The following is a 72,089-nucleotide window of genomic DNA, read 5'->3' as shown; positions in this document are numbered from 1 at the left end:
GTTATCGTTAGCGCTCTTATCTACCACTTTCGTACGTGCAGCATCTATTTTTTCAGCAAACCTGCTAGCTACTTGCTCTCGAACGCTCCGGAGCGCCCGAGCACCCTCTCTTAATTGTTGAATAACTCAAACAGTATTTTTCGGATTCACTTCAAATTTTCACACAATATTTTTAAGATATTATACTTTAAGAAAATGCAAAACAAAAATCAATTTTTTTTTTAATTCTGATTACCCCTAACCCCTTATAATGGCAGCAAATAGCGGTCTACGTCATTACTATTTGACACTTGTGAGCTGAGACAGCTGCAGTAGACAAACATACAAGCAGTGGAGCGCGTAAAGGTCAAAATAAAGATTTCCTTCACTCAAATGAATTTTGTATTTATTAAAAAAGTTATTTAAAAACCAAAATAGGCTGATCAATTTTGCGCCACCTTGTAGTTTAAGTCCTCTTAGCACTTATTTAACCATTAAAAACTTTACGACACAAGACAACACAACACTTACGTATCCTTGTGAACCAACCATTCGTAAGCCAGTAAAAATCAACTTTTATTTAAACTATTTGATTGAAAATATTTCGACACCACTTTTGTTGATAATTCAAGTCCAACTAGCATGCTGATACTGGGAAAAATGCAAGACATGTTTTTGTTTTTGTTTTTGTTTTTTTTTTTTCAGAGCATGTAAAAACTAAGCGCATCCCAGACCCAAAATGCAGTTCATTTCGTTGTTGACATTTCAATTTTGTTTTATAGGATTCTTGGAATGCTAATTAGGCGAGCTCGCTTCAACCAAACTGTTTTGTAAGTCTCGTTTATTTGTGTAAGTGGATACACACACACATATGCAGTTATTCGAGAAACCTTTCGCACATCCTTATTCCTTGAACACTCCTTCCTTCCCGATTGCCAAACTAAAAAATCTGCAAAAACACTTTTTTGTCAAAAGCCGAATTTTTTGAATTCCAATTTTTTGTTTCTGATGATTCTCTGGGTTTTTAGAAATCATTTGAAGTGCAGCCTTGAATTGCATAAAAAATATTTTCCACGGAGTTGATAGTTTGTATTTTCTCTTTACCAATTCGTGCCCTTCTTCAGCCAGTCTGCATTGGCCCGAACTGGTTACCCACTTTGCGCGTGTCATTTTTTAATTGTTTGTCTCTTTTTACAATAACAACACATACATATATAATATATACAAACACATACACTTATACATACGTGAGCATAAAAAAACACAGCGTCGCTGACGCGCCTATTAACTCGCAAAAAGTGCGCTGCCATTGTTTCATACAATTTTTTACGCAATAGTTGTCCGCTGGTCCGCTAAAAAACCGAAACTGCTGTCACCACAAATTACCCAGGCGTACGAACACGCAGGCAGCAGCTTCGTCAGCAGTGCGGGTGTATACGCGTGGCCCTGTGGTTTGGCCGTTTTTTGCGTAAACTCGGTTCGATGTAAAATAAAAGGTTGCCTACTCGCTCCTCTTTTGCGTAACTGCATTTTATGACTCTTTTTGGCAAATTCTAAGAAGCTTTATTTTGTTGCAATTGTTTGCATTTTTCGGCCCTTTTTTGGTCTGTATTTGTAATTTTTTAGCGCGAAGATTCATAAAAAAACATCGATTGCGTCAAACGGTTGCAGAATGCTTGTGGCTTTGGCTCACGTGACCACTCAGTCACGGTAATATTTGCTAGTCAGTTTTTTTAAGTTTTTACTCTGAAATGTATTTAACATAATTTCAATTTGCTCTCAATGGGAGGTAGTGGATAGCCTTTCAGAGAGTTATTCTTTTCAGTCTCCTCGTCTGTAGTTCGGGTTCGCTGCTGCTGTAGTAAAATTCTTAAAATGAAGGCCGAAGGTGGTGATAAGAAAATGCGATTTTCCAGAACATTTTTTTTTAATGAGGAACTTAAAAATTACTATCGGATTGCGAGTAGTAGATAACCAAAGAGGAAAAAACGTAGACAAAAGAATATCAGAAAAATAATAAAAATTTTCCGAATAAGTTTCGAAATCAGTTAAAAATAAGTCTTCTTATATGACCAGAGTTATTTTTCTTAATATTTTAAAAATAGCGGTTACTAGACCAATAAGGCTCTACGGATGGCTAGTAGGGGGACGCCGTGTGATTGAGAGATTGGAGTGCGCGCAAAGGATTGCAGGAATATATGGCGCTATGAGCATAACTTCAACAGCAGCAATAGAAAGACTTCCCGACTAAACACCCAAAAAGGGTGTACACGCCAAATATATATATAAACTCTCTTTCAATAGACATTCGTTAGACCAAATTATCCATGACATCCACTGCTGTCGCTATTCAGCGGAATCAGCCATCAGATTCCCGTATCTGTTCTTTGGGAAATTATTTTCTTTAATTTCGTTAATTGGTTTTTTTTTGTTTTTGGTTTGCTAGTGCATCTTCAAACAGTTATGACTTCTGAAGCCTTTAAGATTCAACGCTGAAAATATCTTATCTAGAAAAGAGTTTTTCAATATTTTTATATGATTCTAGCCTAGACATATGGCATACAATTTTTGAAAATTAGAAAGTAAACTAAACTCTAGTTTAGGGGGTCGCGCTAGGGCAATCTTTCCAAATAGGCAGGATTGGAACGAGGGGAAAATCTGCACCGAAGCTTGTACCTCTGTCTTCACAGACGGTTCGAAAATGGAATCAGGAGTCGGAGCAGGGGTTTTCTCTAAATAAGCCAATTTATCTCATTCTTTAAGTCTGCCGAATACTGCTAGTATTTTTCAGGCAGAAGTATTTGCGATCCTGCAGCCATGCAAAATGCTTAGGGAACGCAGGAGCGAGGGAGATATTAACATTTTCTCCGATAGTCAAGCCGCGATCAAGGCTCTGACGACCACATGGTGCTGAACGAAATTAATAAACTTCTGTATGGAGGAGATAAAATCTCTTGGGCGAAATATGAGATATGAAGATATGAAATTGCTGATGAGCTTGCCAGAAAGGGGACTGATTTGGACTCTGAGACCTTCTACCCGGTCATCGGCATCCCCCTGACAATTGGTAAAGGGGAACTCACAAATTATTTCTCAGGAAAGCGCAGAAAAGATGGAGCTCCAATTCTTCATGTGCTATTTCGAAAGCCCTTTGACCTTAGTACAATAGACGGAGGACTCAGAAAGTCCTTTGGACTCCTCGCCATTCAAATTCTAAACATGTATCTATGTTTACCGGTCACGGTTTACGGTCGGCACACACGCGGAAAAGCTAGGGTTACCACTTACCCTTCATTGCAGGAGCTGTGGGGACCTTTCAGAGAAGGAGACTATTGAGCATTCTCTCTGTAAATATCTGGGTTTGCCAGCTAGTCGACTAAGATTACTGGGTGCTCCTTTCTTCGATAGTCTGGGGCAGTTCGCCAACCCAAATTCCATCAATCTTCTCTATTATATCAACAGCTCTGGCTGGCTAAAAAATATATGCCCCTTGGAGGTCTCAAAATGGTATCAAAACGGCGCTTTAGAGCTACTTGAGGAGTGCCAGAATTGCGCTTCGAACAGTTCACCTACCTAAAATGCAGTTCACGTACCTAAAAGTATTTTCAAAATTTGTTTAAACCCTTTTCCGTAAGTTTGAGAATGAATTTAGCCCACTGTAAAATTTGGGCGAAATCGGAGATAAGAAATCACTAATTTTTATTACATTTAATATGGTATTTTCGTAAAGTGATAAATATATATTTTGCACTTTTGAATATAGGGTGTTTTTTTAGTAGCTTGAGAACTTAAAATGGTAATTCAAATTAAATGTTTTTTTATTCACTATAACCAGGCAGGTGAGTTAGCTAGATTGGGCTACTCGCTCCTAATTAGTCAGGACAAGGTCGGCATACCCAAGCCCTTGGCAACATGTCAACTTTTAATAGACAGACCGACCATTGAAATTGAAATTGAATGACAGGCACACTGGCATATGCTGACAACATGAGATGTGTCCTGTAATGATACCGAACGTCTTTCCTTCTAAGTTTTAGTAGAAAGTTTGGCAGTTTTCTGTTCGCTCTCGTCACAAAACACTTTGCAGTTCTGCAGCGCTCTAGACCGGACCATCGCTCTTTATGAAAATTGCCTACATAATCGCTGATCTAATTCATGATACCTGCGGAACTGATTCCGATTATTGGCTCTGGCCCTTGTGGTTGAACCGCTTATCCACTTTGGCCAATTCATCGGCAATTTCGTTTCCGTGAACACCGGAGTGTCCTGAAACCCATATAAGCACAAGCCTGTTTTGTCTTGCGACAGAATTGAGCTTCTTCTAACATTCTTTAACAATCTTTGAGGTCTTTGAGGTTTGCTTCGCGTTCTCCAGGGCCTTCAGTGCAGCCTGACTGTCACTGAAGAGTAAAATCTGTTTCTCGCTCCATCCTCTCGACTATCCATTCGGCTACTTTCAGTATGGGAAAACTTCTGTTTGGAAAACAATTGCTATTTCCCCCATAGCATAGTGATACTTATTACTGTCCGACCATTAATGTTGCTAATTCCAACTGGGAACAATACACCTGCGCTATCAGTAAACAAGAGTGGCCCGAATGGAGCATGTGTCTCAATAAGAGTCTATTTAAATGGAGAAAAAGAATCGTATAATCTGAGAATCGTAGTAGGGTAACATCCACTGACTATTGTAGAAGCTATGCGGATATAGGAAGAGGCAGTCACTTTCTATGCGGGTGCTTGGCACTCTGTAGAAGACGATTGAGATTGCTCGGTCTCGCTTTTTTGGGCAACATTGCGAATGTAGCTGATCTCAAACTAGGTAGTATTGCCAGCTTTTTAAAGGCCACACAATGTTTTAGAGAGGACCAAGTAGCGATAGCTCGTGAGCTCGCGCCCCTTAAAGCAAATTAAGTTTTCTATCGCACCATTACTCGTTACAAGGATTGTCATGGAGGTGGTCATCAAAAGACTGCAACGTTTCGTGAAATAGTGCAAAAGGTGAAGAAGCGACTTGTGCGAAACCCCCGACGAAGTGCCAGTCAAATGGGGGAAAAACGGAAAATATCTGACTGTAGCATCCACTGCATACTGAGAAATGATCTCAAAGTCATAAAGTTCCAAAACGATAGGGTTAATTTGACCGATCGTTCATATAAGAATTTGAGTCATCGATTGGCCACCAGGAGGCAGCACCCGCCACAGAGAATGGTTTGAGCTGCTGTAACCGCAGATTGGCGCTCTCCAATCGTTTTCATTGACCCTGGCGTCAAGGTAAATGCGAAATATTATCCGGAAAGTATTCTGGGGGTTGCTTTGAAGCCGTGGGCAGACAAACATTTCGGTAGTAGACCATGAGCGTTTCAACTGGACTCGGCACCGTCTCACAAAGCTCGAGTGAGCCGAGAAGGGCTAGAAAACAACGTTCTGAACTTCATAACGTCCACACAATGGCTCTCAAATTCACCAGATGCAAATCCGATGCATTATTCTCTTTGGGCTATTTTGGAGAGCAAAGTCCGAACTAAAAGACTCACCAGTCTCGAGACGCCGAAAAATATCATGGTCCGCAAATGGGCTAAAATACCTGCGAGTCACATTCGGGTAGCTTGCGATTTGTTTCTGGCTCGTCACAAGGCCAAAGTTAAGGCAAAAGGTGATCATATCGAGCAAAAGTAAAATAGTTCTTAATTTTGTATTATTTTTACACATTTTTTACTTTGAATTGAATAAAAATAATTTTCCAAACTAACTGTATGGCCTTCTTAATTGGTTACACCTCGAATACCGTACCCTATAACTGGCATAGGTGCGCCAAAGGACAGCCAATTCACGTAACCAGGTAGATAATTTCATAGCATTTAGGATATGATATCCGGCATGGTTCAGTCCAATAACTTGATTGTCAAGCGCCGTCTTGCTGGAACCGAATGTCGTTGCTGCTTAGCTGATTAATTTTTGGAAAGATCAATTCAGCCAGCAGGGCTCGACAGCGTCCACTATTAACCTTAATGGCAGCTCCTTTCTCATTTCGAAAGAAATAAGGAACGATTATGCTGAAACTGCTCTATGAACTTCGCGAACAGATTTTTTTTTTAACCAAATTTCCGCAATTTGGAAGTTTCAAACGATTCGTGAGTACTTGCCAAACTTTACGAAACAGAAATCTCAACACAGTTTGCCATTCTCAGCTGTCAAACCATAGTTGTCGATATCTTTACTTCTCATGCAGCTAAAATAATACCCGATACCACGAATTGTTATGACCTCTGACGCTGCCAGATAAACCAAAATCAAATCAAACTGAGTCAAACTATTAACCTCTTACAACTCTCTTCGCATCTCCGTATGTAAGCAGACCTGTACTTGTTTCACCTCGCTCCGCATGCCTGTAATGCTAATTGCCTGTCGAAGTGACTGCGCATGCACGGATGGCCCACCAGTGCAACGGCGCAAAGCAAACCAACTAAAAGGATTAAAATTAGAATAAGCGTCACAGCGCAATTGATTTCGGTCAGCTGCTAAGGTAAAGGGGTATCGCCTACTTTTCAAATAAACAAATTCTTCTACCCGTGTTCTGTTGAAAAAATGGGCGTTTTGTAGCCGTTGACTGCTCGGCGAGCCGCTGAGCTGGCCAACTGACAATGGCATTTATGCGAAATGATTGTGACAGGATCGCGTTTGCGCTCTGCTATGAGCAGAAATGCAGATCACTTTTTCGCCAACAGTCGAACGCGCGCGCACATTTTTCGACGCTATTTTCCAGCAGTGTTTCATTAACTTTTTTCTCTTTGCTGTGTTTACGGAATCGGAGCAAAGAGTTAATGTGCGGCGCTAATTGTAACTGGCGAATTGTGTAGGGCGTTCATCAAGGTCATGTGGGCGTTGCGGTGTGTCGACGGGCACCACCGAGTCACCAAGTATTTGTATACGTTCAACCCACTCTCTTGCATTTTGCGGTCTCTTACCATTTGCTTTGCCCAGTGCGAATAGGATTTCTTGCATTTTCGGCTTAATCCTTTTACGGGGTACAATTTCCTAGAAGTTTTTATTGGTTGCTGAACCTGTTGAAATTCACTAACAGATATTAGCTGAAATCAAATGAAACACCTACAAACCAAGTGAGTGCCGTAAACTGTACTTGAAAGAGTTGAACAATGCGATTAGCCTGCCGGAGTTGGAGTTGTCGACTGAGAGCCTTTCGTTTAGTTGAATTCGGCTGCAAAATGCTGCTGCATGCAGCCTTCTCGTCTTCCAACACAGTTGGGTGTCCTTTTAAAATTTAAATACACCGCACACACACACACACACACACTTATAAATGTAAATAAGTATTAGTGTTTGTGCTTGAGTTTGTGTAATTTTGCACGCTTACATTTGGCGGCGTGTTTCGCGAAAGCTGTCTCCCGTTTCGTGGCACCTTTTGTTCCATAAGCCGCGCGCCTTTTTTACTCCTTTCGCCGTTTTTTGTCGTCTTCACTTTTGTTGTGTTGTTCTTTCGTGCTGCCGCTTTGTTTACATAATCCTGCCATTTGTTTACATTTTGCGTGACAGCATAATAATAGCGGTGGCAGCAGAAACAACTGCACCAACAACACTAGCACTTGAGCACTTTCCTTCGCAGTGATTGCGAACTCTGTTGTTCATGTAATTTTTTCCTCCATTTTTCATGCGCATTCATGCAACACAACTCCTTCGCAACGGCGAAAAGCGGCAGCCACTCAGCTGGAAAGACCTGAACGCAAGGGAAAGGATTTCGTGACAATCAACGAAAGGAGTTTGGCGAGTTTGCGAATTTCAAACGGTGAGTGTCGTGTCCTACACTGGAAGCGCTTGTCTATGTCGCCTTTATCTTTTTGCTTAGTGTTGTTTGTGTAACTTTTTGCAAAACGTTTTTTTTTTTACTTTTTTGGTTCCTATGGTTTTTATTTTAGTTGTCGCTTTAAGCAAACAATTGCCGGAAAAGTAAATGTTTTTTTCTCGGTATGCGCAGCGAAAGTGGTAAAAAAGGAGAAAGTTACATGAAAAAAAAGATTCGTTGGAACATGCAACTTCTGCAATAGCCTTACGCCTTTCTCATCCCTTTTCCATTCACGTGCACTGCTGTGGCTATAAAGCGGCACTTTTTGCGCATTGTTGGAGATTTCTTGCCGAGTTTTTCCATTTATTGCAGGCTAAACGCAACATTATTTAACTCTTATGCGGACGAGGATCTGTGACTAACTAACGCGTTGCAAGGCCAACAATCAATTACCATTCCCGGATTTGTCGATATTCTGCAGAAAGTGTTAAATATTTGAAAGGAGCTAACAAAGTGCGCTGGTAGTGTTGCGTTTTTTACACTTTGACTTTTTAATCCTTTGCCTTGGCCTTGACGCTAAAAGTTATATTGCGTGAAAGAACCCAATCTAACTGATTTTTCGGTTATTCAAAGTGATGTAAAAAACCACGTTTGCTAAGTCAGCATAATAGCCTTTTTCGTCAGAACTTCTCCTAGTAAAAAATGAAAGGCCATAAATTTATTCTTGAAATACGCTGAAGTTCAGCTGGTGAGGCACTAACGCAACCATTTCCAACGCGCGTAATCTTGAGCATTTTTTCTAACTTTCTTAACTCTAGAGTATTAATACTGGTCGATTTGATGACTTCTCCTTAATTTTACTCACTTCCTCTTTTCTGTATGTTGTGATCGGGGTTAAGTTTCATGTACGGTTAAGTTCTTGAAAAGTGTTGTCTTTCTAAATTCAGTTATCAAAATAAAAAAGGTTTAAGAAATGACACTAGCTTCCTTTTCCACTCCTAAAAAAAAACAAATTTTTTTTAACACTTTGTTGAATCGTAGATCATTAGTTCCAAACGCACGTAAAACACCGAACTTTATATACCCGGCAGACATCTTAACTTTAAATTGTTAATATTAAGTTGCTTTCTTTAAAAAAGAAATACTAAAAATATTTGCATAATTATGGCGAGCCATGTGAGATCTCTACCGACAGCTCAAAAAGGAAAAGAGACGTTTAATGTGAAAGAAGAAACGTCAGGCCGGAACACATGAGTGCAGGGAGCTTGAGATGCTGGCCAATAGGAACAACGCCCGAAAATTCTTACAGAAGGTTTTAAGAACGGGGCGTTTTCCTGTAATAACAAAGATGGCAATCTGGTCGCTGGCATCCAGAGCAATCTTAAATTATGGAGGGAACACTTCTCGAACCTGTCAAATAGTGGCAACTGCGCTTGTCAAAGAGAACGTGAAGATCCCGATACCCCAATCGTTGAGGACGGAATTGTCGTTCCGCTACCCGACTAAATATCGCCTATAAGGTTCTAGCGAGTGCATTGTGTGAAAGGCTGAAGCCCATCATCAACCAATTGGTTGGACCTTATCTGTGTGGCTTTAGACCTGGAAAGTCCATCATCGACCAAATATTCACAATTCGCCATGTCTTGGAAAATACCAGTGAAAGGAGAATCGACACACACCATCTTTTCGTCGATTTCAATGCTTCATTCGACAACCCGGAAAGGAGTTGCCTATAGTCGCGATGTCTGAATTTGGTGTCCCGGCAAAACTAATTCGGCTATGCAAGATTACGTTGCTCCACATCAGTAGCGCCGTCAGAATTCTGAAGCACCTCTCCGAGTCGTTTGATACCTGACGAGATTTCACACAGGGTTGGGCTTTTGCACGTTAGCGATGGCAAGTGTCGTAGGCGATGGAACTGTGAGCTTTATGACGACAAAGGCATAGTGCAGCAAACAAAGATTCCACGGCTGCGCTGGCTGCGTCATGTCGTCCGAATGGATACAAACGCTCCGGCTCTGAAAGTATTCGATGCAGTACCAGCTGGTGGGAGCAGAGGAAGAGGAAGTCCAGGTGGAGAAGGTCTTGACTCCACTTGGTGTGTCCAACTGGCGCCGGTTAGCACGAGAACGACTGCTGCGCTTTGTTAAACTCGGCCAAAATCGCGTAAGTGGTTATCGCGCCAATTAAGACGAAGAAGATAGTTGTTTCATATAACCATTAAATGAACTTTACTAATCTAGGCGATAAGTGCCCTTTACTCTTCTCGACAGGACTTAATAGAATAGCCTTATGGAAGACCCAGCGATTCGACACGCATCTAAACTAATCTAACCTTCGACAGACGCTTCAAAACTAACATACGGTCAAGATGAGAGTGGCAACTCAAAGACCATGAAGAAGGGGGGAAGTAAATTTTTACACGGATGGATCCAAGCTAAGGGGTTTTTTCGAAAGAATTAGAATTATAATTAAAATTATCTGTCTAACTTCCGGACAACTGTAGCGCCTACCAAGCAGAAGTCTTTACCATAAAGGAGTAAACTATGTACCTTAACATACACGCCGTAACAAATCAATGGATGCAGCTTTACTAAGATCAAAGGTTGCTTAGGAATGCGTGGAAGCCCTAAATGTTGTTAGTACCGTTTTCAAGGTCAATCTTATATGGGTTCCGTGACATAAAGATATTGAAAAAAACTGCAAATCCAATAAGGTTATCAGAAAGAGTACTAATCTTCCACTGCTTGAACAGAGGCAAAATGGGAATTCCTATGGCGACTTGCAAAGTACTGATACAAAAAAATATTCTCTAGGAGACCAACAAGTCATGGAGAAAAGAAAATTCTTGTGTTATAGCCTATCTAATTTGGCCACAAATAGCTAAGAAAAGGTCAGGAGAATTGCTCAACCTCTCAAGAGAGAAGATCTCGAAGGTCGTGGCTTGTGTCACCGGTCATTGGCTGTTAGGTAGGCACTCTCCTAGGCTAAGAATATTTTCGAATGAATGTTGCCGAAGTTATAGGATGAGGAAGAAACAGTAGAACACTTCCTCTGTAATTGTCCAGTCTTAGCCAGTAGTAGAGCCAGGTTGTTAGGAAAATACTTTTTTGACTCTCTTATGGAACTATGCGCTGTTGGGCTAAAATCTATCATTCATGATTCCATGATGAATAAATACTGAGGTTCTCGTGGTACACAGTGACAACACAACGGACCTACCTGATCTAAGTGAGTTAGCTGTTCTAAAACCGACTGCCACAAAACCCTGACCTAACTCTTCTCGGTTTATCAACTGCTTAAAAAAATATACATTTTCCGAATAGTTTCGAAACTACGCCAAGGGTGTAAAAATGCAGAATTAATTTCAATGTTGGTAATGCCGGAGCAGAAGATTTTCAGCTGTTCTGTATTTAATTAATTTTACGTAATTTTAAACCTAGATATTAAAAACAAAAAAAAAATACCTTGATCAAAATGTTCTCAAAAAATATGCAGTAAATTCAAAATACGAGGTTATTTCCCAAAAAATGATATTATCGCCTTCAGAGTACTCCATATTAACTGCAATGCACTAATGCGAGCGTTTGATCCGGTTCTCGAAACATATCTGCAATTCTATTTTGCGTATAGCCGGCAGAGCCGTCTTCGATTTTTCCTTTCCTTCCTTTCAGTTGTGAAAACGCGTTCATCGCAGTGATTTTTTGCCTCAATCAAACAGCAAAATATCTCAGGGAGCCACATCAGGTGAATTCGATGGCTGTTGGATGGCATTCGTTTCGTTCTCGGCCAAAAATTCACGCATAATAATGACACTGTGCGACGGCGCGTTATCATGGCTCAAAATCCACAAGTTGCTGTGCCAGAAATCCTTTCTTTTTTGACGAAATACTTCACGTAAACGTCTCATAACGTTCTTAGTAACTGTCTGATCTTCTGGCAAAAATTCAAAAATTTGTGGTGTGCAATACCGCTGTAATCCAAAATGTAGCATCGTCTTCTTTTTTGACTGAAAACGACGTGGATTATTTTGTCTTGGTTCATTCGGAGCTGTCCACTCACTCACCTGATGTCTGAATTGCGTTTCGTACTAGTAATGGTGGAGTCTCCAGCAATGATGCATTTAATAAATGTTGAGTCTCATTCAGCCTTGGAAATTATGTCTTTGCCGATAACAACGCGGTTCCGCGGTTTCGTGTCACAGTAGTGGAGAATTTCCTCTATCTCTTCCGAAACGGATGGCTCAAATGGGGATGGGAGACATACGCAAGCCCGCAAGCACACAGGCAGATACGTTTTGCTCACCATCTCCAGCATAGCTCCTTTTCATACTTTCCGCTACAATATCATAGCCGCACTCTTTGACCACAGTCGACCGTTCGTCTGGAAAAATAATGTATTTGCACGTCCCGTACGGCCAGCCTGCACTCTTTTAGCACGGGAGAAACCCAGGATTCTCTCTTACCACCTTCGAGACAACAGCAAAGATGGTGAAGGCTTCCCTCTTCAATTCCTCTCTCTCTCTTTATTATTCATTACAGGAATGATGAAGCCTTTGTGGTTGCCAACTTCCCCAAATAACTTAGGTAGACCGCCACCAATCCTCGGTCTCTTTCGAGGGAAATATCCTTCTTCTCGGAACGTTGGCACTTGTCTCCGAGTTTGGTTGTGGAGCACTAACATTGGCCCTCTCTGCGTCATCTTCTTCTGAAACGCTGAGAACTCCTTGGTCCACTTAAGCTTCCGAGAGTGCTGCTCAGTTAGCCTAGAAAAATTTTGGCTGTTATAGTGGTTTTAAAGTGAAAAAGGACCCTAGTATACCCTAGCTATAGGTATTTGATAGTGATAGAGCAACCCTCTATTTTCCTCTGCCTGCCATGTAGGTTTCCTTAGGGGAAAACTCCTGAAGTAACTTTCCAAAGCTCCCAAAAAACTAGAAGAGGAGCCGTCGCTGATGCTGGATACCCCAGCTTTGGTGTCTGCCAATACAGCAGCTCATATGAAAGCATTTGATCTGGCTTTTAGGAAAAGACTGAGAACCGAAAAGTCACACTTCAGATAAATAAGGTAGTCGCGAATCCGGAAATTACCTAATTGTGGAAATGGATTCACGAATCGGGCAAGAGCGTCCACCGAAGGCAAAGTAAGCCTGCCAGCGTAGCCTCTAAAGAAAGTTAAGCGTGCTTATGTCAAATGGCACTCCACATGATGGCCAGCAACGCGCAATGTCATCGTGGTAATCGCTGGAGTTGCACAAAGCACGCACCTCTTCACCCCGCGCCGAAGTCTGAATGACACGCTGTGACTTCGGCGTAAACATTCCAGACGAATATGAATAAAGGTGCGTACTTAGCAATGATATTTTCATATAAGGAAAAATTAAAGTGAAGTGCAACGCAATGAGGTAAATGAAGCGCCAAATGAAGTCAACACTTCCTGCGGCACAAAAACGCAGCAGGCGACCACCAGCGGTGCCTCAAATGTACAGCAGTGGCAGCGAGTCTCTAGTTGACATATAAAATTCATGCCGAGGCAGAAGCAAAACAACTGGAGTATGATTAATTTTTTGTTGTTGTCGAATTTTTGCAACTTACTTGAGCAATGAGCAGCAAAAGCGAAAGCAAAGCCGCAGCAGCAACAGCAGCAAACAACAACAGCAAACAACGTCTGCATCAGCGGTGGCCATCGACTTGGCCTCATTCACACTCCGAATTCAGTCATTTCAATTATTTAAAAGGTAAATATTGTGCAAATGGCAACAAAAACAACGCAACAGGATATCAATTGAAATTATTATGATTTCGAGTGACTGCACAGATTTGCAATTCTCAAGCAGACACACACGCTCACGCACGCATATGCACATCAAGGCACGTTTGTTCTAGCCACCGAACCCGCTTGCCACCCCTGTGGCCAGCGACAACACCACTGCAGCCCTCAACCATCAACCATCAGCCATCAGCTATGAGTAGCCCCTCTTTCCCTTGCCCTGTCACTCAGTTGTCCCGCACCACTTCGAACAGATGCGTCGCAGTCGAAACAAAAGTCGAGTATCTCGTTGACATCCAGCTGAAGGACTAATTGAAGATCTTCAGTCGGGATTTGCTACTATAATCACTATTGCGAAAAATGTCAAAAGCTACTACATGGGCGCAAATAACGTCATCAATTCGTAGCAAGAGCTGTAGTTGTAACAACAACACAAACAGCAACAGCAGTTACAACTATTATCGCATGCGAATCAATAGCGTTTGCTGGTCATTTTCCGGGTGGTGTGGAAAATTTGCAAAAAATATTGAAAAACTGCACAACTTCACTTGGCTGCGTTCAGCTGTTGTTAGTTGATGTTGTTGTTAATGCTGCTCTATGGCTGGTTTGCATTGTGGGTCGTTGATGTGGCATGATGTGGGTACAGTGATATAGGGTCGATTGCATGGCCGGGGTCAATTTGCCACATTAGTTGCGCATTGACTTTGGATGGTATCAAATAATTGCGGAATCGCAATGAAAAAAAAAATTGATGAAAAATTCTGTAACGCTTGAGTTTCCATAGCGCGATATTGGGGTTTCTTGGCTTAGTTATTGGTGATCGCATTTTAGGGGTGAGAATTGGTGATTTCTTGGTGCTTGTCCTATTTAATAAGCAACTTAGTAAGAAACTAACAAATATTCAGGGTTAGCGGGAAAGTCGTCCTCGATATTTAAGGACATTCATTCTTAAATCATTTTTGAGTAAGTTGGTTTTATGACATGTTGTAAAACACTTAACTTTTTTTGAGGTATTCGATTTCAAACTTTATTAAAAAAAATATTGTTTCTGATTACATGCCGACTTTGCAAGGTCCAATCTTCCCACCCGATTCAGTTGAAGCCCTTCAATTAATAAAAATCATCAATATAAATTTAACCAATCCCAACAGTTCAAAATATCTGCTTCATAAAGTTTTGAATTTACGATTTTTTACTAAGTCTTTTCAATTTTGCACCATTAAAATGTGTATGCAAACTAATATGCAAAGTTTCTTTGTAACTTGTACCTTCTGTCAAAAAATATCGGGAATTGTTTATTTAAAAAGCGTGAGTTTGAGCGTGATCCATTAATTAGCTTGTTTTAGGCATTTATTATATCAGTCAACCGCAGGAGTGCTCGAGGTAATTTAAAATATCAAACAAAGATTTTGTCTTAAATTAAAACAAAAAAGGGGTTACGTATGCCGAATCGTTGAAAATGTTGCAGATAGCCTATGGCGACTGGGTCTACGGGTGATATAAGGCTTTTGCAGATTTGGAAGATTTGCCCGATCTGGTCGTCCATCAACGTCTTTAACGGATGAAAACGTAGACAAAGGGCGTCCAAGAAATGGTGCTGGAATACCATCATTTAAGTTTGAGGGACTTAGCTCGTGACCTTAGCGTGTCTCACGAATCAATTCGCAACATTTAACATCATCAATTGGGCATGAGACGCATGGCGTGAAAGAAAACTCTTGCACCTCAGAGTGAATGCCTTTTTAGCTATCCCAGAAGGTATAATACCATATTCTAAGACTAATGTAATTGAATAGACTCAGCAGGCAGTTCAACACAATGAAACAGCGATTCCAAAGTCTACCGGCACTAGCCTGACATAATTTAAACAATCGAAGAAGTAAGCCAGCAACAATTCAAGAGCTAAAGGATGAGATAATTCGGCACATTAACGGCATGGAACCTCAATTATGCCTCAGCGTCATCGAAAATTTGGACCATCGGATGGAGGTGTGCTGCCGAGGCCACGGCGGCCATTTGGCCAATATTTTATTCCATACGTAATTGAGCCATACCAATATTATCACAATAAAAAGAAATGACAATAATTTTCTGAAAAAATTGAACTTTATTCAAAATCAACACCGGCCCTTGAAACTTAAGCACCCTTCTAATAGGCAGCCACGCTAGAAAGTTGGGACTCCCGTACTTCGATTTCCGTAGAAGCTGTCTTAGTACAGAAGAAGAGGAAACAGTAAGACACCTTTTAAGTGAGTGTGAAAGCTTAGCTATGAGGAGGCTGGGCACTCTTGATACCTCATTTTACTGATGTAGCGGACTAAGCGCATCTAAAACTAACGAAGTTTTGCTCATTTATTAAAGCTACCGTATGGTTTGAAAAGGAACCCATAGGATAAGGATAAGATCCAGTGGTATCATAATGGACCTACGAAAGGTCGAAGTGTGTCGTAGCGACAGCCACCCTACCTACCTACCTACCTATTCGTGTATGGGCTTTAACAAATTATGTTCAGTGGTTCCGATTTTGAGCTGCATTTTAACTTGATTCCAAGTTTTGTTCGCCGTTTCCATTTTCACCTCAATAATCCTTCTCCAAGTGTTAGACGGTCTTCCTCTTCGGTGGCTGCACTGCGTTGACGTCGTTGTTAGGTCGTAGAATGTGGCGCTCTGGCCAAGCCAGCTCCATTTCCGTTTGGTAATTTCCTTAACTTGCTTTCTGCATTGTGGCTTGCTAAAATGAAGGCTTTTGAATGGTGTTCGGCCAGAATTTGCGCATGTTTTTACGCGGACAGCGGCAAACAAAAGTTTGAGGTAGGTAGGTAGGTAGGTGAAATGGTTGAAGTGGCAGTCTGGCACACCGCTTTCAACAGCCAGCCAGACTTTCAACAGTCAGCCAGAGATGTTGATGTAATAGAGGAGATTGATTGGATTTAGGTTGGTGCACTGCCCCAGGCTGTCGAAGAAAAGAGCGCCCAGTGACCTTAGTCGTCTAGCTGCCAAACCCGGACATTTACAGAGAAAGTGCTCTACAGTCTCCTTCTCTGAAAGTTTGAGGTGCTTGCACATCTTTTTGCGACAGATTCCACGTTTCGCAGACATAAAAAACTATTGCAATAACCCAAATCTAAAAACCAAAAACTGAAAACCAATGATAATGCTTTACAAACAACATCTGTATGCATGTATGTATGTATGTATGTATGTGTTTTTTTTTTTTTTTTTTTTTTTTTTTTTTATGGAGGTGGCACAAAGCATTGAAAGCCGAAAAGTGTGAGACTTGCCTTTCGGCTCACCCACTAAAAACCCACCCCAGCTCCGTTTCCCTCCCGCGGGACAACCGTTAAGTAGTACTTCACAGAAGGGGGAGCGGCCTATTGCCTCTTCATGAAGATCTGCGCTGTTGTTCAGCGCTACGCAGTTTGGAGATTACTATTTTTGCCATATTACATACAGCGGACCAATATTCTTCGGACTCTATCATAATATCGACTAGGTTATCAGCCGTAATTGGCTTCCCCACCCTAGTGCTTAGTTCCCCCCTTTCTAACGCAAATCGCGGACAGACAAACAAAACATGTTCTGCGTCTTCTGCAGTTGGTGCACAATGAGAACAGTACGGGTCGTCTTCGTGCTTAAACCTGTATAAGTAGGATTTGAAGCACCCATGTCCTGTCAGTATTTGGGTCAGGTAGTAATCTAACTGTCCATGTTCACGGTTAATCCATTTGGAAATAATGGGAATCAAACGGTACGTCCAACGTCCGTTGGGAGACGAGCTCCATTTTTCCTGCCATAAACGCTGGCTGCGCTCCCTTGCTATCCTGCGTATTGTCTGTCGTTCTGAAGTAGCTTTGTTTTGGTAAACTTCAGCGTACTCTTTTGCCATTAAATTTATTGGGAGTAGACCTGCTATGACCATAATGGCGTCTTCCGATACCGTGCGGAACGCGCAGCACACTCTGAGGGCACTCAATCGGTACACCGATTTCATACACTTCACATACGAGCTGTAGTTTGTGGCTTCCGCCCATGCCGGAGCTGCGTACAGCAAAATCGATGAGACCACAGTATTAAGAAGTCTCCTGCTGTTTTGCCTAGGGCCTCTGATATTCATCATTAGTCGTGTTAGCGCAGTTACTGCTTCTGCCGCCCTGCTGCTCGCGTACACCAAGTGATCTTTGAAATTGAGCCTACGGTCAATTATTACGCCCAGGTACTTAATGAATGGCTTCGATTCTATACCATGGTCGCCCACCATTATATTAGCTGACTCCACAATCTTCCTGCTGCTAATTAATACGACTTCAGTTTTATGGTCCGCAAGAGTTAGACCACTGTTACATAACCATCTCTTTACCATGCCGACAGCCCGGTTACATGTTTCTTCGGCTCGACGGAGTGTTTTGGCCACGACCACAACAGCTATGTCGTCAGCAAATCCAATGATTTGCGACCCTAGAGGCAGACTGAGGCGCAAGACTCCATCGTACATGACGTTCCAAAGTAAGGGTCCCAGGACTGAGCCTTGTGGAACTCCGCCAGTTATTTTGTGCTCTTTTACCCCAGCATCGGTTTTATAGCGCAGTGTTCTGTCGGAAAGGTAACTGGCGACAATCCTGCGAATGTACCTTGGAACGTGGAAATTATCAAGGGCGATCAGAATTTTGCTCCAATTCGCCGTATTGAAGGCGTTCTTGACGTCTAGTGTCGCAATTAGGCAATACTCCTTGCTACCGTTTAGCCATCGAGTACCTTCAATTGCCTTCTGCGCAATGGTCTTGACTGCAGACACAGCATCTGTTGTTGAACGGGCTTTCCGGAATCCGAATTGTCGGGGTGATAGACCGCCTACATCCTCTATAGCAGCCTCCAGACGGACTGCAATCAGTCGTTCCAGGATTTTTCCTGCAGTGTCGAGCATGCACAGGGGGCGGTAGCCTGTAGGGTCTTCCGCAGGCTTGGATCCTTTTGGTATTAAAACCAGTTTCTGCAACTTCCACTGGGTTGGAAATGTACCTTCCTTTAGGCATGTATTGTAGAGATCTACAAAAATGTCGGTACGACTTTGGATAGCAACTTTTAAGGCCTCGTTGGGGATTCCATCCGGTCCGGGAGCTTTATTATTTTTAATCCGTTTTATGACCATAAGGAGTTCTTCTTTGTTGGTTAGCTGCAAATTTTGGTCGCCTTCACAGGATCCTACCAATTCGTGGTCTCTTGTAGTGTCTTGGACGGGGAACAGAGTTTCTACTACATTACGCAGTGTAGTTGGGCATGTTGTTGGGAGTGGCTTAAAGACTTTGAGCTTTTTCATAACAAGCCTGTAACCGAGGCCCCAAGGGTCGTTATCGGCATCGTCGCATAGCTGCAGGAAACACCGGCGTTTACTGTTTTTGATTGCCTTTTTTAGGGCCTTCCTTCTTTGCTTATATTGGAGCTGGTTTTCTTGAAAACTGTCCGTACCCCTAGATCGTTGGTAGATTCGCCTTGCTCTTAAACATTCGCTGCGCAGTTCTGCAATGTCTGCTGTCCACCAGTAGACAGGTTCGCTGTTGCGCTTATTGGGCCTCGTTTTGGACATGGCTGCGTCGCATGCCTCTGTTAGGTGTCTCATGGTTTGTTTTGTTTTCTCAGATGCATCCCCTCCGAGAGTTACATCTGCCAGCATGATTTCGATAATCTCAGCCTCCATTGTTTTAATTTTGTACCGCGTGTCGTAGTTATTTGAGAACCTTTCTTCGCCGTGCTTCCTTATTTCACAGATTATTGCGAGGTGATCGCTCCGAGTGTAATGCTGGCTGACGAACCATTTCGTGTCGCGAACAAGACTAGAACTCACGAAGGTAAGGTCGATTATAGACCCCATTCCCGCCTTTTGATACGTCTGTTGACTTCCTGTGTTCATCAAGGCTATATCTAGCATAGCGAACGCTTCCAGCAGGGCTTGCCCTCTAGGGATTGTCCGTGGGCATCCCCAGTTAACAGCCCAAGCGTTGAAATCACCGGCTACGATGACAGGTCTATGCTCCTTTACATCCTGGGCGAGGTTCTCCAGGATGCCTGTTGCTTCCAGCAGAGTTAAGCTGGGTGGTAGATAACAGCTGTAAATGTATGTGCCTTCAACGCGTGCACGTACGAATCCGCGGGCTGCATTCACGCTCATCAGTTGGTGTGTATGTGTGTATGTATGTATGTGTCTATGTATGTATGTATGCATGTATGTATGTAGTGTGATATTCTTTTTTTTCACATTTTCTTCGACACACGCACTTTGTTTCCCACTAATTTTTCTGTTCAAACAACTTAAACTTCACTCCTCGCAACATTAATCATTCGCCTTGAATCACTCACATGGTCGCATATACTACAAACACACACACAAGCACACATACACAGGCGCACATCTTGCATGCAACGCTCGCAAAGTCAAAGTATTATTATCCCTCATATCAGAGTGATTAGTGTAATAAGCCTCTGCGATGAACACAGCTCCGATTTCTATTTTAAAATGTAATGGTGAAAATAAAAACAGAAAATTAAGAAATCACAACATTTATCCTCATGTCATTCACGCCAAAAGGGGCTCGAGCTGAAATTGTACCCAAACACACACGCACACATACACCCTGGCGTGCATACACTCATACGACTGCCTGCCTATGCGTGTATGCATGGATGTGTGTATGTGTGTAGGTATAAGGACACTATTGTTCGCACTAATGACAGGGTGGATGCCAATTTCGAATTTCAATTCAACTATTCAATAAACGCAACAGAAGCAGCAGAAACGGGGGAAATGGGAAAAAAGGATGTCATTACAAAACTTTTGTATCCCTCGGCACACACACACACATGCACTTGTGTGTGTATAAAGGAATTGTGTGTATTGAGAAGCCCATAAATAACAACAACGAAAAATTGGTTAACGGCAAAGCGAGTGCCAAATGAAATGTAATAAAATTGTATAAAAAGCAAGAGGCTAAGAATAATTGAATTGCAGAATGAAGATGTGTATGTGTGTGTGTGTAGCTGTGTGCAGATTTCGTGTACATGTATGTATGTATGTTTGTGTGCTACTGCTTTTGTTAGTGCGAAGTTGTCTGAAAGGAAGAAAGGCACGCAGGATGCAATGTGCAACAATAAATTATCAAAGTGCCAAAACTATGAAAAATCGTTAGCAAGCATTTTTTTTCTCTTACGCTCTTCTTACTTTTTCTATTTTAGTTAAATTTTTTTTTTTTTTCAACTAGAAAATGCAGCCATAGCCAATTCTGTGGTAATTTCAGTATTAGATTGCAGACGAAAATGCACTCTAGAAGGCATTGCTTTGAATGTATTATTCCAAATTCACTTCTCTTAGGCAGTACTAGCAGGGCTGGATTATCCATAAGGCGGTGTAGGTGACTGCCTCAGGATCTTCATAGACGAGAAGCTACGCGCACAGAGAAAACACATTTGAAAATGTTTCAAGGATTGAATGCTTAATTTCAAGATTTTTATCCTCAATGACAAAATTAATGCTTTTTTTTTGCATTTTTACATGGCAATGTAGAATTGTAAGCCCCGAAATTTAAATTGCCTAGAAACCTCGTCATAGTTAACGCCGTCCTTAGTATCAGGTCAGTCCATAAGTTCGTGCGTATTTTACCCACAATTTCACTTCTGTACGATTTTTGCATACAAAAAATTATTCGCGGAATATAACGGAGGAACTATTTATATTTTCTTTGATATATTGTGCATTCAGCAAGTGATTTTAATCGCGGATAGAAAGAAGCTCGTGTTGTTAAAAAATAAAATGGAGTCTTCGAACGCGTATAAGAGGCATATTTTGTATTTTTTTTATAAACGTGGTAAAAATGCAACAACTGCTGGTGCAGAAATAAACACTGTTCACGGAAAGGATACCGTGAGTGTAAGGACTGCGCAAAAGTGGTTTTCAAAATTCCGAAGTGGTAACTGCGACGTGGAGGATGCCCCGCGCGCTGGTCGTCCTGAAGTCTTTAACTCCGACGCCTGCCTAGAACTCGTGGAAGCTTAGCCAAATTTGACTGTCGATATGATAGCTCAGAGGTTAAATTCATCGCATGGAACAGTTCACAGGCACCTGGTTCAGTTGGGAAAGGTTTCAAAGTTGTGAAAATGGGTTCCGCATAGACTTTCCGCCGCCAACCTTCAGCAGAGAGTGAATGTGTGTTCTCAGCAGCTGCAACGGCTTGAAAATTAAAGTTTTTTGAACCGTATCGTTACTGGTGGTGAAAAATGGGTCCCTTACAATAATCCTGTTCGCAAACGCCAATGGTTAGATAAAGATGAAACACCAGAACCGACCCCTAGAGATGGCCTTCACCCCAAGAAGATTCTCCTGTCTATTTGGTGGGATATGGCCAGTATTGTTTATTGTGGACTTCTGGAACCAAACCAGACGACAACTGCCGATTATTATTCCCATCAGCTATCAAACCTGAATGAGGCTCTTAAAAAAGTCGACCATCTTTAGTGAATAAACGCAAAGTTTTGTGTCACCATGACAACGCAAGACCTCATACCGCAAGGCAAACATTAGGCAAGCTGAACGAGCTCGGATGGGAGCTAACGCCGCATCCACTATACTCTCCGGATATTGCACCTTGTGACTATCGCCTTTTCCATGGACTTCAATCCCATATGAGCAACAAGAACTACTCCTCAAAAGAAGATATAAAAAGGGATATCGAAGCGTATTTTTTGAGGGCTGACAACTTTTTGAACAGACTTCGTATGTCCAAACAAAAATTTTTAATTTTTAACAATAGATCAAAAAATAAAATACTCGAAACAAAAACAAAAAAAAAAAAAATTTCGTATCCGTTTCACTCGCTTTTAAAGAAACACTCAAAAGAACACCATTTCAATTGATGCGAGGGCCTGAAATCTACTTAAGTTTAAGATGAACGAAAGATCTGCACAGCAGTTTCGAAGTGCGAAGTTGCAATAAATTTTTTCACAACAGAGGAATCCTCACATGCATTTGACTGAAAATAGGAAATTTGCCTCGTACGAATAATAAGCAATTAATATACTTAAACCTTACTAGATATGAAATTTTATGTAAAGTACTTTGCGAAAAATGTTAAGCTCTACGCCAGCCACTGTTTACATTATAGCCCAGTTTTATGGTGCAACCAATAGGCAACCGATGTATGGTGAATTGCGCGGTGACGACAAAGTCGGTGGCGTTTATGATGGATTTGGCGGCAAAAACAAAATAAAATTTTTCCACAAACAAGAGAACACTTTGATGTTGAAAGAATGGAACTTACAGTATTGGCGTCGTGGTTCTACGCACACACACACATACGTACATGCATACAGTTGCAGGCAGTTGCTTGAGATGAGGCACATAAAATTGACGAGCTTTGGTATGTAAAATAAAACAAACAGATTATTGGCATAAACATCGTAAACGAAATGGAAAAGATGCAAGCGATTAATGACAAACACATTAAACGGCGAATTGCTGGCGGAAATTGAGATACGCGTGCAGTTGATGACATAGAAACTGGGACAAGTAGTCGCCCGTCAAACACACAAAGAGCTCTAAGAGTTTAATAAAAGAAAAATGCAGAAAGTGAAAAATCAAAAGTGGAAAGCGTTTAGTTGGATACAAACCGAAGTGGAGATGACGAAGGACGGCTTAGCGGCAAAACTAACTAAAAAAAATTGCAAAGGGGGTAGCCACGAAACTAATCATTAGATAGCCGGAGCTCTGTCCAGGAATATACGCCAAGCAAACAGATGGAAATTTGAATGAATACGAAAGTAAAAAGTCTGGCCTGTTAACAGCCGACTTCCAGATGATGAAAATGTTCGTTCACGTACTGCAGTTAAAGGTCTTTACTCATGGCGGGGACATAAAGGGTAATCAAATTGGAGGTATCGGATTTTAAATCGAAATAAAACAGTGGAAATTTTAATTGATTGGGTAATCCTTATTATTTTTGTGTAGAACCATTCATTACATTAAAGATAATCCCTTTCAAATGTTGCCCCCAATAACTTTAGTAATGTTGGCTACCAATGCCACTGACCCGTCTGGGCGATTTCAAGTCAAGTGATCCAAGTATTTTGGACATTTTTGGACAATTTTGAAAAATTTAGTATAGTTTTTCCGAGATAAATTTCTGGGGTCCCTTTAAATTTCAAAATAAGGATAAAACATAATTCTCACAAAAATTTCCTTTTGAATAAATTTAATTTTTTTGCTCAAAATTTTTCAAATTGCACTATTTGCTTTTCAATTTCAAGAAAATGATATTTTTACAAAAATTTATATTTTTTGTTGAAGATTTTTGCGGAAACACCAAATAAAATTTTTTTTGGTAATTTTTTAGATTTAAAAAATTTCTATAATATTTTTTGAAAAACAAATTTCATTTTTTTGTTCAAAATTTTTTGGAAAAAAATCAAACTTTGAAAATTTTGTACTATTTTCCAATGTGAAATTTCTTTAGTTCTTTTAAATTTCAAAAAAAAAGAGTAAAACAACATTTTTGCAAAAATTATTTTTTTACCAAACGAAAATTTAAAAATTTTCAAAAATTTGCTATAGTTTTTCAAAGTGAAATTTCTTTCATTCATTTTAAATTTCAAAGAGAGAATAAAAAAATCCGCATACAAAAATTAATTTTTTTTTAATTTTTTTGTTTGTTTATTAATTTCTTTTTTAATTATTTTTTTTAATTATTTGTTTTTAATTAATTTTTTTTATTTCTTTTAAGTTTTTTTTTTAATGAATTAATTTTGGTTTTTTAATGAAAGTGTAAAACAAAATTTTTGCAAAAATTATTTTTTGAACAAATGAAAATTTAAAAATTTTGAAGAATATGGTATAGTTTTTTTTTTTAGTGAATTTTTGGGAAAAAAGTATTTTTTTGAAATTTTGGTACAGTTTTTGGAATTGTATTTTCTTTTAAATTTCAAGAAAGGAATATTTTTACAAAAAAATTTTTTTTAGCAAAAATTTATATATTGTATTTTGTTGAAAATTTTTGGGAAAACATTAAAACATTAGAGATTTTGGTACAATTTTTCCTAGTAAAATCTCGTTGATACTTCTTAGATTTAAAAAATGTTTACAAAAATTATTTTTTGAAAACATTTTTATATATTTTTTCAAAATTTTTTGGAAAAAAATTTAAATTTTTTGTTCAAAATTTTTTGTAAGAAAATCAAATTTTGAAAATTTTTGTACTAATTTCCAATGTGAAATTTCTTTAGTTCTTTTAAATTTCAAAAAAAAGGGTAAAACAAAATTTTTGCAAAAATTATTTTTTTACCAAACGAAAATTTAAAAATTTTCAAAAATTTGCTATAGTTTTTCAAAGTGAAATTTCTTTCATTCATTTTATATTTCAAAGAGAGAATAAAAAATCTGCATACAAAAATTATTAATTAATTTCTTTTTTAATTTTTTTTTTAAATTTTTATTAAAATAATTTTTTTTAAATGTTTTTCTTTTTAATTTTTTTTTTTTTTTTAATACATTTTTTTTCTTTTAATTACTGTTTTTTGAATTTTTTTTTCGTTTAAAAAAAAAAAAAATTTTTTTTAAAATAATATAATAATTTTTTATTATTGAACATATATGGGAAAAAATTAAAATTTTGAAAATTTGGTATAGTTTTCCCGAGATAAATTTCTGGGATTCCTTTTAAATTTCAAAATAAGGATAAAGCATAATTCTTACAAAAATTTCTTATTGCATAAATTAAATTTTTTTGCTCAAAATTTTTGGGAAAAAAGTATTATTTTGAAATTTTGGTACATCTTTTCGAATTGTATTTTCTTTTTAATTTCAAGAAAATGATATTTTTACAAAATGTATGTTTTTTGTTCAAAATTTTTGGGAAAACACCAAAATTTTGGAGAATTTTGGTAATATTTTTCGAAGTAAAATTTCTTTGGTACTTTTTAGATTTAAGCAATTTTTACAAACATTGTTTTTTGAAAAAAATTTTCATTTTTTGTTCAAAATTGTTTGGAAAAAAGTTTTTATATTTTTATTCAAAATTTTTTGTAAAAAAATGAAACTTTTAAAATTTTTGTACGATTTTCCAATTTGAAATTAGTTCTTTTAAATTTCAAAAAAAGGGAAAACAAATTTTTATATTACAAAAACTTTTTTTTTTGGACACATGAAAATTTAAAAATTTTCAAAAATTTAGTATAATTTTTCAAAGTGAAATTTCTTTCATTCAGTTTATATTTCAAAGAGAGAATAAAAAAATCTGCATACAAATTTTTTTTTTTCAATTTCTTTTTTTGGAAATTAATTGGTTGGTTGGTTTAAGGGTGACCCCGCATCGGAGTGCCACATAGACCGCAAGTTGGGTCCGCTGTGTTGCCCTAGAGCTCATTATATAGTAATATATGATTTCCCCACTTAACCGAGATTTTTATTATAGATTTTGGTCAAAGATATTAATTCGTTTCGAGAATTTGATGAGAGATTCGATTTTCAGGTCCGAGAGTACTGAAAGATTGTCAATTGTTGGAGAGCCTAGACTGGACAGAATTCTGAGCACTTATTTCGTTAAGAGATAAGAGACAGGATCGAACCCATCTGAGTGGGTATAAGAGGAGCTGAGTGCTCGAACGGCCGCTTGACTGTCAGTGAAAAAGCGGATATCCTCTAGTGATATTCTCTTTTCTAAGAGAGTTTTCGCAGCAAACCAGATAGCGCATACTTCCGCTTGGAATACACCTCAGTAGTCGGGTAATCTGAATGATATATTGATGTGAGGGGAATTGGAAAATATTCCAAATCCCACTTTACCGTCTTGTTTTGAACCCTCTGTATATATAATCAGAGGGCCATCGATTTGAAATTAATTTTTTTTTAATTTTTTTTTTAATTATTAATTTTTAATTCATTTTTTTTTTAATTTTTTTATTATTTTTTTTAATATTTAAGAAAAAATATTTTTTTTAATATTTTGAAAAATAATTTTTTTTAATTAATTTTTTTAAATTTTTTTTTTAATTTTTTGCAATTTTTTTTTAAATAAATTTTTTTTTTTTTAAATTAATTTTTTATTGCTGAATATTTTTAAGAAAAAATTAAAATTTTGTAAAGTTTTTCAAAATGAGTTGAGGAAGAGTTGCTCATCGCAAAATACGCACGGAAGACAACGGGGAGGCTGAGCGGCAGAGTATTGAGAATTCTAAAGTGGGATCTTGAGGTGGTGTATTCCCAAGGCAATTCAAGTTATGCAAGCACATTATCGAAAGACCTCCTACAATGACATTAGCAGGCTCTGTTTGACCGACCCTGTACAGCTGCTCGATATCGTGCAATAAATTCTAACTAGAATAATTTATTTTATTTTCGCAACGGCGGTTTAAATATTTGGAAATTTCAGCATTGAAAATATTGAAAATGCATTTCTTAGTGTCAAATACCACCCAACTAACTTCTATCGCCACAATTTTTCAATAAGGCTGCTCATGTCCCTTCTTTATTTCTACGGTAGTTTTGCGAAATATTGGAAAGCAAGAGTTTGCATGCCTTTGAAAAAAACCCAACAATAAAGAATTTACCAAACACCAGTAGCTGCCGCAGTCAGCGTGATCAACACACCTCTCTCTACCTCTCCCTATACGCACCTTTGCACCTTCAATTTCTCGCCTGCCGCTTTGATCTTTTGCCGTACAAGCGAGAAATTAATTGCGAATTCATTTTCGAAATGATTTGCACAAATTCCACTGACAACTCATTTAGTCAGCGATTACAATTGCTAATGGTTTCATTAGCGTGAACAAAACACTGTTGCCGTCAACTCTTTTTTACTTTTAAAATTAAAAAAAAGTCGCACCGAAAGGACTAAAAGGGCTGCTCGTACAGGATGACTTTGAACTATTTTGTGAGCAAATCGTGTGTGTGTGTGTATATGTATGTGTTGGTTGGTCTGAAAATTGCGAATCATGCAATGCGTTGTTGCTGGCTACAATTCGCTTGCCCAACTCGCACTGGGAGTCGAATTAGGCGGAAAAAATGACTTCATGGCTCAAATCCTTTGTATTTTTGAATGTTGATGATTTTTGATTTTTCAGTAGATAATTTTGTTTTGGATTTTTGGTGAAAATATTTGGCTACTGTGTGGCCAAAGAGCCTTAAAACATATTGTTTGCGCACCAAATGGGACACCTGACAAGCAGGAATGAATACTGCTATTGCACCTTGGCTGAGGCGGCACTTTTCTTGTCAAGCGGTAGGCGACCTGTTTTTTTTTATTTTTATGCAAGCATGAAGTTCAAAACCACAGAGCAGCTACTGATACAGCGGCGCAGAAGCATTTAGATGAGTGTACAATAATTCTCTTAATTGGAAATCTCTTTGTACTAGAGAAAAAATCCATCGCATGATCGAGGATAGAGGAATTTCTTGTCTTGAATTACAGTCTATCAAAGTCAATCGCAGCATAGACAAATTTAATGGAGCTCGCGCTAGTTTCTCAGCATCTCTCCTTCTCTATAATGGGGGCGATAACAGTTTAAGCGATTTGGCCGAGTTTAACAAAGCGCGTCAACCATTTTTTCCCATGCTAACCGGCGCCAGTCGAACCCACCAAGTGACGCGTTGACGCTTTCTTCACCTGTTCCTTACAACACAAAAGAAGACTTCCGTTCTCTCTGCTGCAATCAGCTGGTATTGAAAACTTCCAGAGTTGGAGCAGAGCCGCAGGGTCTTTATTCACTACACTATGTTTTTGTCATCGTAAAGCTCATGAAGCTCATTGTTCCACCGTCTGCGATATTCGCCGTCACCAACGTAGCTTTAAAAGCCTTTCACCACAAAATATTTGCAGAAGCTCCCATAACCGAGATTACTACAAAGGAAATGGCAAACTCCGCTCCGAGTTAAAGCTGTCAGATCGGCTTTCACTTGGTCGCTTCAACTTATACCCGTTTACAAAAGCTGCCTGAGATAGTAAACTTACGTTGGCTCTGAGTTACGCCCAAGCTTTGATAAGAGTTAGTAGTTCGGTAGCTTTCATGCTTTTTCCAAAGATTAATGATTTCCTAAGCGCACTTGGAGTAGATTCTAACTTACCAAGAACCATACAGGTGGGGGTTTTGCAGAGATGATGCCTAGTTATACTTCCAAGAATAAGGAGATCATGTGCTTAGCCTATTTACAGCAGATCGATGTCTTCTACTCATCACTGATGGAGGTAGGTAGCTAGGTAAGATGGGAAGAGTATCCCAGGCATACTTCAAGTAGCACTTACGTGCCGTTTTGATACCATACTATGGACCACTAGCTGTGCAAAGAAAAATTTTGGGAAGAGAAAACCTTCTACAGCCATCCAGTGCTATTTATGTACTGGAGGAGTGAGATCAAGACTGGAGAATTTCTTTAAGTCATCCCCAAAGGGCACGCTAAGGAATCGCAAGCGCCTAGCTGCCAGAGCCGGACATTTTCAGAGAAAGTGTTCCACAGTCTCTTTCTGTGCAGGATCCCCACAGCTTCTGCAATAGGGGTTGTACGAAATTCCAAGCTTCTCCGCATGAGTACCGATTACCCAGTGACCAGTGAACACCACAATGAGTTTGAAAATTGAATGGCGGGGGATTCCCATCACCTTAAGCGTTCTGTTTCTATCGTATGGAGGCCATAGTGTTTTCGAAATAGCACACTGTGCTTGCCCTTTATTTTTAGAAAGAAATTGTGTAGTTTCCCTTTAACAACTGAAACCGGTTCTGTCGACCGCTTCCTGGCAAGCTCGTCGGCGATTTCATTTCCCTCTATATTCCTGTGCCCAGGAACTCAGATAAGGGAAATGTTTCCTGCTCTTTCGAGACTTTTGAGTTCGTCCTTACAGGAGTTCACCAGAAGAGAGCTGCAATACGGCGATGATAGGGCTTTGATCGCAGCTTGACTATTGGAAAAAATATTAATGTCTCCCTACCAACAGCGATTCCGAAGCATTTTGCATACCTGCAGGATCGCGAAGACCTCTGCTTGAAAAACGCTGCTCCTTTCCAGCAGTTTAAAGGAGACCGAAATGCTTGCTGATGTAGAGAAAACCCCCGCTCCCATTCCAGACTCCATCTTGGATCCGTCAGTGAAAGCAGATGTACCTATATCCGTCCCAACTTTCTCGTCTTTCCAATCTCGCCTGCTCGGAAAGAAAGTCCTAGCACAACCCTCAAATCCCAGTTTGCGGTTGCAGAGATCAGTGCGAAGAACAGAGAAGGAAGGGGAGATCTGCTTCAAGATGCTACTATGTCCTACAGGAAATTGTCTCCAGAGGCCAATCTCCTTTAACGTAATAGCGCTCTGAGCAACAATGGACTCAACTTGCAGATCCACAGGAAGTAAGTACGGAATAACATTGAGCGCAGCAGTGGGACATGTTCTACAAGCACCAGTGATGCCCACACGTGCAGTTCTCTGCACTCTGTCTAGTTTAGTGGTGTTGTAGCCCTTCAGAAGAGCTACCCACCAAACTAGGCAACCATATGTCAAACTTGGCAGTCATTTTACGACGGCAGCTTCCTTTCTTTCTTTCCTTTCCTTTCCTTTCCTTTCCTTTCCTTTCCTTTCCTTTCCTTTCCTTTCCTTTCCTTTCCTTTCCTTTCCTTTCCTTTCCTTTCCTTTCCCTTCCCTTACTTTAAACTTTAGGTCCTGACCCAGTGTTAGTATTGGAGCCAGCGATGCAGATTTTAAATAATATCAGCTTGGGCTCAGTGTGGAGGGTAAGCCAACAACTATCCTCTCTCTCATCATACCAGCACAAGTTCCCTTTTAAGCCTGCAAACCGAATGTTACTTCAGCATCTTTTAGTCTGTTGAGTTATCACTGAAAGTAATCATCCCAAAGACTTTTTGTTCACATAAATTGCGCAAAGGGAATCTGAGTTTAGCTGAATGCTTGTAGAAGTTTACTCTTCTTAGCCCCTGTGACTGGTTCTTGGTTTTCGCGGCTCACAATTCATTATGGCTCCCAATATCTTCTGGAGAATGGAAGAAGCCAACTGACGACTTATCTGTTGAACATTCACTTTCTTAAAAAATGTTTAGCTTCCTCGTTATCAGAGGCTTCGTATCAGAGACATTTACTCGTCGCTCTTACCGAAGTAGCAGACTTCCAGCTAACACTGTTAACAAACCTTCTTTTTTATGGAAACCATGTATGGGATTTGCGTGCATTTGTCATCTCCACCTCCGTACATTAACTGGAGTCTACTGCATATTTTCCTCTGCGTATTTTACGTGCATTTCAGATTCATAAACTCACACACAAAACAAAAATCCCCAACTCCAAAATTGATTGTCCCTGTGCACGAGAAGTGTTTGGCTTCTTGTTTAAAAAGCGCCTATGGAATTTCGTATAATTTTGCTATTAATTTCAACTACTTACAGACGATTTGGCGCACAAATTAAATCACCGTCGAGTCACTGTGAGTGCCATAACAAAAAAATTGCTATTTGATGTTTTCCAACAGCCGGCTTGAAGACTGTCAAGGATATAACATTTCGTTTATGGAGCATCGAGGGTAACAAAAAACAAAAAAAAAACAGCAAAGAAGGCATGAAGCGGAACCTTTAAAAAAATCAAAAAATGTCAAATTGACAAGCAACCGTCAACACAAAAATTAAAATTTACCGGCAAAAAGCAGCAGCGAGCAGCGGATAGGTAGGAGTAAACAGGGCACCAGGGAACTATACGGCAAGATGATAACGAGGATATGGCGTGTATCATAGCAGCACGCACTACACGCCAAATACGGGTGTGTGTGTGTGTATATGTGTTGCAATATTGGACCGCCTGGCAGTCGCGCATTCAGACACTCAGGCAAGCTTGTGAAAATTGTTGCGCCAGCGAGAGATGAAAAGCCGCCGCAGCTATGGTTCATTGACGAGGCAAATTGGTGCTTCCTTTTCCCCATTTTTTTCATTTTTATGTTTATTCCTTTACTGCTTTTCGAGTGCAAAGTGGCAATGCGTATCGAAGATGACAGGCTACACACGCACACACACACACGCGCAAGTGATGGAAGGTTGTGCGTAATTCCTCCGTTGCGCCTTGGCTGTGAAGATACTGTGGCAGTCAGTCAGTTAGACGCGCGGTCAATGAGCCATGTTGATGAAGTGAGTTGCTGCCAAAAGTTGTGGAAATGAGTGCAGCCTATCAAAGAGACTCTCAATCGGTCTCGTGAGGCTGAGGCTGAAACAGAGGTGGTGACTTGTTTGTAGTTTTTGCATTTGTAGCAGAATTGTTGCATTAAATCGCAGATTTGCACACCCGTAACAACAAAATGAGCGTGCACAGGTACGTTTGTGGGTATGGAACGCAAAAAACAACAATAACAACAAGCGAACGAAGTAAGCGCAATCTATGGGCGAATGAAATGTAGTAGAAATATTATTTCGAGTGCTCAAGTACTTTTGTTCGTATGTACCTAAATACGTGTGTGTGTGTGTGTGCATACATCCACTTGGGCTCGCAGTCGTCAAACGGAAGTGCTTCGCATACATCAGATATAAGGATAACGTAATTGTATCCAATATTATATGATAGCCTTGCAGCGGCAGCTACTTGAATTACATTTGGAAAATCGAAAGCAGATACAAAATGCAACGGCGATAGGACTCGGCTTTGTTTTGTCGGATTAACGATTTCGGTGCCTTTAAAGGATTTTCGCAATTTGTGTAGTTTACAAGCCGCTTTTGCTTCGCGAAAAGTGAGAAAGCGGAAGATTTATTTGCCTACACACACGCATGCAATGTGTCGGTGTGTGTGTGTGCGTAGTCAGCGGAAGATATGAAGGCTGGGCCGCTGCTTGTTTAGTTCTTTAAAGTATTCCAATTAAATATTTATTAACATAATAACCTCATATTGATCTTTCGATTTTTGATTATTACCGAGACAGAAACCAATAACAACCACAAATCTATGAAATCTATTGGGACAAATAGTCTTCCGAAGTTTGGCCGAGATTCCTCTCTCCTTATGCCGCCTCCGCGCGGCAGCGTGTTTTGTATGAGTAGGGATCGCTATTAAAACAAATCCTTATCCTTCACTTGATGATTCACGTCCACACCAGGTTTCGAACTCATCACTTCAAGCACAAGCCCACTATTCAACGGCGGTTTCCCTACGCACAAAAAATTGCCTACAACTCAATCCAAGTCAAACAAATGAACTAACACATAAAAGTAATAAAAAACTGACACATTTTGCTGCATCAAACAAATTTTGAGGCACTCAATGCATAAATTAACAGCAGTCTCATATGCGCACACACACACATGCAAATGTACAACAACACAAAAAAAGTGACTACCGAATGTGATGAAGAAAAAAATGGAAAATGTTGACAAGCATGTAAAGCAAATGATATCTACTAGAACAACAACAACAATCAAGATATAAATACAAATAAAAAACAAAAACCAACAACATTAACAAACTTATGGATATTTTATACGGTCTCGACAAATAAGATGTATTTATGTATATAAGCGCATATGCCTATGTGTGTATGAATGTGCTTATGTATGTATGTATGTGCGCATGTATGCGTGTCTATTATCATTTCTGATTACCTGAAGCGTCAGCGTGAAGCGCATAAAATGATGACATTTGCCAAGTAGCAGTCGGGAGAGAGTAGGGTAGGGTAGTGTAGGGCTGTCTGGTTACATGCAACCACCTCATGGTGGTGATGCAGGCCACAGGGAGGAAGTAGAGAGCACATTTTATGCTACGCAATAAATTGAATTAGAATGGGAACGCGTAAAATGGATCTATGCGGCTCATAAAGCAGATACGAGCTGCCTAGCGGTAGCGGCGTAAGTGGTGAGCTCAGCGTTTACATGATAATGAGGATGTCACACGCATTACCTAATACAATCATAACAATGTTCCACTAATAGGAACAACAAAAACCAATTCAAGCCCAGCAACAGTGTTGATAACTGTCAAAAAGGATATGGAATTGCGTGTAACAAATAATAAGGACCCGGATCAGCTAGTGGGAAATGCAGATTTTTGTTAGTTCTCTTTAAGTGGCTGCTTTGGGGGAATGGGATATGGAATGACTCTATGGGTAGCTATAGAATAAACTACATACTTCAGTGCTGAAGCTGCCTGCATTATACATACATACATATATATTTACATATTTTGAATAAAAGCAGAATTTGAAAAATAACATTATTATTCACTAGCAAAAATTGACATCAAAAGGCTTATTACAGTGTCCGGCACTCAAGTGTAACCAAATAAAAAGACCATAAATTTAGCTTGGAAAAGTACTTTAATTCAATTCAAAGTAAAAAATGTGTGAAAATAATACAAAATTAAGATTTATTTAATTTTTATATTTTTTATATGACCACCTTTTGCCTTGACTATGGCCTTGAGAAACGGTCCAGAAACGAATTGCAAGCTGCCCGAATGTGACTTGCAGGTATTTTGGCCCACTCGCGGGCAATGGCTTTTTAATGGCTTTTTTTCGCTTGCTTAATTTTTTTGTAAAATGAGCAGCAAAAAAAGTGAAATTACCGAATCTAGGCGCAAAATAATACTATATTTTCACACTCAGTGCAAATCATATGCCGAGATTGGTGAGATGATGGAGCACCATACCCCATACGGAGCATTGTTCATCACTTCAAGAGCGTTTCATCTTTGCAAAGCGTGAAACGTACGGGCAGGCCTAAGGTGTTAAACGACCGCGAACGCTGCCAAATAGTGAGGAAGGCAAAAAAAAAAAACCAAAAATATTCTCCACACAAATCGCAGCGGAAGTTAAGGATGAGATGGAAAAAGATAGTGGGCATTCATTAGTGGGCAGAAAATAATGTCAAAGTGGAAGTCTCTTGCTGTGCCAATACTTTTGTTCATCACTGTCCAGTTACATGTATAAGTACTTTACACATAAATATAAAAAATGTCAATGAATGAGACTTGCTCGTCTATAAGAAATTTTTTAGAATCTCTGGGCTCATATCAGCAGCTCTCGCATATTTTAACCCTTTAAAGCCTTTAAACGTCATTTTTCAAATGACATTCATCATTACTCGAAAACTATTTAACGGATTGCGCCCAGATTTATGTGACAAAATTTATACCTATAGATGTAGGAGTGGGCACTGGGTAAGCCATAGTAATAAAGCTTTGCTATGCCGTTCTTTGTTTCTCATAAGAAAATAGTTGTAGGAAACGAGGAAGTTTGTAAAAAAAAAGGAAAAAAACAAAAAAATCAAAAATTAAATGTTCAATATTTTCTTAAAGAAGTTATTAAAATTTTATTCATTATTTATTTTATTATTGGGAGGTTGAATTAGTTTTAAAGGTTTTTTTCGAAGATTTGGGGCTTTATTGTGAAAAAACGGTACAAAATATTTTATTCGAAGTATTGGCCATCGCTAGCTACAACTTTCGCCCATCTTTCGGGCAATTTCCGGATGCCGTTTCTCCAAAATTCTGGCCGGTGCTTGGCTATCCATGACTCAACCCATATTTTGGTAGCCTCGTACGAGGAGAACCGCTGGACCGCCAAATCGATCATTTGAATCATTCCCATCGCTTTTAGACGCTTGCAAACGGTTGATTTATCAACGCCCAATGATTCAGCAAGCTCTTCTTGGGTTTGGCACGAGTCCTCGTTTACCAATTCCCCCAATTCCGCGTCCTCGAACTTTTTGGGCTGGCCAAGACGCTCCTTGTCTTCGGTGTGAAAATCACTACTTTTGAATCGTCGAAACCAGTACTCACATGTTGAAATTGACGGAGTATGGTCTGGGTAGGCCTCCTGCAGCAATTCACGGGCTTGGGCTGTATTTTTTTTTCAAATTGAAGCAGAAAAGCAAAGCTTCCCGCAAATTGCGTTTCGACGGCACGAAAGTTGACATACTCGGAGCACGAAAACACTGCGTTGTTTATACTTCAGCGAAATGACAGATACTGATAAACAAAGCCTAGGGATGAGGCTTTGTCATGAATATATATTCAGTATTGCCAACGCGATAAAGTGATAAATAGCGCCATCTGTGTGTCACCTTTAAAACTAATTCAACCTCCCAATAATTCGAAATTATTTGAGCTATCGCTGAAATGACAACCGACCTATTTTTTATGTAATTATGAACGGCTTCTGTTGATTTTCTTCATTGCAACAAAGTCTTTTATTAGCCATTGTTTTGTTTGGTTTTTTATTTAAGGTGGCGCAAAATTAATCACCCCATTGTTTTTTTGTTCTTTATACAGGGTGGCGTAAAATTAATCACCCCTTCGGATGTTCTATGGATGCGACCGATCATCTAACTGGAAAAATTCTAAGTTTTGTTAACAGATGTCTCCGGCCTAATCTCAAGATGTGGTGGCCACATGTCTAAGTAACGATGAGTTATGTAAAAAGTGCAACTTGCAGCCAATGTCCAATCATATAAAATTAGGAAAGTGGGTGGACGGGCCCCACACTGCGAAGAGATGCATCGGAAGTCTGAAAAAACTCTGGTTTGGAACTCCCAAGAGGGGCCGACCTAAGACTACATGGAGAAGATCGCTATAAAGAACAGTCGATGAATGCGGGAATCGTGGAACGTACTAAAATTGCTAGCCAAAAGCAGGACCATGTGAAAATGCTTTATTGAGGTCCTATGCTCCAATGCGAGATAAAAGAAATGATGATGATCAGAAAGTTTATAATTTTTGCAAATGGCGTCGCTAGTTGTTGTGGTAACCCATAAATATTTGGGAAATGCTGCTGGTGTGACAATTCTTGTGACTGACGTAGAAGTAAGCTGCTGCTGTGTACAAACAGACAAAACGTGCTGATGTTGAAAAAGCTGGGTCCATTGGGAATAGAATAGCTAACAAGGGTTTTCAATATATCTATGGCCACTCTCATTATTATTGACAAGTGGAAATCAGGGAGAGTGGTCCCACTACTGAAACCTGGGAAACCCGCCAATCAAGGGGATGCCTACCGACCGATAACTCTCCTTTCCCCAGTAGTGAAGACACTTGAAGCCCTCCTACTCCCACTCTACACGGAACGTCTGACCCCAGCCTCACACCAGCATAGCTTCCGAAGAGTGCATATCACCACCACGGCACTCACCGTCATAAACGCTCAGATAAACCGCGGGCTCAACCAAAATCGCTCCTGCGAGAGGACTGTCCTAGTTGCGTTGGACCTAAAAAGGCTTTCGACACAGTGAGCCATGCCACGCTGCTAGATGATATTTTACAGTTGTTGTTGTTGTTGTAGCAGCATACACATTCCCCATACATATATGGGGAATGCTGCTGAAGTGACAGTCCTTGGCCGGATATAAGTCGGGGTGGTTTGAGTAACGTAGAACCGACAGTCGACACTCCCGCTAGAGCTGAAGATGTGGACCGCGAACTTCCTGAGTGGTCGTCATTCGTCGGTGCTATTTCGAGACCAAATCTCAAAACAGAGGAAAATAAAGCAAGGAGTTCCGCAGGGTGGTGTCCTTCCACACTTAACTTAATTTCTATACCTCGAAACTCCCCCAGCCACCAGAGGAGTCTCCTTGGTCTCATACTCTGACGCCTGCATCGCCAGTGATATTGATGGCCTGAGCGCCAAGGTAAACGACTACCTCGCCTGCCTTTCTGTCCCCTCTTCAACACCTACACGACGAGGCTCATATGTGACTTGTGTAGAAGCACAACAAACTGCAAGCAAGCAGTCTCTGTTAGACTTGTTACCGCAGGTCCTACCCATGCAGATACCTGCTTGGGCATGAGCCGCCTCTCAGGCACGTCAGGAGGCACCTCCTCAATTACGCCGACGAGATCCAGCACAAAATAAACCGACAATTACTGAATCGGACAGTGTAAAGACGGACAATTACGGGAGACACTCACCACCTTTTTAAGCCCCCGACGCCCGAATGCCGTCATCGAAGTCCAACCAACACCCATTGCAGACGAAGAGCTCCAACTTCCCCAAGAGTCACGCGTAACTTTGGCTCAGTTGCGTTCTGGATACTGTAGCAGGTTAAACTCCCACCTATCCAGAATTGACTCCCCTTCCCTTCCCCTCTGGACCTGTACTGCAAAACTGCAAGTTTCCTGGGCCTACCGTTAGATGAGCTAGACGAAGACGACCGGTGATGGCACTACACTGATAGGGCAAAGTTACTGCTACAACAACAACAACAACAACAAACAGACAAGCAATGGAGCGCCCAAGTCCAAAATAAAGATTTCTATCACGGAAAATTATTATTTTTTTATTCAACAAAAACTTGCTTCAAAAAAAATTGGATGATTAATTTTGCACCACCATGTGCAATACTTGTTATCCAACTATTCAACAAAAACGTGCTTAAAAAAATGGATGATTAATTTTGCGCCACCATGTACAATACTTTCTATCCAACTATGCTTCAAACAAACAAACAAAAAATTGGATGATTAATTTTGCGCCACCATGTACAATACTTTCAATCCAGCTATTCAACGAAAAAGTGCGTCAAAAAAAAAAAAATTGGATGATTAATTTTGCGCCACCACGTATAATACTTTCAATCCAGCTATTCAACGAAAAAATGCTTAAAAAAAAAATTGATGATTAATTTTGCGCCACCTTGTACAATACTTGTTATCCAGCTAGGCGCGATCTAAAGATTACTTTGGAATTTCAGCGCACAGTTGGACTTGGTTAGTTCTAAAATGTGTTTGTTGCTTTTTTCTTACACGAAAAAATTTTACTAAATAAGACACTAGGAATAACTTTTTGTATAGAAAAACATTTTTTGTTTTGAGATTCGTGCAAGAACGAAAATTTCGTGTAAAAAGTTTATTAGTGAACCATCTTTTTTTCAAAATCGTGTAAAAACAGACCGTGTAAAAGAGAGTTGGATGTATAAGAGGGCATACCTATCCACCCACCCGCAGCCACATAAAAACGAACAAGTGCATACATACATACACGGTCGGCTAGCAAAGCGCACCCACTAATAGCATTCAACTATGTCAACAAGTGGCCCGAATACTATTTTACTCTTTCTCCTCACCGGTGGCACAATCGAACAAGCAAACGCTAATTAAATTATATTAAAGAGAAAACAAAGTGCAAGTAAACAATTTCTTTGAGATTTACTCATTCATAAAAACGCTATATTAACAATATTTCTTGGTATAAAATACATTTACAAATACATACATACGAGTACTGATACAAAAAATTCAATAAAAACAAACATGGAGAATTAAGTAAAATTTTGTAGATTTGCTTGTAAAAGAAACAACAATAAATCGTAGGAAAACCTGCTGTTGCTCCAAGTGAGCTTTGCTTTGGTCACATGATTCGCCATGCAATATCGTAAATCTATTTTCGCGTAGCTGTTCTTGAGTTCAGCATATTCCAAGTGCTCGTAGTATATCTTATCGGCCACTGATAACTCACCGCCTCGTGGCGATATCTAAGCTCAGCAATCAAGCTACTTTACGATATGGCAGAGGCATTCACACATACATGCATACATATTGTGCTTCTTTCTTACTCCATCATCACAAACACTTTTCGACACTCAGATAGATGTCGCTTTTATTTGACAATAGTAAAAATTTTCGATCGAATTCGATATTGTCGACAGTCTTTTCGCAAATCTCCACACGATGCGTGTGCAGAAAATATATAAGGCCAAGTTTGATCTGCACCTGGGCTATAGTCATACCAATGCAGTTGTGCGGACCCGCGCCAAATGGCAAATAGGACATGGGCGTGTGCAAGTGCCGATTCATCGGCGAGAAACGCTCGGGATCGAAGTGCTCCGGCTCCGGCCAATACTAAATGAATGGAAAAAAGTGTTAGGTGCGAAAAAAAACTAGATAATAGACATACATACACACATACATGCATGTATGTACAGGGTTTGATTGAAAAGTAATGAGCCTTATTTGTTTGAGGCAGTTTTATTAAACCTTTTCGCTTATACAACTAATATTCTTCAAAATAGGACCCTTGAGCCTCGATACACCGCTGGTAGCGGCCCTTCCACTGCAGGAAACATTTTTTAAAGTCATCCGCCGGAATCGCGTTCAATTCGGCTGTCACAGTTTTTTGGATCGCCTCGATGGAGTCGAAACGCCTCCCCTTCAGCTTTCTTTTCAGATGCGGGAACAAGTAGAAGTCTGGGCTGTAGGGCGGGTGGGGAAGCACCGGAACCCCCATCTTGGCCAGTGCAGAGGTGCAGAGTAAGGCGGTGTGCGCCAGCGCATTGTCGTGATGAAGGGTCCAATTGTTGACGAGGTCGGGCCAAACCGGCCGGCCGACGCGGTTTTTCAGCCGAAGGAGCACTTCTTTGTAAAATGCCGCGTTTAAAGTGCTTCCTAGAGGTACAAACTCCTTGTGGACGATGCCTCGAAAGTCGAAAAAGATGATCAGCATGGTTTTGACATTGGATTTCGACCTCCTCCCGGTATTCCTTGAACGACTTGTGCCACCGTTTTAACTGGGCACTGGACAGAGATTGGTTCCCGTAAGCCTCCTTGAGTAGCCCAATGGTTTCGGTACTCGTTTTGTTTAGCTTTACGTAAAATTCGATCGACTAACGTTGCTCCAACGATCGCTGCAATTACGCCAATGCAAAATCCTAACACGCTTTTAAAACAGCTTTCACGCGCGGAGCGATGGTGCCTGCACCGCTGTTGCCAGCAAACTGGGACCAGTTTCTGGTGGAAGGGGAAGGTCCAACGATCATTTTCCACCAGCAGCCGATTCGGTAGATCGCTTGGAGGCTCATTACTTTTCAATCAAACCCTGTATGTACGTAACTCATTCATAACTCACCTTTGGGTCGTAATGTATGGCCAAATTGGATATGTAGACGGGCATGCCGCGGCGCGCAAAGCACTCAGCGTACGGGCGTAAAGGATAGAAGCGTTTCTTATTGATCGGCGTGCATTCGCGCTCCAAAACCGGCACATTGGGGTACTTGCGCAACGTCTCATCCACCACCATTGCCAGGTACTTCATGCCTTTCACCTTATCGTAAGTAATATCGTTAGATTGCACACCGCCTATCGTCTGGCGTATTTCAGCGCGCAGACGTGCCTGCAGCAAGGGCTGCTTGGCCAGCTCGTATAGCGCGAAACTCATTGTGGCTGCACAACTTTCGATGCCCATGAGCTCAAACATGGCCGCTTGCGCCACCAGATAGTCCTCTTGATGAGTGAAATGCGAGCGGTCCTGATTAAGTGCCGCCTCCATTTTCAGCGTGAGCAGCATTTCTATGAGATCATTGCGTAGTATACCGATGCGCTCGCGCTCCTGGATCACCTGCAACACTGTGCGACGCAGAAAGTCGGCATGTGCCGGTGTGAGTAGATTGCGCCGCAATAGCGTTATGAGTTTTGGCAAGAAAAATATCACACACAAATCGAAGACGCGTCTAAACGTCAGCGTATACATCTCCCGACAATGGCTCCCCAGTTCGGTTTGTTTGTTGCGCAAACTGTACGAGCGCAAGCCGAATGCAATGCTGGCGATAAGATCTGTGTTGTACATATCGCAAATCTCCTTGACATTCACCACGACGCTACGTCGCTGGCCACCGTTTGCGGTGAGACGCTGCAAATAAGCTTCCAGATCACAGCCCACCTGTGGAGAGAATCAAGAACGAGAAAGAGGATAGAAATTAAAAAAAAAATGCTTCAATTTGACTTATGAACGGGCAACACAGTCTCGAACAAGTGAAAGTACCTCCTCCATGAGTGCAAACATCTGGTTGATCTTACCGCTGGTGAAGGCAGGCGACAGCCGCGTCCGTATCTCACGCCATTTCGGATTACGCACGAAGAACAAACTGTTTGCGGCCAGCTTGTCCAGACGCTTGTCACATTTCGAGAAGCGCATTGAGAAACTAACAAAATCCTCCACCAATATGGTGCGCACCAGATTGAGGTCGCGTATTAGTAGCGCTGGCTGGTGGAACAAATAAATACCCACCACCGGCTCATCCTTGAATTGCGGATCGAAGTAGTAATCGCGCAGCAGCAAAGGGAATGAAGTTTGCAGCCAAAGCACCTCCTTTAGGTTGCCCAGCAGATGTACGGGCTGCACGAATTTGACGCGTCTGCGCTGCCAGTAAACATATGTACGTCGCGACCATACGAACACGCCCGTCAGCAGCGTGACGAAGACGAGCAGTACCGTGGTGGGGTCCACCATAATTGATGCACCACTTTCAGTTCAATTCGGTTTAGTATTCTTAATCACTTGTTTCTATTTCTATATTCAGCCGTTCACTTAGTTATTACTTTTATATGTAAATGCAACGTGGGAGTGTATGTAGCTGTGTGATTATTATAACTGATAAACGATTTTATAGTTGAACGCACAGTCGAATGCTCAAAACAAAGCCAACAACGCCACGCCACGCCAAAACACAGCAGCAACGAGACCGACGCGTACCGGCATTATCAAAACAAAGCGAACGACTACTTGTATGCTCTCTGACAAGCTAGTGTAGAAGCGCTGCCGACGCTCCAGCACGAGCCCCACTTTTGGCGTCTCTGTTGATATTCACGTGGGCAGCGAAGTGGCGTGGCAGCGGCATGAGTTCATGCGACGTTTTTTGCCATACACACTTGCTTTTGGAGAACCGCACGCTCTCTGACCGCAAACGAGATAGAATGCTGGCACTCGAACACCTTACATTCGGCTAACAAGACCGGTGACTAAGTTTTATGACCGTTGACTAAGTTTCGTTAGAGTAAAAATTATTATTATTATTATTTATTAAAGAAATATAAAATATTGCACTAACTATTTTAACACACTGGCTGCATTGGCCTTCGGTGTTTTTGCACTTAAGTGGAATAAAAATTAAAAATGTATTTACCCTCAAAATATGCGACTAGCGAAAAATGCGGCATAAAAAAGTTTGTAAAACAATTTTAAAATATTTCAAAAAGGGAAAATTGTAAAAATGAAATATAAATATAAAAACTTCGAAAGTGAATATTAAAAAACCTGAAAGTTAACAGAAGCTGCAGATTTTGCAAAGAACTAGAGGGAAAGAGAAGGAAACTCTTGAACATCTTCTATGTTCTTCCCCTGCATTAGCTAGAACCTGTCCAGATCTACTTGAGCGGATAAGCTTTAATGTTCTCGAAAATGTTCGAAATTTTTACCCTTTTTATGAAGAAAGCTTGACAAGCCTACAGAATGATAATCATTTTAACTTTTTCGTTTCAGTTGTCCTGAAGAGCCAAAATCCTGTTGACAAGACATCTATCTATTTTTAAGACGCTTACTTTGGTGCCACACTACTACCAAAAAATATGTAAAAAAAATTGTTTTTGTAGACTATTTGATGTCAGTAATAGCATTTATTCTTCTTATTTCTTAAAAAAAAATCCTTAAAAATATCTATAAAAATGAGTATTTGACCAGACTACGTCCTTAATAATTAATTGTCGGTTTTTTTCTCGAAAATCTGAAAAATATTTCCTGAGGCCACCATATTGTTAATTTTGAGAAAAAAGCTTCGATTAGGCACACGATTATCTTTTAATAAAACTAATTTCTCTTGTCCGATTGATTTTAGATGAATCTCTGAGGACATGTGAGACTTCTGGAGAAAGGGGCTCCACACAAACAGCGATAACTTTTACAATTATAAATTCGTTCCCATGACAGTCGGAACTTTAAGATTTAGAACTTATAATTATATTTTTAAATTATACGAATTTTTGAGAAATAAAATGCAAAAAGGAATTAAATCTTTGATTCAAGATACAATTTTTTAGAACTTCAGAAGTTTTAGAAATTTCGAAAAAATGAATAAAAGTTTTGAAGCCAGAATTAAAAATAGTATGCAATTTTTTTCCAATATGTATAATATTTAAATTTTTTTCTTTTGTAACGTAGAATATCAAAAATTTGAGGATTTCAATTCAACTGATTGGAAATTGCAAACAAAATTTCGCACTTTTTAAACTTTTTCAATTTGGAAAACCAAATGTCTAAGCGTAGGATTACTCCCTGCCATAATGCCAGGCTACTTGCGATTAATTGCGAATCGTTACAAACTTCTTTGAAATTTCATCAATAGAAGAAAATTTAAATTTTAATTTAAATAATTTATTAGGGAAATAATTTTAATTTAATAAATTTAAATAATTTAAATTAAGGGAATTTTTTTTTAATGATTTCACAAAAAAAATTCTTCCAAGAATTAAATTTAAGAATTTAATTTATCATTAATTGACTAATCAGTAAAAGCTTACATGTTTTTACAAATTTTATTAATAATATTTATTTTAAAATTCCAAAAATTCGAAAAATTTGAAAATATTTAGTATGTGGAAACCAAAAAACTCAAAAAACAATTTTTTTTTAATATTTCCTCAAATGTTAAAACTTAAATAAATACGTATATGTTACAATTTTAGGGCATTTTTTGGCCTACTATTTCAAATTTATTTGCACACCTCTCTGACAGTTCATTATCTGCTTTTTCTCGCTCTCATTTGGGACCAATTTCTTCACCCAATGCATAAAAAGGTAAGGGTAATATAGCTTTGCCATGTAACGGTAATGTGTAACACATGGAAATATCTGTGAAAAAATAAACAAATAATTGTAAGAAAATTTCAAATTACATTTTTCAAAAATTTATTTGAAATTTATTACTAAATATATAAAAATACAAATTTAGTCACCTCGAGGCAGTTAAAAGTCCAAAATGCTTAGCAGCGTTTATAAGAAAAATCGTACACTCGTGCAACTCATAATTTTTCAGAAATTAAAAAACAAAACCCTTTTTTCAAAAAAATTAAAAAAAAAAATTTTTCTAAAATATTTAAAAAAAAATTTCAACAAAATTAAATAAACAATTTTTTCAAAAAAATTTAAAAAACAAATTAAAAAAATTTTTTCGAAAAAAATTAAAAATATTTTTTTAAAAAAAATTAAAAAAAAAATTTTTAAATCAAATTAAAAACAATGTTTTCGAAGAAATTAAAAGAAATTGTTTTGTTTTTTCAAAACGATTTTTTTTTTTTTTTAAATTTAAAAACAAATTTTACTCAAAAAAATTTAAAAAAGAATTTTCAAATTAAAAAAAAAAGTTTTAAACAAATATTAAAAAAAAAATTTATTTACATTCAAATTTTTTGTTTTGATATTTACAAAATTTTAAATATTTTCATATAATATAATATATGGAAATAAGCATCGCTTATGTATAAGAAAAATGTTATACTCGTACGGCTCATAATTTTTCAAAAATTAAAAATAAAAATAAAAACGAATTTTTTTCAAAAGAATTAAAATAATAAAAAAAATTATTAAAAAAAAAAAAATGTCTAAAAAAAAAAACTTTTTTCAATAAAATTACAAAAAAAATATTTTCAAAAATATTTAAAAATTAAATTTTTATTAAAAAAATTTAAAAAAGCAATTTTCAAATTGAAAAAAAAGTTTTAATCAAAAATTATAAAAAACTTTATTTAAATTCAAGTTTTTTGTTTTGATATTTAAATTTTTTTAAATATTTTTATATAATACATACATATTTGGAAATAAGCATCGTTTATAAGAAAAATGTTAAACTCGTACGGCTCATAATTTTTCAGAAACTACAAATCGAAAAAAAAACAAATTTTTTTCAAAAAAATTAAACATTTTTTAAATATTATATTAAAAAAAAATGTTTTTCAAAAAAAAAATTAAAAAAATGAAAAAAAAAAAAATTTAAGAAAAATTAAAAACAAAAATGTAAACAACAAATTATTAAAAAAAAATTTTCAAAATTAACAAAATTTTTTTTTTAATTTAAAATATAAATAAAGAAAAAATGTTTCAAAAAAACTAAGAAAAAAACTTTTTTTCAAAAAAATTAAAAAAAAAAAATTCTTAAAAAAATTTTCAAATTGAAAAAAAAAATTTAATCAAAAATTAGAAAACAATTTCTTAACTTTAAAATCCTTTGTTTTGATATTTAAAATTTTTTAAACAAATATTTTTTTTTGTTTTGAAAATATTTCGGATTTTCGGATGTAAAACAATACTGAATATTTCAATAACAAGAATAGACAAGAAAGAATAGAGAAGAATAGAGAAGAATAAAGTTTAGAAAGTGAAAGTGAAAATGAAGAAGTGATTATTAAAGCTTGACAAGTAAATATTTATAAATAATTAGCCTATTTTATGTTCTACCGTTGCTCACAGTTCAATAAGCGCGGATCAATTATCCTATCCTGAAACCCTATACCATCGAATATTTTTTTGTAGTAAATTTATGAAACACTATTTTTACATGTTGATGCCTTGGCTTTTAGGAAAAAGAAAAGGAAAGGAAAACAAGCGCCAACTTTCAATTACGTTGATTAATCAATACTCATTACTTTTGCTTTACATGCATTGGGTTTACGAAGTTCGATTCCGCTTGCATAGAGCCACATGCATATACACACATCTATACACATACATATGAACGAGTATAGACACACACATTTGTATGAGTATAATTATTTTTACTTGCTGTTGTTTTTTACCAAGTGAAGGGAAAATGTACTGAAATACTATTGGGGGAAAAAAAGAAACTTTGCTTCAAGTTTGACGATTATTCGTGCCCGATACGATCGCCACGACTCTAGCGAACTAATGACACAGCTTTTAATCACAAATATAATTAGACGAGCACCTTGCGCCACAATGTCAATGGCTTATCACAACGGCACAATTAGAATGCTATTTATTACTTTATTTATTTGCTCGTATCGACAGTTGAGCGAGCAAACAACAGCTACATATTTTTCAGCCAGTAAGCAAAAAGGTAAAGATGCAGTGCCCGGCCTCGTCTCCGGCCCGCTTTCGAATAAAATGCATTTTGATGCTTTGATAAATAATTGTGAATTTAGAAAAAATAGCGAATTTATCGGCAAACTCATGTTAATGGGTTTCGATCAATACAAAGGCAAAGTTGAAGCAACTATAATAAGCGAATAAACAGTTCGCTCACCTACTCCAATCGCTCTGAGTAAATAGAGTAGAGTACACAGCTGAATGATGAGAGCGTTCGTTCCAAAGTTCAGTGTGAATTGACAAAATTTTGACGTAGTTGGAATGAAGAAAAATTGTTCACTTTGCGGTTTTCGCTGCCCCATTGAGTGGTTGAGCGGGCGACATAATAAAAACAACTGGCTGCTAAAAATACAAAAGCTAAAAGTACAATGGAGATGCAAAAGTGGAGAGAACCGGTTTTTTAACGCAGACGGCTGAGTGCTGGTACTTTGTACACTTTGAGTACTTGGTAATAGGGGCATTCCATGGAAAATTCTAAATTATTTAAAAAAAATTAAATAATTTAAAAAATAAAAATAAAGCTATTTAATGCTTGTAAAATTTGTTTAGCTTTTCACTCATTCGATTTTTACTATCGATTTTTTATCGGCTATTTAGAATGCGATTAATTTCGCTATTTTACTAGGTTTATTCCGCTTTTTTATTTTAATTACTATCGATTTATTATTTTTGTTGTCGCCTTTTTCGCCAATGCTCGATATTCAATCATTATTAGGGCTGATTTAGAACGCGATTAAATTCGCTATATTACCGAGTTTATTACGTTTTGTTATTTAATATTTTTGTCAGCTATATTTATTCATTACTATCAATTTTTACCGATTATTTATTCATTCATATCGATTTCTTATCGATTATTTATTAATTACTATCGTTAATTTATTCATTTCATTAATAATTATTAATTACTATCGATTTTTATCGATTATTTACTCATAACTATCCATTATTTATTCATTACTATGGATTTTTTATATATTATTTATTCTTTACTATCAATTTTTCATCGATTATTTATTCATTGCTATCGATTATTTATTCATTTCGTTAATATTTATTCATTACTATCGATTTTCTTATCGATTATTAATAATTCGATTACTTTCGCCATATTACTATGTTTATTATGCTTTATTTTCATATTTAAATATTTGTTATTGATTTTTTCGCCCTTGTTATCGATTTTTTTGCATTTATTATCGATATTTTATGAATTACCATCGATTTCATATTTTTATCATCGATACTTAATCATTACTATCGATTTTCTGATCGGTGATCTAAAATTCGATTAATTTTACCATTTTGCTAGGTTTAATACGCTTCATTAATTTAATTATTATACTATTCATTGAATATTTTTGTTATCGACTATTTCGTCACTATTATCGATCTTTCATCGGTTAAAATGCGATTAATTTCGCATATCATACTATCGATTGAATATTTTTGTTATAGACTTTTTCGCCACTGTTATCGATCTTTTATCGGTTATGTTAAATGCGATTAATTTCGCTTGATTTATATTACTAGGTTCATTACGCTCTACTATTTAAACTACTATCGATGGAATATTTCTATGATCGGTTTTTTTCATATGCATTATCGATTTCTATCGGTTATCAAAAATTCGAATGGTTTCCCTTTACAACTAAACATTTTTATTCCTCCGTTCTCGTACGAAATAACAAAAAAATATTGAAATTTTTATACCTGAAAATCTCCACAGCCTTGGAATGACCCGAAAGCCAAGACACAAAACGAGAATACAGTTCCCACTGTTAGAATAAAAAAATATATTCGATTTATTTTTATTAATCAATACTTTAATTAGTCATATTTTTACTGTATAAGTCAATAATTGCCACTCGCAAGATCCGAATACTAAAAAATCAGCTCTTCTTAAAACATATGTTTGTATGTATGTGGCAATGCATGTATATCAATGCTCTTTATCTCTTAAGCGCTGACTCTTGTGGCTTTGCCATTTGTGGTCGATGACGTGTTTATGAGCGATAGGCACCCTGCACATTTCAGTTTTTTCTCTTTGCGACTACACTTTGTATATCTGTCGACTCATCATAATCCACATAAGCATGCAGCTTTTTTATTATTGTATATTTAGATTTTTGACAAAATATGAAAATATCGTACGGCTGGGCACATCTCATTACACCCTACACTGCAGATACTACACGAAACTATATTAAGATAATTTGAGCGCAAAAAATTAAATTTACTTGTATTACAGCTTTTATTACAGTGAAGCTTTTGATAAAGTTTAAAGTATAACGCGATTTTTTCGTTTTCATTTAGAAAAATTCAAGAAATTTAAACTAAAAACAAAAAGTTAGTATACAGCCGAAAAAAATGTGCAATGAGATATGCATGTACTGTTTACCACTGCAAAGAACAATAGCAAAAACAAAGCTTGCTGAAAAAATATAGAAACACACAGTTGTCTCATCAAAATATGCTCACAGCTTAAATGATGCAGTGTATTTTATATTTTCTCTGAGAATGTAATAACGGTGAAATGCATTTTTTTCTTAGCGTCTCAAGTCATTCTCAAAAAATTGTTGTAAAGAAAAGTTGAAAAAATTAAAATTTTTTTAAATGGAAAAACGGACCTCACTTAAAACAGGGAAGAAATTATTCGCCATTATAAAAAGAGCTAAAGCCAACGAAAAATTGCAGAAATTGTTGCTAATAATTCCTCAGCTGTCCAGCACCTTATAGAAACCACCACGAAAACAGGATAGAAGATAAAGGCAGATCTGCGCCAAATAAAATATTGAATGATGCAGATAAGAGGTGGATTGTTCGCAAAGTTAAGGAAAACCCCGATTTAAGCGCTCCAAAATTAACGAACCAAGTCGAAAAATACTTAGGCGACATCTGTAACCCCGAAACTGTGCGTAGAGTTCTGCGCGAAGAAAATTTTCATGGAAGGACTGCCCGAAATAAGCCGTTGGTTAATGCTCGTAATAGAAAACAAAGAATAGAGCGAGAAAGTCCTGCTGGGAAGTCCTGCATTTGGAGAAAACCCAACACCGCACTTCAACCATGTAATTTGCGCTCTACAGTTAAGCACGGTGGGGGCAGTGTGATGGTATGGGGTTGAATTACGTTCGACAGTTTGCTCTCCATCTCTACGCACACAATCGCTATTGCCACCAAAGTCCAAAATTGCAGCAAGGTTCTCAAATCGCTTGCGGCTTGGGGCAAACACAAAGAAATGTTGCTGTCGATACTTAAGGCAATAGGCCGGCCTGTTCTAAACTATGCCGCGCCTGTTTGGTCGCCTGGAACCAGTGATTTGCAGTGGACGAAGCTACATACTTGCCAAAACACTGCGACGAGATGTCTACTAATGTCCCCACTTCAATACCTACACGACGAGTCCCATATGCTTCCACTGAACGAGCACATCAAACTGCTCAGCAAGTAGTTTTTGTTAGGGTGTTACCGCAGGCCCCACCGATGCAAGCACCTGCTTGAGCCTGAGTCGCCTCACAGGCACGTCAGGAAGCATCTCCTCAATTACGCCTACGAGATCCACGACAAAACAGACCGACAATTACTGGATCGGACAGTGTACAGATAGACAAGTATTTGTGGACTATGAACGATGACTAATTTGCGGATGTGTTAGCCGTTTTATGCTGCTGATGAAGTTCATCAGTTCTTTATATCAAGACCTGGTATGTGAAGTGAGAACTAAGATGCTTGAATCTTAGTCCCGCGAGAGCTAGGAAGCTAAGGAGCAGGTGCTGAGATGATTCCACCTCATCCTCCGTACAGCTGACGCAAAAAGGACTCGAAGTGATTCCGAGCCTCACTGCATGTATGCCCGCGGATAGTGCCTCGCGAGGATGCCCAAAAAATTTGAAAGCTGAGAGTTTGCCATCCTCAGAATATCCCTCGAACGCCTCCTATCCAAACGTGGCTAGAAGGACTTCTTGACCTTACACGTTCGTGTACTTGCCCAGCGCTCGCTGAGTTGGTGCAAAGGCCATCCTTCCAGGAGTAGAGCGCAGGTTGTCAAGGGGATCCCGATCCTCTCCTTTCGCGAGTACAGTACCTCATAGGTCCCTTGTCTGGCCAGCTTGTCGGCTTCGCAGTTTCCAGCAATGTCTTTGTGACCAGGTACCCAGATTACCCTTATGTCGAAGAATTCTGATGCAGTCGAAAGTGGGACCAGGCTCACCCTGACCAGTTTCGAGTGTACCATTATAGAGCCTAGGGCTGATATAGTAAAGATATCAAAAGAGCGTTTTGGCTTTGTATTGTATTTCAGCATTTGACTAAGAGAAAGCTCTGTTCAAAGTGGATGCCGCTTTTGCTCACTGTTTTGTTCCATCAAAACAACGCATCGTGTCACAAGTCAATCAAAACAAAGACAAAAATACATGAACTTCGAATTGCTCCCGCATACACAGTATTCGCCAGATTTGGCTACAGCCTATTCCTAGACATAAAAAAAATGTTCACCGGTAAGAAATCTCGCTTGAATGGAGAGGTTATGGCTGAAACTGAGGCCTGCATATTTTAAGGCAAAATATAAATCGCACTAAAATCTACAAAGGTGGTATTGAAATGTTAGAGCGGCGCTGGAATGATTGCGTTGCTCTTCATCGAAATTATGTTGATGAATAAAGCAAATTATGAACAAAAAAACGTGTTTTCTTTGTTAGGCCAGGGATGGTACTTAGCGGATCTGGATGGTACTAAGACGAAGACACTAAGTAATGCTATAACACAGGACAGAAGTCTATGCCATCTTGAACGTGGCATATTGGCTAATTGAGAAAATGGGGTAGCAGTATTGGAACTTGTAGTGACAGTCAAGCTGCACTGAAAGCCTCTTCGAAGTTAGTCAATAAATGTAACTCAAAACTGAACGGTGTTGCAAAACATAACAAAGTTAGTCTTGTTTGGGTGCCTGGACATTCCGGTACTACTAGGCTGATAAACTGGCTAATGAAGACTCTACAAGTATGCCACTAGGCCTTGAACCCTTTCTAGATGTCCATTCTGCATCGATTCAACTATGGATTGACGACTTGATGAGGTCTACCCATGAGGACGTTGGTCTGTGTTGAACTCGTGCAGGGCAGCCAAGTGCTTTGTGAAAAACCAAACAGGAAAATAGCGACCTTTCTTCTAAAACTCAGCAGAAAGGGTTTTACTGGTGGGGGTAATCACAGGGCACAACGCCTGTGGTCAGCATGTGGCTACCATGAGCTACGTCGGCAGCCCAATATAACTATTCTGTTTTGAGGATGACGACGCTGCAGAGCATTTCCTCTGTAGCTGTCTGGCGTTTTCCAGAATCAGACTTAGGCTGCAGGGCTGCGATGTAGTGAGTATGGATAAAGTTCATACTCCTCCTCTTCCGGATCTCATAAAATTGATCAAAGAATCAAAAAAGATTTTTGGAAGAGTGACCTCAAACTAATTTTCTGTCTTACCATCCACATTTTATCTTTTCTATCTCTCTACTCTTTCTACTGAAATCTATCCAAGTGTAATGCAATGATCTCCTGACTGAGTGCTTGGACTTTTCCAGCTCCCCACAAATCTAATCTAATCTAGGCCAGAGACTTTTCAGCCCATGTGTTGACAATTCTTATACCCACACACTCACGCATGTATTTTATTTTAAGTATCCTCTAAATGCAAGAATTGGAAAATTGACAGAAAACTAATAACCATTTAATTTATTTTATTTCATTCTTGAAATGCTTAGAACAATTTACCCCTCACCAAAAGCGGAAATGGAAACTGCTTTTCCCTTTATTACAAATTTGCTCACTTCCTTGGCGTTTTTCCAATCCAATAGGGACTACAAACACACGCGAAAGATGGGCTACTAATGAAGTTACAAATAACAGGTGGCTCTTCTAGCAACAACATCTGTTCAATAGCTAATAAATAAAAAAATTTTCCTTATAAAAAATGTGAAGAAAATATGCAACTCCTTCAAAGGGGAAAAAATGATTAAAAATCAACGAGAATTTTGTGCTACTTCAAACTTTCATTCTTAAAATTCAATGGGCTATAAAACTGCGTACTGTCATTTTGTTTAAAAAATTTTGATCAAAAAGCTGAAGATTTTGATGAAAGTTTATAACTAAGTTTACAACTAAATTTGTATAAAAAAATAAATGAAATTAAAGAATAAGTAAACAAAAAAGGCAGTCAAAACTTGACAATATGTGGTGCCTTTATAATAATTTCGGGGCAAGTGTGTCTATATACCCACACATCCATATCTACAGATCGCTAAAATGGGGGAATGTGAGAAAAAACATCCATTGTTACGACGCATTTTGATGTTGGTCAATGAATTCATAGGAAAGCCACCAGCGCAGCACTGAACGCCGAGATTGCCGCATGTGCGTCATACGCATTTGGTAAATAGCTGAATGCCTTCCGACATTCGAGGCATTTTCACGTTGATTTGTGATGTTTGCGCTGGCAAGTGATTCCTAGAAGCCAAAACAACCAGCATCGGTCAAACAAAAAACAAAAGAGTTGCCTTTAACGACTTGAAAACCCTTCCAAGCCAATTCTATATTTGCACAATGTTTGTACAGGAATTTTCAATGCGCACAGCATTTTAGCATCCGCTTTGCCATACGAGGGCTGGCGTTTATATTTTGCGCACAATAATGAAAACATAGTAAAATAATAATGAAAATGGCTTTGTTGTTTCTCAAAATATTCTCCTTGGAAGTCAATACATTTCTGCATTTGGTCGAACCAATTTTCATTTATATTATATTTTATTAGATTAGTGGGGGTTGGACAAGTCCAAGTACTCAGTAAGGAGACCATTACGCTACACCCGGATAGAATTCAGTAGAAAGAATAGAGATAGGATAGATAAAATATGGGTGGTAAGACGGAAAAATTAGTTTGAGGTCATTCTTCCACAAACCTCTTGGATTCATTGTTGAATTTTAAGAGATCCAGAAGAGGAAGAGTATGAACTTTATCCATACTCAGTATATCGCAGCCCAATACCCGATATCTGATTCTGGGTCACATTACAAGAATGGACGGCGCAGAAGAAAATCGTAGAAGCCAGAGCGTTCAACACTAGAGTAAGAGGAAGGCCGAGAACAAGATGGACCGACGAACTAGAGGACGACATCAAGAAACTTAGGATAACGAACTGCAAAAAAGTCGCAAGCCTTCGAGACGTATGAAGGTCCCACGTGCAGCAGGCCAAAGCTCACAAAGAGCTGTAGATCCAAAAGATGATAATCCGGAAAACACTCGACAGCTACAGAGAAATTGCTCTGCAGTGTTGTCATCCTCAAGACAGGATAGGCATATCGCCATATGCTGACCACAGGAGTTGTGCCCACCAGTACTGTCAAGTCCTTTCCGCTGAGTTTTAGGAGAAAGGTCACTATTTTCCTGTTTGGTTCTTTCACAAAGCCCTTAGCTACTCTGCACTAGTTCAACCCAGACCAACGTTCTCTGTGGGTAGACCGCATGAAGTCGTCAATCCATAGCTGAATCGATGCAGAATTGATACCTAGAAAAGGTTCAAGGCCTAATGGCATACTTGCAGAACCTTCATAGACTGTTTGTCAGCCAAGTCGTTCCCTGTAGTACCGCAATGTCCAGGCTGCCAAATAAGACTAACTTTGTTGTGCTTTGCAACACCGTTCAGTTTTGTCTTATATTCACCGACTAACTTCGAAGAGCAGCGTAGATTAGCAAGGCCTTTTAGAAACTTTTTCTCAATTAGCCGTGTTCAAGCTGGCATAGACTTCCTTAAGGAATGCCGTGGCCATCTGTACTGTGTCATAGGAGTACTTAGTGTCTTCGTCTAAGTATCATCCAGATCCGCTACCATCGCTGGTTTTGGAGCCGTCGGTGTAGAAAGTGTGCTGATATCCCGTTAATAGGTTCTCTGGACTTAACCATTGATCTCTAACTGGGATCAAAACATGATAATTCCTACCGAAGCTAACGAAAGGCACCCGATTGTCCACTCGCATCGAGAACAGTGTGCACCGCTCCGACAACTGGTGGTATATCTGACAGTGGCCAGTGCTTTCTTCATTTCCCCAGACCCCGTTTAACTTGAACCAGTACGCCGCATGCCTCACTTCCTTTCGAATTTGAAGATCTAGAGGTTACAAGTTCAGAATGGCATTATGGGCAAGGAAAAAAAAATAACAAATAAAGTATGAAAGTGAAAAGGCAACCCTCGTACTAGTACACCATTTACTACTCGCGTGAGTGTGTGTGTGTGTTTGTTGAAACTCCTTTTAATGGTGCTGCCGTTTGCGGTAATGTTAGTTTTTCGCGGCCTAATAAAAAGCAACAAAACTCCAATGCGAACGGGTTTGTTGTTCTGGCTGGTGCATAACTTCCCGGAATTAGTCAGTGCAGCAGAAGTTATTTTTTGTTGTGCCTCACAATCCTTTTTGGCTTCTTCTAAAGTGACACTACGAGTATGCACAAATGTTTATCTGTGTGTTTGTCTATTTTGCTTTTCGGCGACTTCGCATGGGTGTGATTTTCTCTGTTTGTTTGTCCTTTTACGTCAAAATCGACAACACACAGCCGAAAATGCACCTTGTCTTGCACTTGTGTAGGAGTGCGCGTGACTTTGGCTCGGCGTAGATGTGCGGAGCGATGTCTCATAAATTAATTGCCACAGTAGTTTACATCAATAAATCTGTTAAAACCAGAAAAAACTGGCTTTTGTTGTGGAGAACCGGCAATAGAGTCGAATAAAGCCAGCCCATTTGGTTGGTAGCGTTGGTGGTCCAAGTTATTTATTTTCGTTTTTTTTCCTAAGCGATTCTTAAAACAGAAATCGCATGTTTTTTAGTGCATTTAGGTAAAAGGTGTCAAACAGGTGACCCGGATTTCATTTACTTACTTAATTAGGAAACGAAATGCGATAAAGTCAAAATTAATTGCAATAACTCGATGCTACTGGCGCTCCGCTGGAATATTTCCACTGGTTTGAAAGCTTTTGTAATTTTTATTTTCAACTACTTAACAGACGACATAAACAAAGCGAACCGAATAAAGATACAGAGGCTTCGTTAGCTGGGTCATGTCGTCCGAATAGATACAAACGCTCCGGCTCTGAAAGTATTCGATGCAGAACCAGCTGATGGGAGCAGAGGAAGAGGAAGGCCTCCACTGCGTTGGAAAGATCAGGTGGAGAAGGAATTGGCTTCACTTGGTCTGTCCAATAGGCGTCGATGCTCACGAAAAGGAAACGACTGGCGCGTTTTCCTAAACTCAGCCAATCAAGAAGAAGAAGAACTACTTAACATAGCACTAAGTCGATGAGTCTGCAGTCACAGCCCGGCTGCTCAAGCGCACCGCCCACACCTCTTCAAAAAGATTCCTTGAATGGATTAAGCTTGAGCTAAAGACGGTGCTATGGTATTCAAGACAACTAATTGGAAGATTAACTGGGAACTGCGATTCTTTGGTTGTAGCGCTTGTCTACTAATGGATACACTCAGGCTTATAGCACATTGAGATGCCGAATGGAGAACTTGCTCCGCTCTCTCTCCTAAGCCCGATGCCGACTACTAATTAAAACTTTAGAAAATCCCAGATTTCCGCTGTGTTGAGATCTTCCTATATATATAGGGTGTTTGGCCGAGCTCCTCCTCGTCTTTGTGGTGTGCGTCTTGATGTTGTTCCACAAATGGAGGGACCTTCACTTTCAAGCCGATTCCGAACGGTAGATATTTTTATGAAGAGCTTTTTCATGGCAGAAATACACTCGGAGGTTTGCTATTGCCTGCCGAGAGGCGACCGCTATTAGAAAAATATTTTTCTTAATTTTGGTGTTTCACCGAGATTCGAACCGACGTTCTCTCTGTGAATTCCGAATGGTAGTCGCGCACCAACCCGTTCGGCTACGGCGGCCGCAACATATTTTGTTGAGATCTTCCTACTCATTGAAAAATTGCCTACTTCTATTGAGAATCCGCGTTTGGAGCGCAGTTACGTATGTACAAATCCACGCAAGTACGAAAAGTCTCTTATCGCCGTTTATTGGGAGTGCCCATGATAATTTTTCTGCAAACGGTTCAAGCAGCTCACAACGTCCGCGCTTCATTAAAGTATCATCAAGTATTTACCCAAGGAGTGACCTAATATGAGAAGGCGAGACAGTTCAAAATATCTGGTTGTGCGCTGGGTTGAGAACCACTTCTTAGAAAAGAAACTTCCAATGAAAATAAAAACAGCGTCTCGGATGGGAACTCTCTACTCTGATGACGACCATGACAAAGGAAGTAAGGATATTGATTTGAAAGCATGCACTTGGAATGTCCGGTCCCTTAATGGAGTAGGTGCCTCTGCCCGGCTGGTTGATGACCCCATAAGAGCAAAGAATGACGTCACCCCCATTTAAGAGATGCGATGATGGGGAAAGGCAAATAGATCATTGGTTGCCATGTAAAGGATCGTAAATTTGGTGTTAGATTTGCTTTACTTCTGTGTGTGCGTGCCTGGAGTCTTCCTATGGGCGCTGCCACCGCTCCGATCTAAAAAACTTAATTGGCGACTTTGATGGCAGAGTGGGCAACGAAGGAATCTTTGGTTCCACAATCGGAAAATTAAGCCGAAACGGATCGAAAGAGAAGACTTATTATTAGAAATAGGAAGAAAGACGAAAGGTCGAAATACGTTAGTGAGAAGAGTTTGAGATGCTGGCGAGAGGCGAAAAAATACCAGAAAATTTCACCAGAAATTTAAGCGGCCTGTTCGGGGTGCTTGTCTTGAAGAGTAAATACCTCGATATGGTGGCTGATGTCCAGATCATATTTAAGTTAAGGAAAGAACATTTCTTGAACTCGTTGAATAGCAACAACAATGGATACGACAGAAAATGTGAAGATCCCGATCATCGAATCGTTGTCGATGGGTTGTCGTTCTGCTACCCAGAGACATTTGCAATTGCCGGTATAGCATCCGATGGATTAATGAGCTGTATGGAGGGTTGAGTAATTCTCGCCGCTTTATCTCTGCTTCATCGACTTCGAGAGAGCAATTGACACTCTCAATCATGAACCAGTCTAGAAAGCTTTTGAATGTAAAGGAGTGCCGCGTGAAATACGAAAATGCTCTAAGTGGTAGTATCGAAGTTCAAACCGGTGTTAGGCAAGGATGTGTATTATCTCCACTCTTGTTCAACCTAGTCCTGGCATACGCAACCGAATATCTAAGGGACGCGTTGCATTCGGCATGCCAGATATGGAGATCAACCCACATCTCCAGGTACACAAAACTGAAAATATTTGATGCCAACGTGAAGTCCCCAACAAGCATATCACAATCATCGAAATCCTTCCTAAACCGTTGCCTACGAAAGATAATGCGGATATTCTGGCCTGATATCATAAGCAGCGATGATCTTTGGGCGGCTACCGGGCAAACACCAGTTCACATAGAAAATATGAACGCAAGTGGAAATGAATCGGACACACATTGCGCAAACCACGGGATGACATCGCAAGGACAGCGCTTGAGTGGAATCCCCAAGGAAGCCGTAGACGCGGGAGACCAGCCAACACATGGAGGCGACAAGTAGCATTAGAGGCAGACAGAGCAGGCCGCTCCTGGAGTCAAATGAAACATCTAGCTCAAAGCAAACGAAATTATAACTTGACGCTATGTTTCATCTAGGTTAGGTTAGGTTAGGTAGTAATGGTAGCCCAGAGAGTGGGCCCACTTGGACGAAAGAAGTTTGGTTCATCCTTTGTGATACCATTGGAAAAGAGGTGAAGGAAAAAACGATAGGACGAAAGGGGGAGGGATGGGCGGGTTCCGTGTTTGTGGATTGCTGAGATGATTCCACCTCATCCTCCATACAGCTGACGCAAAGAGGACTCGAAGTAATTCCGAGTCTCACGGCATGTATACCCCTTGGATAGTGCACCGTGAGAATGCCCATTTGAGAGATGAGATTTTGTCATCCTCAGAATATCCCTCGAATGCCTCCGATCCAAACGTGGCTAGAAGGACTTCGCGACCTTACACGTTCATGTACTTGCCCAGCGCTCGCTGTGTTGGTGCAAAGCCCATCCTTCCAGAAGCAGAGCGCAGGTTGTCAAGGGGATCCCGATGCTCTCCTTTCGCGGGCACACCACCTCACATGTCCCTTGTCTGGCCAGCTCATCGGCTTCGCAGTTTTCAGCAATGTCACTGTGACCAGGTATCCAAATTATCTTTATATCGAAGAATTCTGATGCAATCGAGAGAGAGACCAGGCATTCCCTGACCAGTTTCGAGTGCACCATAATAGAGCCTAGGGCCCTAATTGCCGCCTGGCTATCGGAGTAAATATTTACCTTCTTAACAGTCATTACGCAAGTAAGTAGCCAGTCAGCTGCTTCTTTAATTGCGGCCACCTGAATATGAGTTTGATGGAGAGCTCTTTGCAGAATACTCCTCCTCCAACCCTACCGTCCAACTTCAAGCCATCCGTGAACAGGTTAACCAGGTCCTGTCCCCAAGTGTTGCCCCCGGTCCACTCCTCCCTTGGTGGAATATGGGTGGATAAAGTTCCGCTTGGACTAATGGGATGAACTCAAAGTTTCTGCGGATGCTTGAGTTCCCATATGTGAGATTGAGCTTATAGCCCAAGCTCCTCAGTCTGATTGCGGTACGTGCAGCCGCAATTCTGCCTGCGATGTCTATAGGTAACACATTTAACATTACATTAAGCGCCAGAGCAGGAGTAGTTCGAAGCGCCCCACTGATTCCAATGAGTGCAGACCTCGGAACTCTCTCTAGCTTTTTAACTGATGTCGTCCTCTCCAGTGCGTTCCACCAGACAACGACTCCATATAACAAGATTGGCTTTATTATGGTATTATAGAGCCAAAATACAACTCTAGACGAGAGCCTCCATCTTTTGCCAATTGCGCCCTTGCATCCATACAAGGCGGTTGTTTCGATCCTTAGTCTCTCCTCAATGTTGGGCTTCCACGTTAGCTTACTGTCAAGGATTAGACCTAGGCACTTCACCTTGGCACTTCATATTTCCTCGTGAAAAGGACGAGCTTCTGGAGCTTCATTTAGGAACTATGGGGGTAAAAAATATATATATTTAGGCTCTTAAAATAATTTCGGAGGGCGCAAAAGTAAACTATTCACATTTTTTAACATTTTTATGCCACATAGCCGCAATAAATATAATTTTTATCACTCACGCCTATTCAATAATGTTTTTTCTAGTTATCGAAAAAAAATGTAGTAAATTTATTGGCTGTTTAACAGTAGTTTTATCGCATCAGCAGTTGTTTTTTATGTTTTCTGCTCATTACTTGCTTAATTACTAACCAATCAGTTGGAAAGTGGCCATATAAAACAACAATAAACTGGTAAACTATCACTCATCCCCATTCAAGTGTTGGTTACACAGACATGCTCACGCACACACACACACGTAGCAGAATGAATAACCGCCAACACTGACATTGACATTTAAATTGTTTGCGCTGGCGCTGTGCGAGAGTGACACTTGAATGAAAAACGGCGACTTCCGGCAAAAGGAATGGTAATGGGTAGGCGCGCATGCGCATGAACATTGAACTTGCGCAATTAGCCCTCATTAAAACTGTTCCGCCACAACAAGTACTGGAGCAATTAGGCTGTTGAAAAATAACCGTTTTAAGGAAGTCTTCATTTAGGCCACAAACAGAGAGAGACAGTGCGCCCATGAGAGTTGAACGCCTCCACAAGTGTGGGTGCATATGTATAAGTGTATGTGGATGTATGTGTGTGTATAGCGACTGAGAGAAAATTGAATTGAATTGAATTGAAGCATTGACCGCCGTTAGGGTTGATCGCGCGGTTGTTACGTTGGCCAGCCGGTTGGCAGTTGGTGTTGGCCGATTTTATGGTTGGTTTCTTGGTCGTTTGATTGGCATGTCGGACCTGGTCATGGCTGATTATGGTGGGCTATTAACAGCAACTGTTGTCGCGAGATGGATCTACGCTATGGCAGAGGTGTTTTTGTTTCTTTTTTTTGTTTTCAAAAGAAAAGTGACAGCTGAATTGATCATTTAATGACGCTTTTCACATTCAAATAAGTGGGGTGGCATGAACTTTAATACGCGTATTAGTTTTTTTTAAATACTTTTTTTCTTTCGAAAGAGGTAAAAACCTGTCTAAGAGCTGCTTAATAAATGGCAGTACTTACATACTTATAAACTTCTCTATCCCAATATGTGTGCATTAGGGCGGGTCTACTTTTTGACACCACTGCTAGCAGACAGATTCTAAAAGTATTCTAGGAAAGAAAGTTCACTGGAGTATTGCTTTAGCTCAATGTTGAGCGCGCCGAATTTTAAAAGAAGCTCTCTATGCGCACCCACCCTAGTGTACACACATAAAAAAAATTCATTAATCCATTCCAAACATTTGAGAATTGCCTTGCATGCATACAGGCAGTACAACTTAAAAACTTCTCTTTTTTTCATAGCTGTAAATTAGGTTCATCTTTTCGTTTTTATATCCTAGTCATCGTGGAGGTCATAGCCTTAGTCAAGTACGACCGCTGTGTACTTCATGTTTTGCCTTCATTGAGTGGATGTAATATTCATGAACACTTGAAGATTGCACGAAATATCTCAGAAGTCGCATAATATACAAATTATTCTGCGATTCCACTCATATTCTTCACCATGAGATTCGATTGCTGAATAAAAGAAGAAGACCACTTTTACACAAATCAACATTAAGCGAGGTAAAAGAGCTCGCCGAGCATTTAAACTTGAAGACATCTTCAATGAGAATACCTTAAACCAAGCTACCACCCTGGGCTCTAAACTTTGAAAGCTTTATCGGAGACTTATGCTTTTTACGAAAACAGTGCACCAACAACACAACATATCAGCAAATTTTCTTGAGCGTAGTGCACCCTCGCAACCGAAGTAGTTGGAATCTCTTTTTCACTGATTGCTCGAAGCAAGTCAGTGGCAGATCTACTCTGTTTAGTGAGAGAAGCTTGTCGGATATTCCTTTGTTGGGACTTAGGAATAGTTTGGCTTGACGCTGACCGGCACAGTTTAGCCAGTGTGCGGCAAGTTTTCTTTCCTCCCATTTCCTAAGGAATTCATTAATGTGGCATTTTGTCAGTCCACAGAAAGGCTCAGGACCAGTAAGTTGCATATTTGCTCCTTGTTTTGCAAGGTCGTCAGCCATTTCATTTCCCTCATGTCCTTCATGCCCCGGAATCCAACATAGTGTTACTGTGTTGAGGTTTCCTAACATGTTTAGGAGGTTTAGGCAATCGTTTGCCAATTTAGAGGTGACGGTTGTTGATAGAAGGGCTTTTAAAGCCGCTTGGCTATCTGAAAGTATGTAGATGTGAGTACCTCTCATTTTCCTTCTAAGGCATTCTCTCACACATATTTCAATAGCATGTATTTCTGCCTGGAATATTGTTGGGTAGGATCCCATCGGAATCGATTTTTTGAATTTGGGCCCATTGATTCCTGCCCCTGTTCTACCATTTTCCAATTTGGACCCATCAGTAAACCATAGCTGGGAGCCAGGTTTGAAAGTGATAGAGTTAGTTCTCCAGTCTGTTCGTTCATTGATTATAACTTGGAAGTTCCTGAAGAGTATTGGTTTGGGTGATAGTATATCATCCCTATGAAGAATGTGACTATGTAGGAAGTCTTTTAAGATCTTTAAATGTCCTTTCATATCCCCACTTTTAAGTTCAGATATACCTTTTAGTCTTAAGGCACTCGAGCGAGCTTCCCTTTCAATTAGAATTGGAAGCGGTGGTATGTTCAGGAGCACACCCAATGCATCCGTGGGACACGTTTTCATAGCCCCTGTAATACCAACACATACCAGGCGATGCAGTTTGCTTAATTCGTTTGCCGCCTTTCTTTGCTTGACCTTGGGCCACCATGCTAAGGATGCAGAAGTGACTATGGGTTTTACAACTGTGGTGAATGTCCAGAAGGTGATTCTAGGGCTTAGTCCCCATGTCTTACCAAAAAGCCTTGTACAGGCAAATAATGCCCTTGTGGCTTTTGAAGTAACTCTCTCAATATGGGAGTTCCACGTAAGCGTTTTGTCAAGACTAACGCCAAGATAGTTCGCTTCTGTCGAGAGTTCAAGTGTTGTTCTATTAAGGGTCGGACATTTGAGATTTATGTTCCTTCTCCTAGTAAACGGTACAAGTGTTGTTTTGGATGGGTTGATGGAGAGCCCTTTTTCCGTGCACCATTTGTTTATTATTGTAAGGGCTTGCTGCTTGCGATCCGAAATGGTTTCCTCATGCCACCCTAATACATAAACTACTAGGTCATCAGCGTAACCCTGAGTGTGAAATCCTAGGTTATTCAGTTTGTGGAGAAGTTCATCTATAACTAGAGTCCACAGAAGAGGAGAGAGTACGCCACCTTGAGGGCAACCTCTTGTGGCTTTGATAGATTTGATTGTTCCTCCTAGTTCGGTGCTGATCGTCCTAGATTTCAGCATGAATATTATCCATCTAGTGATGGGTTCAGGTACCTCCTTTAGATATAGGGCATTATAGATTGCCTCATAGGAGGTGTTATCAAAAGCTCCTGATATGTCAATAAATGCACATAGAGCTATCTGTTTGGACTCAATAGCCTTTTCAATAACTGTTACCAGGCTGTGTATTGCAGTCTCAGTGGATTTTCCCTGTTGATAGGCAAATTGAAGTCGATGCAGTGGGAATTTAGCTAGATTGTATTCCCTAATATACTGATCAACTATCTTTTCCATTGTTTTGAGGAAAAATGAGCTGAGACTAATTGGTCTGTATGATTTAGGCAATCGTTCGGGTTTTTTCCCTACCTTTGGAATAAATACGACCTTAACCTCAGCCCATTTTGTAGGCAAATATCCTAGCAGTAAGCTTGCTTTGTATAGTCTGGTCAAATTAGGGATAATATGGTGTGCACCCTGCTGTAAAAGACAGGGGAATATCCCATCAGGACCAGGAGATTTGTATGGGCTGAATGCTGATATCGCCCATTGTACCCGCTTTTCATGGAATAGCTTGTTTGCTAGTTTTAAGTTCTCAGCACCCGCAGATGTAGTAGTTTCTGCCGGTACAGAGATCTCGTCTAGCGCAAGTGATCTAGGGAAGTGAGTGTCCAGCAGAAGTTGACTGGTTTCCTCTGGATTCCTTGTGTAGCTTCCGTCTGGCTTTTTCAGGGTACTTATCAGAACTTATCTATAATATAAAAATAAGTCGGGGTTTCCTTCCTGACCCTATAACTCTAGAACGCACGAACCGATTTCCACGGTTTTGCATTCGTTGGAAAAATCTCGGGCTCCGTGAGGTTTATAGTACTGTACTCTGCTCAGTGGAACGCCTGCAGATGAATTGAATGCCTGCCTGAAGGTATCACCTTTGTGGAATAACGTAAAAACATTATCGAAAACCACTAATATGAGAGTTCAACTTCAAAATGATCAAAGTGGTGCACAATTTTCCAAATAATAATTGTTAGCTGCTGGAAATGGAAAAGTCCCAGTTGATGTGACAGTTGGATTAATTACTCTTACCAACGAATTTTGAAGATTTGTAGACTCTCAATTAGCTCTTATTGAAAATTTTTTCCCAAACATTAGTGAGAATTATCAGAATTATGCTTGGTTAAGTCAACGAGCAATTCTCAGCGCAAGGAATAACGATGTACACTGAATTTCACTATTCAATCAAAAATCGATGGCGATTTGGTGACATACAAATCCGTTGATTCCATAACAAATCCCGATGATGTAGTAAATTATCCAACGGAGTTTTTGAACTCTTCAAAACGTCTCACAAAGCTCGAAACAACGTTTCAATTTTCAAAACGTCCACACAAATTCACCAGACGCGAATCCGATGGACTATTCTTTTTGGGCCATTTTGTAGATCAAAGTCCGAACTAAAAGTTTCACCACTCTCGAGGCGCTGGAAAAGCCAGTGTACGCAAGTGGGCTAAAATACCTGCAAGTCACATTCGGGCAGCTGGGGATTCGTTTCTGGACCGTCTCAAGGCTAAAGTCAAGGCAAAAGGTGGTCGAGCAAAAGTAAATTGATTCCTAATTTTGTATTACAATATTTTCACACATTTTTTACTTGGAATTGAATAAAAGTAATTTTACAAACTTTTTAATTGGTTATACTTCGAGTTCTGGACCCTGTATAATTTCAGTTGGTTAGGCGGCATTTAAGGCCCTTCAACCAACTACAAGCACCTCCAAAATGTTATATTACTGCCTGAACCTTCTCAACGAGTTACGGAGGATGAGGGATATGAAATAGCTGATCGGTTGGTTAAAAAAGGGGCAAACATGCCTCTAACTGGTCTCAAGCCGCATGGTAGGGCCACTGGTAGCGCCGCCGGTAGGGCCTCCACATCGTATCAATGGATCGAACTTTACACAACCTTTTTCCATGATCGGGCTGATAATAGCGGAATACTTATTTAATTTTCACTTATTGATCCACCCTCGTATTGTACAATCACATAGGTAGATAGCTAGGTAAGATGGCAAGATGTACACTTCAAGTAGTACTTACGTGCCGTTTTGATAATGTGGACCACTACCTGTGAAATGATTTAGGGAAGCGAAAAACCGTCTACAGCCATCCAGTGCTGTTAATGTAGTGGAGGAGAGAAAAGAGATCTATGCTGGAGAATTCTTTCAAGTCATCCCCAAAGGACAAGCTAAGGAATCTCAAGCGCCTAGTCACCAGAGCCGGACATTTGCAGTCTCTTTCTCTGCAGGACCCCCACAGAGTCTGCAATAGGGGTTGTATGGAATTCCAAGCTTCTCCGCATGAGTACCGATCACCCAGAGACCAGTGAACACCGCAATGAGTTTGGAAATTGAATGGCGAGGGATTCCCATAAACTTAAGCGTTCTGTTTCTGTCGTATTGAGGCCATAGTGTTTTCGAAATAGCACACGATGAAACAGACTTCCATCTGCCTTGCGCTTTTTTTAGACAGAAATTGTGTAATTTCCCTTTAACAGTGGCCAAAAGCGACCCCGATGTCTGAGAAGGGGACAGCTGAAACCGGTTCTGCCGAACCCTTCCTGGCAAGCTCGTCGGCAATTTCATTTCCCTCAATATTCCTGTGCCCAGGAACGCAGATAAGGGAGATGTTTCCTGCACATTCGAGACGTTTGAGTTGCTCCTTACAGGAGTTCATCAGAAGAGAGCTGCAATACGGCGGCGACAGTGCCTTGATTGCAGCTTGACTATCGGAAAAAATATGAATGTCTCCCTCCTAACAGCGATCCCGAAGCATTTTGCATGCCTGCAGGATCGCGAAGATCTCTGCTTGAAAAACGCTGCTGGTTTCCGGCAGTTTAAAGGCGACCGAAATGCTGGCTGATTTAGAGAAAAACCCTGCTCCCAATCCAGACTCCGTTTTGGATCCGTCAGTGAAAACAGAGGTATCTATGTATATCCGTATCGACTCTCCCCTCTTTCCAATCTGGCCTGCTCGGAAAGATAGCCCTAGCACAACCCTCAAAGCACAGTTTGCGGATGGAGAGGTTAGTGCGAAGAACAGAGAAGGAAGGGGAGATCTGCTTCAAAATGCTACTATGTCCTACAGGAAGTTGTCTCCAGAGGCAACCTGATAGCGCTCTGTCTCAACCTGATAGCGCTCTGAGCAGCAATGTCCTGCAGATCCACAAGAAGTATGTGCAGAATAACGTCGAGCGCAGCAGTGGGACATATTCTACTACTAGTGATGCCCACACATGCAGTTCTCTGCACTCTCTCTAGCTTAGTGGTGTTGTAGCCCTTTTGAAGACCTACTCACCAAACTAGGCAAGCATATGTCAAAATTGGCAGCACTACTAAGTTGTACATCCAAAGTACGACACGTGGCTTGAGACCCCATTTTTGCCAAACATAGATTTAGAATCGTAGAAGGATATACTGTCCTTCTTAACACGATTTTCTATTCTATTCATTTCTATGTGCAGCTTCCAGTGGAGCTTGGGGTGAAGTACAGGGTGGGCCACATAGCGTTTGCTTTTTGAACCACCTATTTTTTTGAGAATGGTAACCCAAATGAAATGTCAAATTTGTTCATAATTTACTTAAAGGTTTCACATTTACGAAATGGGACGCTATACCTTGAACAAAATTGGGAAATATTGAAAACATATTTCCAAAGTGTTGAGTCTTCTTCTTCTTCCGCGGTTACAGTAAATGGCGAGCGTTACCGTGACATGCTCAACGAGTTTTTGTTTCCAAAAATTTAAAAGGTTGACATGGACGACATTTGGTTTCAACAGGACGGTGGAACTTGTCACACTGCCAAAGTTACACTTGAACTTTTGGCTACCGTTTTTGAAAACCGAATAATCAGCCGAAATTCCGATATCAATTGGCCGCCTCGGTGCTGTGATTTAAGCCCGTAGGACTATTTATTGTGGGGAGCCGTTAAGGACAAATGCTATGCGAAGCATCCAGAGACGATTGATGCTTTAAAACACGAAATCGAAGTTGCCATTCATGAAATTGGAGCCCAAACAATCGAAAATGTGCTTATAAATTGGATTGATTGACTGGCCTACTGTAAAGCCAGTCGTGGCAGTCATTTGAACGATATTATTTTTCATTCATAAATGACAATGTTCAATCTTCAAAATAAATAAAAGAGTTTGAAAAAATATTGATTAGTTTTTTTTTATAGCCGATTCAAAAAGCAAATTTTACATGGCCCACCCTTACACCAAGATCATCATCACATAATGAATGCCAAATAACTAACAGATTTTTTAACATTAATGGCGACTCGAATTGACTTCGAAAAAACTTGTTTTTTGGCATTAGTCCTGACACTCCTTCATGCTATAGATGTTCTATTTTTTAGCACCCCGTCTAACTGTTTTCCAGCGAAATAACAGTAGGCTCTGCACTTAAGAAACTAGAACTAAAAAGTGGAATTTTCAGTAAAGAAAAAACCAAATTCTGCTAAATCGAGTTAAAAAATAGTTAAAAATGCACTGCTTTTCACGCACGAAAATCGCCTGTGTGCCAAACAAAGCAATTCCGCTCTTCACTCATTTTTTATATATCACAACAGCGCAATTGTCACGCCAATTCTGCGTAGTCGGCCATTCACTGTCATTAAAAAAAGAAACATGTGCGGGGTTAGCCTCCTTTGAGTGTAGCAGACATTAAATCCTTTTTTAAAACTAGCCTGTAAATAATTTTTTATCTGCTATTTTTTTGTAATTTTTTTACGCTCTTTTATTCGAGGCCAACCTGAGAATTGTCAAATCGCAGCGCAGTCTGCGCTCTCACCAGATTTTGGCTTGTATTTAGCGGAAACAATTGCAAATTGTATTTGTAGGTCAGTAAGGAAGGCCCAAAGCAGTGTTTTGGGAAGTCATAAAAAAGGGTTTGTGCATAGAAAAAAAACAAAGCAACCAAAAAAGAAAAAACAAATCGGAACGAAAGGCGAAAAGCGAAAGAAAAGCAAGAGTGCAAACAAGGCGCAGAACTACATGAGGAAGGGTTAAAAAATAGTTCTTGTTTTTTTGTTTTTCGTGCTCTGCTGCTGAGTGTTAATGGTTTTTTAGTGGTGGTATTGATGCGCGCTAGGCATTCATTGTCCGTCTAGTGTCCGTGTGACCAACCGGCCAATCGACCGACCGGAGCAATAAAACAATAAATCTATAAAAATTGGTTTGGTTTGGTTTCGGTTTCGGTTTGACGAAACAGGCCATAAATATTGAACGAAAATCGAGACTGAAATAGCGAAAAGTTGTAGACGTACAGACAGCAGCTGAAAGGCACAAGGGCGCAGGCACGGGCGGCGGACAAGCGCGTCAACCTTCAGCTTCTACTTTTGATAAGCGCGCGCTGTACGGGGCTAATTTGTTGCGAAGCGTTCGGTTGTGTTTTGTTATACTTTTTTGTGGTACTTTTTTGTTGCACTTTTTGTTGTTACATTCCGTTTTCTATTCTTGGTTTTTTTTTTCAATTTTTTTGTGCCACATTTTATGGGTGTAGCACGCCAATTTCCGAATAATAATGACAATGGCGCGTGAGTGACATTGGCTTGTGGGTGAACCGCCGCTGTGCATTTGTATTTAGAGCGAAAAGGATTGAGGAAGTGCTGAGAGCCACTAACCCTTCCCTAACGCAGACGTTTGCACTATTTCTTTTATTTTTTTAAATATTTTTTTTAAAGTATGTCATTTTGATTTTTTTCACAGAAGAGCCAGCGGTCGAGCGTGCACGCTTCGTGGAAATGTATTTTAAGCAAAGTCATGGACATTTTTTTCTTCCAGAAATTATTTTGTATGCAGATATTAAAATAAACAACCGATTTTCAATATTGGTCGGACTTGCCTTGCAGTTACAATTTTTTGGTTTTTTCTTTTCATTATTAAAATATTTTATTTGTTCGCAATCGCTTTTGGTTTAACTTTTAACTTTAACATTCACTGGTTTGCCTTTTCGGTTTGACTTTGATACTTCAAGGTTTCGTCGCCTGCCACAATTTTAACTGCCTCACTGCTGAGTTTTCCAAAAATGCGTGCTTTCTTCTATAATATTTCTGCTTTCCCAATATTCACTCCTTTTTTTTCAATTTGCATAGAATTACCATTAACCATATCGCCGCCGCCGCTGCCGCCGTCATCGTCTACCGCCACTGGGCCACTGCTTCTTTTATTTGCCTATTCTTTCGATTTTCTCACCATATGCCCATTGTCTGGCGTCTGTCGTAAATGTCACAATAAGTCAAAAATTGGGTTACTGCGGCACCGCCACCACCACCGCCACCGCCACCGCCATCGCCACCGCTTTGTGGCCATTTTCGGTCATCAGGCGCACCTCTTTGATCTTCTGCGGCTTTCTTCTATATTTCAATTATGAAATTATGACAGTTGGTCACCCCCCATTCAGCGCTCAATGGCCTCCAATGCAATTAGCCGCATATTTAAATATAATAACCCGCTGCGGCTTTCATCAAAATCTCCAAATCCAAATCATTGTGGAAAATCGTAAACGCGCTCCCCAATCTGTTGTCTATCAAATCAGTTAGATCTTCAAAATCCATTCAAAGTGATCGCTGCTGATCTCCACTTGATTTCTTTTGTATCCGCTGTGTTTATGCGTTAACAGTTGGCCGTGCACTTGCCACGATGGGCATCTACTTCACTCGCATCTGCATCTTCATCAGATTTTCTTTCGATTATCGCTTATCGCTCAGCTAATCACCGATATCGATTTGTTTCGTGTGCGTTTTTGTTTTTTTTATGGGTCAATTATTAATAGTGCATGACTGGCGATCGGCACTTTGCGTGTTGTGCACATCGAATAGAATCGCCTGCTGTCGTTCACATGGCTGGCCACATATGTTGCCGCGGATGGATCAGTGATCTGGACGGTAGGTATGTTGTGGTGGTGGCTGCATGTTTCCAAGTGTCCCATTTCTATGCTAATTCAGTCACACAGTTTCTGATTTTTACAATAATTGAATTCGGCTCGGTATGCAGTAATGAAGCCATCATACAGGCTGATTTGACTTCTTATGAGGCTAAACGAATTGATTAGGCGGCAATTCGGGGCAACTTGGTGGTCGCCAGGTGAATATGCACGCGTTTCTAGGCAACATGAAGGGTTACGGGCATTTCTCCAGTAGTGGCGCTGCATATGAAAAAAAAAACATTAAATTTAAAAATTTATATCTTAGAAATGAGGGAAATGTAAGGCCAAATGTTCTTCACTGCGGGTCTTAGTAAAAAAATTAAATAAGGAGGTAGCTGAAAGAGGTAGGCTTGATGGAAATTCAAGACTGGAGCCATGCCGTTGTGCCAGTAGTTACTCAAGGAGATCAACATGTTCCTTTTTTGGTCATGCCGTAATTGGCAGTCAGATCTATTACCTCCACGCGGTGACGGTTGGAAACAATTGTGCATTGGACATAGGCGCGGCTTGTTCTTCAAATAGGTCGGAAGGCCTGTCTGAAGTACAATTGGACAGAGGGACAATCTAAGACAGAGGGAGTAGGGAGTAAACCCTGTTAAAAAATCCCGCCTAACCCAAGGAATCATGCGACCGATCCCAGTGGTTTGCAGTCAGGGATTTTTCCGACTGTATTTCTACGAAGCTACCTCGATACCGGGTCACCTCGGGGTATAAACATGACCTTGCCGTGGCATAGGGCGCTGCTATGGTCAATCATTATGTTTTCCCTTCCTTTTTATAAGATCACAATGCCTGCCACGGCGGACGGTGTTCGTACGAAACACATGGAGTCTTTTAAAAACAAATAACCTCTATGGACAAGCAGTCCTTAAATGCAAAGGAAGCTATAGCTTCCACCGCAAAATCTGGATCAAGCCAGAGGGCAAACCTGGCAACAGCAGAAGTGGCAGTACAAATAATATGCCTTTGGTGCAATTACGGTACTAGCCCTGATAAAGGTGGTAAAACTGAGTCGAAAGCGAATAATACCTCCGCAGCAGCAGATTCAGCATGGCTACAAGGAGAGGCGTGCTTCCTTCCGGCTACTAAAACACTTTCAGAGGGGGAGTAGTCCGATAAACACAAGAACTCCCTTAGCTGGGCGACAAGGGTAACGGAGAAGTCCCCTCGGGCCTCTAAACCGAACCCAAAACGTCAGTTATCGGATGAGACACCCAGCAACCCCAGCACGCTAAAGAAGCCTCGACACACCAAGACTTCTCCAGCTACGTACAGCGAAGCTGTCAGCGGCGAAGGGTTGGGGTTGACAAAAGCAATCTTGATGGCCCTATTTCACCTGAAAATTGGAAGAAAGTGGAAGCCAGACTCTCAACCGATTTCTTCCAAATTCTAAACGAGAATCCTGGTCCAGCTCCTTTCAGTCGCGAAAGTGGTTGGCATCAGAGCCACGTAAAGCTTATCGCTTGTGCCGATCAGAGATCAACTGATCTTTACAAAATAGCCATTTCAAGGATCGGCGAAGTATGGCCTGGGTCTTAACTTGAGGTAATTTCAAGGGATGACATTACGAGTTTACCAAGAGCTAGAGCCTGGTTACCAGCGGAGCCATCAGACCCTCAAATGATCCTTGAAATGCTTCGGGTATGTAACCCGAAGCTTCCTACATCGTCTTGGAAAGTCACAAAGATGTACGATCCCAAAGGTGCGTACCGAAGCGCCGCGACTTTCGTAGTCTGCAAGGACTCTGCGCGATCTGACGGTGTGGTAAGCTATGGGGTTTCGTCCATAACATTGAGGGTCTACAATAAGGACAGGATGCATAATTTAAAGGACCCGGTTGGAGCTGAAATCACGGCGAAATCTGGCTCTAGTCCTAATACTGCGACAGCGCTACGGAAGGCAACTACCTTTTAAAAAGTATCCTCGAATAGGTCGAAAAAAGATCAGACCCGACTGCTCAACAGAAGTTTTTCAAGCAGGTGTCCAACGGAGGGTTAAAATGATGTAAACTAAGCCTCCCTTGAAGTTCGATTCATCAGACCACAGAATATTCGACCAATCTTCCTCCGTAATTATTAGGTATCGGTGCGCCCATTCTTTTTCCGAGCTTTTGCTTCCTTTCAAACCTGCTCCCAAAGGTCTTATTCTAGCTGCTCGAGTACTAACGAATTTTCCAATTTCTTCCGATAGGACAGCTACAAGAGCAGAAGAGGATTTTATAC

The 72,089-nt window shown here is 39.9% G+C and overlaps 2 protein-coding genes across 3 annotated transcripts; both read right to left on the bottom strand.

Moving 5' to 3' along the window:
- Positions 1-38,659: 38,659 nt before the first annotated feature.
- Positions 38,660-42,203, bottom strand: LOC128857236 (probable cytochrome P450 6v1). Its single transcript, XM_054092885.1, has 3 exons — positions 41,287-42,203; positions 40,375-41,184; positions 38,660-39,371 (listed from the first exon to the last, which is right to left on the bottom strand). The coding sequence occupies exons 1-3, from the start codon at positions 41,752-41,754 to the stop codon at positions 39,093-39,095; spliced, it is 1,557 nt and encodes a 518-aa protein (XP_053948860.1). The 5' UTR covers positions 41,755-42,203; the 3' UTR covers positions 38,660-39,092.
- A 1,695-nt stretch (positions 42,204-43,898) lies between these two features.
- On the bottom strand, positions 43,899-46,714 carry LOC128856319 (uncharacterized). Of its 2 annotated transcripts, none has more exons than XM_054091615.1 (2): positions 46,296-46,714; positions 43,899-44,148 (listed from the first exon to the last, which is right to left on the bottom strand). In XM_054091615.1, exons 1-2 carry the CDS (start codon positions 46,482-46,484, stop codon positions 43,999-44,001), a joined length of 339 nt encoding a protein of 112 aa, XP_053947590.1. In that variant the 5' UTR covers positions 46,485-46,714; the 3' UTR covers positions 43,899-43,998. The 2 variants fall into 2 exon arrangements, with proteins under 2 accessions (XP_053947590.1, XP_053947591.1); XM_054091616.1 differs by having other exon boundaries at positions 46,556-46,714.
- Positions 46,715-72,089: the final 25,375 nt, after the last annotated feature.

This window comes from Anastrepha ludens, chromosome 3 (assembly GCF_028408465.1).
Source record: "Anastrepha ludens isolate Willacy chromosome 3, idAnaLude1.1, whole genome shotgun sequence".
Lineage (NCBI taxonomy): Eukaryota > Metazoa > Arthropoda > Insecta > Diptera > Tephritidae > Anastrepha > Anastrepha ludens.
This window is presented reverse-complemented; position numbering and strand designations above follow the sequence as displayed.

Bases quoted from the DNA above. Each gene is read 5' to 3' on its own strand.
- LOC128857236 (XM_054092885.1), bottom strand. From the start codon at position 41,754: ATGGTGGACCCCACCACGGTACTGCTCGTCTTCGTCACGCTGCTGACG. The intron at 41,185-41,286 runs GTACTTTCACTT...TTCTCTCCACAG, and splicing joins TGTTTGCACTCATGGAGGAG to GTGGGCTGTGATCTGGAAGC. The intron at 39,372-40,374 runs GTGAGTTATGAA...CCATTCATTTAG, and splicing joins CCATACATTACGACCCAAAG to TATTGGCCGGAGCCGGAGCA.
- LOC128856319 (XM_054091615.1), bottom strand. From the start codon at position 46,484: ATGAGTTTGCCGATAAATTCGCTATTTTTTCTAAATTCACAATTATTT. The intron at 44,149-46,295 runs GTAATAAATAGC...ATTTTTTCACAG, and splicing joins GATACGAGCAAATAAATAAA to ATATTTCCATGTGTTACACA.